This window comes from Sceloporus occidentalis, unplaced genomic scaffold, assembly GCF_023333645.1.
Source record: "Sceloporus occidentalis isolate IW3139 unplaced genomic scaffold, rSceOcc1.0.p SCAF_94, whole genome shotgun sequence".
Classification (NCBI taxonomy): domain Eukaryota; kingdom Metazoa; phylum Chordata; class Lepidosauria; order Squamata; family Phrynosomatidae; genus Sceloporus; species Sceloporus occidentalis.
Genome location: NW_028317074.1, coordinates 346,935 through 419,023, shown reverse-complemented (window position 1 = coordinate 419,023; position 72,089 = coordinate 346,935). Strand labels below are relative to the sequence as shown.

The window sequence follows — 72,089 nt, the reverse complement described above, 5'->3', positions numbered from 1 at the left end:
CAAGTACATAGCCTTCATGGTCTTAATATCTTTTGTAACCTCTAAGGCTAGATCGGCTGAAGTGTTTATGTGCTTTTGAATGTACGCCTCCTTTCTTAATGCAGATACTGTGAGGTAATTTCTATTTCATTTTGAATGACTTACTTTGCAGTGTTCCAATGTCACCTACTGAGGGTCAGTGACAAATCTTGGCTGGGGCTTCCCTGCCACACTTACCTCTGCAGGCACGGTCCTCTGTGGTAATTTCAGTTATTTTGTATGGCAGCATTCTAAGCCAATAGGCTCTCACTTTTTAAAGTAGACGCCAACAAGCTCAAGGTTCTACTGACGAAGCCAACTTAGTATGGTCGAAACATGTCAGGATGTGAAAACAAAGAATTCAGCTTACCTATAGCTCTGGTGTCTCCCTGGTTTATGTGGGTTGATGAAATACATGTCAGTTAAGCATGTTCATGTTTTAAACATGGCTTGACATAAGATCAGGAATTTAAGTGTGATCTAAATTAAATAACGTACCTATGTGAATTCCAGGAATTGCTGGTATCTTGCTTACTTATTTGATTAATTCAGCAGATGAGATGATTAAGTTTAATTGTGGCTTTTCCTCTGAGCTCCATTTATTTCTAAATATATTAGCCCCGTCAAAAATGGACGGGTAGCGGATGAAGATGGGGCAAGGTCAAACATCACTCCCCCAGGTCTAGACCACATTAATGAAATTATTTCTCTTTACCTATACATTTGCTAATTATTCACATTGTTAGACAATGTTTACACGACCAGTTCCTTTTTAAGTTACCGTATAATAAAAATGTTGTACAATGACAAACTAAACTAGTGCATTTGTGAGGCTAATTTCCTTGTGCCAGGCATTCAAGCTGTAAAACAATTACAATGATAAGCAGATTCAATAAACACCATGTTTTATTTAAATATATTATCTGACACATTGCAGGTTCATTTTGCGCCTGCGAGGCTTAGAATACGTGGATATTCATAAAAAAAGAAAATAATTGCACCGTATCCTGAAACTCAATAGAAATGTAATTATAGAAAAAATAGAAAAAATTAACAAATAGGACATCACTAGCATGTAATTTTTGAAATTTTTTTTTTAATATAAACCCTTATATCGTGGGAACTGAATCAGATATATCTGGGTATTATGCGATTCATTATTTAGTGTACAGTTTTTTGTATATAAGTACACCTTCTAAACTTTATTAGAGTAGAAAACTGCTTTGGTCATTTAATAATTTTCCATACATAATTTCTCATTATTCATACATATGAAAACACATAGTTCCTAATATAACTGTGGCCCATGACATAATGGGGCCATCATATAATGGGTCAGGACCTAATGGGAAAGCACCGATATAGTTATACACACTTACACATACATACTCATGCTAAAACATACACACATACATGATAATGCTAAAACATACTAATTCACTGTAACATACATACCGTATTTGCTCGATTATAAGACGAGGTTTTTTTCAGAGCAAATGCTCTGAAAAATACCCCTCGTCTTCTAATCGGGGTCGTCTTCTAATCAGACCTCAAATAGAGTCTGATTAGGAGACTAAGATCCAGATCCCCCGCACCGCTGCAGGGGACCTGGATCCTCCTGTCTCACCCCCCCCCCCCATCATACACACTTACCGGTGCTTCCTGCTGTATTGCCGGGGCAGCGGGTTGACGTCTACGCGATCCGCGTAGACAACGTCCGCTGCAGCCGGAAGGAGGTGTGGCTAGCAGCGGGGGTTGTCTGCGTCCGTCGCGTAGACCTTCCCCGACTGTCAGAGATCTCTGATCTCTGACAGCCGGGGAAAGTATACGCGACGGACGCATACAAACCCCCGCTGCCAACTCCACCTCCTTCCGGCTGCAGCAGAAGGCGACGTCAACCCGCTGCCCCGGCTGGAAGCACCGGTAAGAGAGGGCTGAGAGGGGAGAGAGGGGAGAGAGGAGAGAGGAGAGGGGAGGGGAGGGGAGGGGAGGAGAGGGGAGGGGAGGAGAGGGGAGGGGAGGGGAGAGAGTGTGTGTGTGTGTGTGTTAGTTAAATGGGGGCATAGGGCATTTCTGGAGTGGCGTTAAGGGGGCATTTAATAGAGCACTCTGCCTCCTGAAATGCCTTATACCTCCCTATATGCCACTCTGCCCCATAATATGCCTTTTAACCCCCTAAATGCCAGAGTGGCATATAGGGGTATAAGGCATTTCTGGAGGCAGAGTGCTCTATACAATGCCTTTTAACTCCCTTAATGCCACTCTGCCTCCTGAAATGCCTTATACCTCCCTATATGCCACTCTGCCCCATAATATGCATTTTAACCCCCTAAATGCCAGAATGGGATATAGGGGTATAAGGCATTTCTGGAGGCAGAGTGGCATATAGGGGGTCAAAAGGCATACCATGGGGCACAGTGGCATATAGAGGGTTAAAAGGCATATCATGGGCCACAGTGCCATATTGGTGTGGCAAGCCTGGGGGCAGATGTGCGTAACTGGGGGACAGGCTGGAAAATACAAGAAATAAAAAAATATTTTTCTCAATCATAGCTTTTATTAAAAAAAATAGTTTACATGAATTAACATTTACTGGTAAAACTTTTTTCCTTTAGGGTCGTCTTATATTCAGGCTTTTTCTTTTTTCCTAAGTTAATATTCAGATTTTGGGGGGTCGTCTTATAATCAGGGTCGTCTTATAATCGAGCAAATACGGTACTCATATATTCACTCCCTAACTCTCTAATCCCCTCCTCTCACCCCTTACCTTCCCAAAGGCTTTTTTCAGATGCTCTTATTTATGCGTTCACATTCCCCCCACCGTGTTCCTTCCTGCGCCTCCTTTCTTTAAGAACTTTGTGGCGGCCATGGAAATATAGCCCCCCAGGCAAGCCCACCCCTAGATGGATGGCCACAAGATTGGCACCAGTCCTAACTTGGTATGTATTGGGTAAAGTGTTGGTAAAGAAGGCAGCAACATATCTACCTCACTGGACCAGGAAAGTGCCCCCCAATTGTTCTCCTGCACAGCTGTCATTCTCACCGCAGAGAGCAGGGATACGATGTCAGATTCCAGTGTTCCACATATTAAAGGCGTGCAACACCTTGCAATGTATCGTATATCAGCTTTGCCGGCTTCCCAAAAACTTCTATAAGCCATATAGTTTGGTTTGGGAGATCAGAGATCTCCTTTGTAACCAGCCCAACGAGTAGAAGCACAGTGGAGATCTTCTCCCTAGTTCTACTGCCACTCTGAACCTGTCTGTCTAGGCCAGAATACGTCACTTCCAGATCCTGTTATCTGTGGCATCCGAGTAATATTTTGCTAAAATATATTTTTGAATTGGTGACATAAAGTGGCTCGCCTTATACCGCAACCATCCCTTTCTTCTATTTCTAAATGCGCTTTTTGTATTTGTATGAAGAATGAATCACACATATCTTATAACATTGAATTCCTGGATACACAAACAGTTAATTATAAGGATTACAATTATAATTTCAGGTCTTATTCCACAACACACTAATTATTCCCTCTCTGATCTATAGACAGACTGCAAAACAGAATTAACACTGTATGTGCTGCCTGTTACGGCTCTCATTCCTCATTAAATAAAACATGGTTCAGTGTTAAGAACCCTGTGAATCATCTTAGCCTTTAAGATTATTAATCTATACATCACAGGCATTGGTTACCATTATGCAAATATTTTATATTGTGAATCTATATACCGGTACTAAAGGGTCCGGCTTTACTGGAACCCATGCTAATGTCAGGAACAGTTCTTCCTATGCTCTTCGGCTATTCCTTTCATTTTGGGTTTGCTTGACCAAGCAGCAGTGAATTGTCCTTAACCTGCATTCTTTCAAAGTACATATACACAACGCCACTCACTGGGCATACTGAGCTAGATAGATGAGGAGCTGATATAGCCTCAGGCAGGTGGGGTTAGGAACACCCAGGTGCAGCACTTGTTTGGCACCACCTGCTACTGTAACTAAACTAAAAAAACATATACGTACTAGCACACAAAGTTGCTCTAACATGGACTTACACATACAGAACCCAGCTATCTTTCTTCCTCCTCTCTCTCATACCTACCGCCATACACAAACACCCACATTGCTGACACCAATTACACAAACAATATGGTGACACACACAATAAACAAAACACATTTTCACAATAACATGCACACGTATACATGCTAATACACTAGCACATACTTCTGTACAGTAACACACATTCACACCATACACCTGCATTCACATACTAACACCATACAGTAACACAAATTCACTCCACCACCATAAACGTACACATACGCTCACTAACACACTCATTATCCCATCATCAGTGCAGCTTGCCAGCTCTCTTTCCCCTGCCTCCCTCTTACCTCGTGTGTAGCCCTGTCTTCGCTGCAGCTCTCAATCTCCTTACAAGCAGGCGGCCTACTATCACGTTACATGAGCCTGCAGCATTTGGCCTTGGGATCATGTATATAATATCATGAGTATAATGCTTAAATGAAAGCTCCTACCATAGTCTTTTCCTTTTTTAATACTAGTATCACTTAAACATTATACATAATTTCAATTTTTTTAGGAACAAGTTTTTACAAAATAGTATAAATTTAAGTTTGTTGTCTTGGCTTAATCTGCTAGTAAAAGGCATTGGGCTGTCTTCAGAATGCCTTGTGGTAAACAGTACAAATCCTCCAAAGGATCCCTTAACTAATTAAGATCTATGGGTAAGGAACTTCAGGAACATTGCCATAATGAATCAACATAGTGTGCTGTTTGAGTTTGGAAAGCAGCCACAAATATCAAAGCTGCCTAAAATGATAACCTCTGGATCTGCAGATAAAATTTATTTGGAGAATCAGAAAAAAAATGTAGTTCTCTACAGTGCAGCACTACTACAATACCGCATTAAAAAGAAAGGAAAAAATAAACAAATATATATATATATATATATATATATATATATATATATATATATATATATATATATATATATATATATATATATTACCAGGGGAAAGGGGGAGGGGCCAGTGGGTGACAGCCTACCATATGATTGAGATGTGTAGGAGTTGCTTACCTTAAGAGCTAAATGTTACACACTGCCACAGTTTAATAAAATAAAAAATAGAATGTTAATATAATTATTATTTATATAGCACCAACAATGTACACTTCTTACAGTACACACATTCAAAGGGTATGCCAAAACTAGAATTATGGGACTAAGACAAACCTATGCATTAGGTAAAGGCGGCCCTTCTCGCAAGGTCACAATCTATAAGTATGTTTTATAAATTTGTTAGAGTAGTCTCCAATCTTATTTTCTCTTCTATTTACTAACAATGGGCAGCACATGAGACTTCTTTCATTTACTAATAATGAAGAGAGGTGGCTAAAGGCATTAGTAAAGGGAAGGATAATGATTGCCCTTTTGCCATTTAGACTTAAGACAGTGAGAAACCCATTAATCTAAATAATTATCAAGCAGCTATGTGCAGCAAGAATGTGTGATACTGACCCAGGGGTGAGAAAGATGAAGAATGAAAATCACATCTGATAGAATGTTATCAACTCCAAAGAGCAAATGGGCACCAAAGATTACCATAACAACAGCTATTTACAATAAAAGGGATGCACAGGATGGGGAGGGAAACAGGAGGAATATGTGTGACGGTGTTTGTAATATAAAAGAGAAACAAGCCAGTAATGGAATGCAGTTGAAAAAAATGCTTCTTTAAAACTGAAATAAGCAAACAACGAATTGTACCGAAGGCACATAGAAAAGGTAAAGCTGCCTCCTCAAACAAACTTACTCTGGTCTTTTGAACAATCATGCAGTAGCAGCAATATCCTTGTTATTATCATATAACCATGTCTAATGCAAAATTCAATCTGTGAGGATAGCTATCTGATTTAAATATACAAGCAGGGGCGGGCTGGGCCTCCCGAAATCTAATCTAAATGGCCGCTGGGTGCTGATGCCGCCGGCCGGCGCTACTTTAATACTTTTTTTTTAAAATTTAATATGGCAAGCCGGATCGGCTATTAAATGAAAAAAAAAATAGTATTAAAGCAGCGCCGGCCGGCGGCATCAGCACCCAGCAGCCGTATGCGATGGCCGCCAAGTGATGGGAGCAGCGTGAGGGGTGAAAGGTGAGTGCGAGGGGGCGGAGCCACTTCACTTGACTTGCTCCCCAGGCCTTAGGCTGCCAGCCCTCCCCTGTATACAAGTCCAGCCAAGCTTTTCTGGCAGCCCTGGCCCTTCATGTATAGTGAAGTCAATTCTCCTGCAACCTCTCTCTTTAGTAAATAGACCCTAATACATATATACATACACAGATACACTGGCCACTTTATTAGGTACACCTGTTCAATTGCGTGTTAACAGAAGTAGCTAATCAGTCAATCACATGGCAGCAACTCAATGCATTTAGTCATGTAGACGTGGTCACAACAACTTGCTGAAGTTCAAACCGAGCATCAGAATAGGAAAGAAAGGGGATTTAAGTGACTTTGAACGTGGCATGGTTATTGGTGCCAGTTGGGCTGGTCTGAGTATTTCAGAAACTGATGATCTAATTTTCACGCACAACCAGGCCCGGACTGGGACAAAAAATAGGCCCGGGCATTTAAGCCTGAGCAGCCCATATTTATTTATTTATTTATTTATTTATTGTTAAAGCCCACCCTTCATGTACCATCTTTGCATTTAATCATTCACACAAATCATTAACACATTCATTAATGCAGTCTCACAAATCATTCAAGCAATTCATCCACACATGAATTCATTAATTGTCATACGCATTCACACAATTCATCCACACATTTATTCATTCATTCTCATATGCATTCATACTACCCCCTCATCATCTTATCTGCCCCTTCTCACTATGTTCCCCCTTTTCACTATGTAACCCCCTTCCCCACTTCTCAATATGTACCGCCTCTATCTATCCCCTCTCCCCCTTTCTCACTACCTAACCCCCCTCTGCCCCTTCTCACTGCAGCCCCTTCCCTCACCCTATTTACCTTGTTGCCAGAGCAAGCAGCAACTGCGACCGCGCCTGTGGCAGGGCAGGATTGACTTAGGGGCTGATGGAGCTGCAGCTCCAGGCTCCTACCTTAAAATAGGCCCAGTCAGGACCGGACTGACTGGGCCTATATGGCCGCATTAAGGCAGAGCCCCTTAAGCCCGCCGCAACTGCAACCGGGTCCGCCACTCTAAGGCAGAGCCGGCCTTAGGTGTTCTGGCGCCCTGTGCGGACTACTCCTCTGGTGCCCCCCCATCCCAAAAAAAGAAAGGAATAAAAACTTGTAACAAAACTCCCCTTTCTCACTATCTATCCCCCTGTATCACTATCTACCACCTCTGCCTCTTCTCACTGTTATCATTATATACTGAGGCAGACATTGACGGTGGTAGAGCATAATACTTATCACTATATACTGAGGCAGAAATTGACGGTGGTACAGCATAACACCTACCACTATATACTGAGGCAGACAATGACGGTGGTACAGCATAACACCTATCACTATATACTGAGGCACACATTGACAGTGGTACAGCGTAATCCCTATCACTATACATTGAGCCAGACATTGACAATAGTGCAGCATAACCCCAATCACTATATACTACGCCAAACATTGTTGTGGTGTAGGCCTACCACTTCATTGTCTGGCTTAGTAGTAGGGATGCACCGAAACGAATTCTGGACTGAAACCGAAAATGCAGCATTTACCTGTCCGAAACCGAATATGACCTCCCCACACCATAAAAAAAACCCTTTTATTTAAAGTAAGTAACACACCAAAATAGGACAAAACAATTAAAAAACAATATTATATATGTGTATATATATATATATATATATATATATATATATATATATATATATAATTAACAGCAATCACATTCCTATCATGCCCAGGCATACCCAGATTCCAGGATGTACTCGCAGACTTGGCATGATAGGAGTATGATTGCCCTATCTACCCCTTCTCACTCCCTTCTGCCCCATCTACCCCTTCTCCCCTATCTACCCCCTTTCCCCCTATCTACCCCCTTTCCCCCATCTCACGCCCTTCTCCCTATCTACCCCCTCCTAACTATCTACCCTCTCCCTCTTTGAAGTTCACTTACCTTTCAGGAGTCCTGCGGTGAGGGTGCAAGGCCTCTGCCTCCCAGCTCTGCCACTGTATGGAACAGTATAGAGTGATGGGAGTTATGATTTACTTTTAGAGCATAATTAGATCATGAAAAAGACATTGGAAATGGTACAGCATAACACCCATCACTCTCACACACTTACCAATCCACACATATATACCAATCCACACCTATATACCAATCCACACGTATATACCAATCCACACGTATATACCAATCCACACGTATATACCAATCCACACGTATATACCAATCCACACATATATACCAATCCACACATATATACCAATCCACACATATATACTAATCCACTCTCACTGAATATTTTCCTACCTTTCCTCTTTTCTCCTTACAGCTCCTTTTCCTCCTCTTCTTCAGTTCTTCTGTCTTCTCTGTCTTCTTCCGGTTCAGAGGGCACGGACAGCGGTGGGCGCGACTTCAGTGTTGTGCGCCGGGATCTAACAACAAACCCCGGCGCACAGCAGCTGTTGCCGCGCGGATCACAAGGGAGCGGTATCGGAGGACTTTAGCAGACCTCCGGCTCCCTTGAGTGATTTTAAGCCGGGTTGAACCCGGCTTAAAATCACTCAAGGGAACCGGAGGTCTGTTAAAGACCTCCGATACCGCTCCCTTGCGAGCCTGCTCCTCCAGCGGCGGACATTACTGTCCGTCTCTGGAGGGGTGCCGGGTGCCGCAAGTTGGCACCCCCTGATGAGCGGCACCCGGTGCGGACCGCCCCCTAGAGTGTGACGCCCTGTGCGGTCGCACACCCCAAAGGCCGGTCCTGCTCTAAGGGGCCGGGAAGCCCCCACCAGGGCCGGCCTTAGGGGTTTGCGGCCGCACAGGGTTTAAATTAAAACATCGGGGTTTTCTTTCAACTTTATTTAACATCCTCCATGTTAAATAAAGTTAAAAAAAAACTTTATTTAACATGGATGATGTTAAATAAAGTTAAAAAAACCCCGATGTTTTAATTTAAACCCTGTGCGGCCGCAGACCCGTAAGGCCGGCCTTGGTGGGGACTTCCCGGCCCCTTAGAGTGGCGGACCCGGTCGCAGTTGCGGCGGGCTTAAGGGGCAGGTGCCCCTTATGCCCTGCGTTAATGCGGCCGTAGGTAGGGTAGGGGCCTGGAGCTGCAGCTCCATCAGCCCCTAAGTCAATGCGGCCCTGCCGTGGCCCGGCCCACCGGGCAAACGCCCGGTGTGCCCGATGGCCAGTCCGGGCCTGCGCACAACCATCTCTAGGAGATGGTCCGAAAAAGAGAAAATATCAAGTGAGCGTCCGTTGTGGGGACAAAAATGACTTGTTGATGTCAGAGGTCAGAGGAGAATGGGCAGACAGAAAGGCAACAATAACGCAAATAACCACTCGTTACAACCAAGGTATGCAGAATACCATCTCTGAACGCACAACACGTTGAACCTTAAAGCAGATGGGCTACAGCAGCAGAAGACCACACCGGGCGACACTCCTGTCAGCTAAGAACAGGAAACTGAAGCTACAATTCACAGAGACTCACCAAAATTGGACAATGGAAGACTGGAAGAACGTTGCCTGGTCTTGAGTGTCGACTCGAGCTATGACATTCAGATGGTAGACTTTGGCATAAACAACATGAAAGCATCCATCCTGGCTTATATCAACAGTTCAGGCTGGTGGTGGTGAAATGGTGTGGGGGACGTTTTCTCCGCATACTTTGGGCCCCTTAGTACCAATTGAGCATCGTTTCAATGGGACAGCCTACCGAGTATTGTTGCCGACCATGGCAATCCCTTTACGACCACAGTGTACCCATCTTCTGATGGCAGGATAATACACCATGTCACAAAGCTCATATCATCTCAAACTGGTTTCTTGAACATGACAGTGAGTTCACTGTAATCCAATGGCCTCCACAGTTACCAGATCTCAATCCGATAGAGCACCTTTGGGATGTGGTGGAATGGGAGATTTACATCATGGATGTGCAGCCGACAAATCTGCAACTGCGTGATGCAATCATGCCCATATGGACCAAAATCTCTGATTAATCTTTCCAGCACCTTTTAGAAAGTACAGTATGCCACGACGAATGAAGGCAGTTCTGAAGGCAAAAGGGGGTCCAACTAGGAAGGTGTACCTAATATAGTGGCCAGTGATTATATATATATATATTTTTTTTTTTATTTTTTTTTTATTGTCTCTTGATTTCTATACTATGTATTATGATACGTATTAAATTTAAAATAAATATTACCAAAAGCAATTTACATTTATTATATCTCCAGTGAGCCATTACACTAGGCTGCTCTTTGTATTCTTTATAGGTTTATCCCTGAGGAAAAACAGCCTTGGTTTAATGCTAGTCACTCCTAATTCCCCCACCTACTCTACTTCTTTGAACAAACAGGCAGTAGCAGCAATATCCTTGTTATTAGCACTTATTTCTTCGTGTTATAAGGGGTTGCCTGTAGCTGTGTGCTTAGGACTGCCAGCTGTGTAGCTCGGAACATTCTGACAGCTTACATTAGTAAACAACCAACATAAATTTTAGTACGCTATTTTATTAACCCCTTAAGGTCTAGTGTTATTTTACAGTGTTTGGGGAAAATACCAGAGGTATTTTGTCTTTATTCAACTTTCCCATTAGCAGGGTTTTTTTTGAGGGGGGGGGGGGGTCAAGACAAGTACAGTTTTCTTTTAAAATAATAACTACCTACAGTATCTCACAAAAGCGAGTACACCCCTCACATATTTGTAAATATGTTATTATATCTTTTCATGTGACAACACTGAAGAAATGGCACTCTGCTACAATGTAAAGTAGTGAGTGTACAGCCTGTGTAACAGTGTAAATTTGCTGTTCCCTTAAAAATAACTCAACATACATCCATTAATGTGTAAAAATGGAAATGTCCAAATTGGGCCCAAAGTATGGATATTTTGTGTGGCCACCATTATTTTCCAGCACTGCCTTAACCCTCTTGGGCATGGAGTTCACCAGAGCTTCACAGGTTGCCACTGAAGACCTTGCACTCCCCCCACCTTCTGTTTGAGGATGCCCCACAGATGCTCAATAGGGTTTAGGTCTGGAGACATGCTTGGCCAGTCTGCTACCTTTACATCATTAAAACATATAATAAAATATTTACAAAAATGTGAGGGGAGTAAATGCACCCCAAAGTGATCAGCATATTTACTGGAGAGTTTAATGAGTGTGTTTAGAGTGGACAGGTATGTGATGTATGTAATAGGAGCTGTTAAGGTTTTTTTTTGAATCTTTACTATGGGCTGAAACCTTAGACAGAGCATGAGCTTAGTAACACCTCTTCAATCAAATGAACTGTAGTATAGTAAATACGTATGTTATGGGGTGCTGAGATGGAATATTTATCACTGTTCTTTATTTGAAGCCACATTAATAGACATTTAAATATAAATCTTTCTGGCCATAACGTTACTCGTATGTTTCATATAAATGCACACACAGGATAGCATGACAGCAAGTATTCCCAAAGGGAAAATAAAAATGAACATATGCAATTATTCCACGCAGCTGTACTTATCAGTTTATTTTTGCATCAAATGCACTGTGCAGCTGCTACAAACAAGACAACGCTGCAAAAATGCTTAACAATGGTTGCAAATAAGGACCCATGTCAATGCATGTGTTTTGTGCAGTATGGCAGAGTACAGAAAATAAAGACAGGGGACTGAGTTAGGATAGAATATTTCAGTGTAACCAATGTTAAGGCTTATATTAAAATGCAAACAAACTTTCTGGAGGACCATTCTGTTTAAAACTATTAAAATGTTCTTATTTTTTCATTAAGGTTACATATCTCTGCCCACAGTTTACTGCACAAAGCTGGTACACAAAATGTCATGGCTCGCTATTTCTTTCAGCTCCCATTTAAATTAGTGGCGTAGGCATGTGCTTTGCCCAAGAGTAAACACAATAGAAACATGAAGCTGCATTGGGAAGGAAGATTTACAAAGATACATATACAATCTTGACATATGCAACTCTGCTTCATTATTTGTAGTATTTTTTATATTTCTGCAGCTTGCATAGATCATGGACATAGAATTTTGCAATTCTGTTGTACCACATTTTGACCGTTTTACAACTGATGCGTATATCAACTTCTGAGCTACTGCAACCAGGCTAAATAACCCAAATTAGAGTAAGCAATTATAACATAATTGAGATCTTGCATTGCCCATTTAAAAGATCTACATATAGTTTTAGTATCAAGAAACAGACACCAGAATCCATATTCTCGATTAGAAGCCTTTTAGAGCAGATAAAATGTTAATTATGTATCTTAGATCAAGGGGCCATAACAGCCATCATATGCACTTTAACAAATATATGATAGCTGAAAGCCCCTTTTAATTCTTTCCAGAATCCCTCCTCATATACAGTTGCCCCTTTCCCAACCCTCTAGCCATTTGCCAGCCACGTGCTCGGCCAAAAACATCTCCTCCCGTGTGATATATTTTTTCACTCATCAGCTCTAGGATTGGCTCAGGGATGCTGCAGGGGTCTTACGAGACCCTTCGCGTATTGATTTTAGTATTTTCCTGCCTCAGTGATGCAAAACCTTACCACAGAGTAGGCAGAGCTACATGGTCTAAGTACTATTCATTTTTGTAGGGTAAAAGAATACATAGGAAAATACTTATAGAATAAATTCATTATTCAGTGGCTCCCCCCAAATCCACCCTGACTTTTCGGTAAATCAGCCCCTTGGTGTAGTGTCTGGATAAGTCTGAAACGAAGTTAATTTTAGCATTAATTAATGAAATATGAAAAAGGGAATAACTGGCTGCAATACTGAACATTTAAGCAGAATTCTAGGCGGCTATAATATTTTTTTATTTTCTGAACAATAAAGTGTACACTTTTCAGAGGCATGTAACCTTCTTCCTGACGCATGATCCTCATCAGAATACGAGGATTAAAATGTTAAAACCTGGAAAGGAGAGGAAAACCTAGAGCAAGAACACTGTATAGTTTTACAGGTCAAGCATTAAAAAAAAACAAAAAAAAAAACACCCCAAGTTCAAGAAACGTCACACCCAAAAGCAGCACTGGTTAAGAAATAGTGTGCAATAATGCTGTACGAAAATAAGGTATATTATTAACCTTTGTTCCGTGATATAGAATTTCCATACCTGGTTATGATTATAGAACAATATTAAAAAAAGGCACCTTAGGTAATAGCTAGACTCGTACAAATGTGGGGATTTTGGGCTAGGCTTTAACACATGATAAACTTCTACTGACTACAAAGAAATATTTTCAGATGCCAAAAGCACACAAATACTTTTGTTGAAGATAAACCGCTAATATAGATTTCTGAAAAAAAAATTCACTAATGGCAAAAGATCTGTGTTACAGGTAATACATTCTGACAGCAAGAGGCTGTAAGCTCACGCTGGAAATCAGAATCCGTCTTAAGAAGATGAGCATTGATGGTACGCGAGGTGGGACAAAATTCTTCTCCACATTTGTATGGAAGGAATTGTCATGAGTAGGTAGCGAACAGGGAAGAAAAAACAATCCAATCAATATTGAGATAATATCCCCTGTCCAGGGACCTAGAGTAAAAAGTGGTCTCCAGGTTTGTGAAGACTCGTACCACAAAGAAAGCTGGTCTTGATGTAGGAAAACAATCTCCTGCTTACAAACTCAAGGAGTTGTGTGTGTCCTGAATTGGAGAGGTTCAACCCCTGTGTTCCGGATACTTCACCTATTCATGAAGGCCTTACAAGGTAAACAGAGCATCTTCCTCCTGATCTTTCTTGTCCCGAACTGTACTGGGGGCTGCCCTGGGCATTTCAGTGGCTGGGGATGGCAGCGTTGGAATTTGATCTGCAGCTTTTGCTCGCTCTTCAAGAAATTTATCAAATTCTGCAATGTGAACAAACAATTAGCAAAATGTATTCCATCTAGCACTTTCATTTAAATTGGAATTCCTCAAAACAGGCTGATTTTAGTCTTGGTTCAACAGGCATTATTTGGGGAGGAGAGGTGATCTATTTTTGGGAGTTGGGTTGGGAGAGAATAAGGATGGTGCATAACGATAGCTCGGCCCCTGGAACCCTGGTGCAAAGATTTCTGTTTGACCCACTTTTACAGACGTCCTTTCTGGCTCCTGCCTGCTTTATTTTTTTAGGGCATGCTCGGCTGCTCCCGGGATATAAATCTAGTCCTGTGTGTTTGTTATTAAAGCACTCTGCATCACTGCCCCATGCAGCATAACTCACCGTATGACATTTGATGTCACATGTTAACAGTGCAGTCATTGTCTAGCTGTGGGTGTTAGAAGTAGCTTGGAAATTCCCATGCCGGAACCTTGAACAGCTACCAATTCCTAAGCTTAGTGCATGTACCAGTTGAGCGTCAGTGCGGTTAACTGCCTACATTTAAATAGGTTAAGGGCTTGTAAATACAAGTGTTTAAAACCCTTCAAATACATAAAACTATTTTGAGCTTCATGCCCTCCCACATCAGCCCATCAAGCCAGAATATATTCATATTTCTCTTAATGTATCCTACAAGGTAAGTGCTTTTTTTTTTGTAATTTATACAGGTTTTCCATCTTGTGCTTTTATATATATTGTGCAAGTATCTATTTTTTGTTAAGTAATGACTCCTCCAAATAGCATTGTATCATTAAATAATTCAATAGAAATTTATAGTAAGAATAAATATGGGAGTGAGGCTTTTTCCCTTTAATCTAGAGTAGGTTAAATGTATTAGATATATAGCATTAAATGCAACATTCCACTTCATTCAGAAAAATATTAAGCCTGATTAAATTCACTTTTACTGCCGATGGAAAGGTAAAGATCTCCTAATGGTTTTTCATCTAGATGAAAGCAAAAAAAAAAAAAAAAAAAAAAAAGCGTACCTTCGCTGGTTACACCATCCTCCCCTTCTACTTCATCGCCCTGTGAATGCAATAATATGGAGGCTTTGTTAATTCACTAGCCTGCTATGCCTGACAAAAGAGAGTGTAGATGGTCATCTTGAAATTGGGAAAGTAATATTGGACTTTACATTACAAAGGAGCACAATTGTCTGCATTGACAATACTATGGAATTTATTTCCCCACATTAAGATCAGAATTCTGTATATAAAAACAAGCACAAATGTTGACAGTTTGTAAAATTGAATGTTGACTTCATAGAGTCCCAACTGTCCCATGGAATTCAAGTTTATCATCATCCGATTGTGTCCAGATATTTCATCTCTCATCTTTTTATATAAATAGTATTTTATAATATATTTCTTCAATTTCAACTTGCAGCAAATACTCAATATTAACAAGATATTGTTATGATAAAGAAGACTAATTCCAAAACTTTTATTATTTCGAGGGAAAAAATGGACTTGACCTTCATAATAACCCTTTGGACTCAATACAAGGATATTCTTATGAAGAGATTTTAGTCTCTAAAATCAAATAATGTTCTTATAATAATCTGGTCATAACAAGAACAATAATTGGGTTATTGAAAAGTACAATGAGTTCTTCTGAAATAAGCGTATTCGAAGAACGGTACACTTGAGCCTCCTACAGTGTATTTTACAGTTCTGAATCATTAAAACCACCAAAACAAAACATTGTTAGAATAAAGAAGTGCAGGATCGCCATGTTATGGAAGAGTTTTATGCTGTGGACTTTAGTTTTAAGCTCCAGGGAATAACTGAATTGCTAGAGGGTCTGTAAGAGCTTTGTTGACTTTTATTAATATTGAATAACTATAGATTGTATGCCACAGATTGTGAAACAATAAACTGCTCACCATATACACTTTAAGAGTTAATAAGGTCTGTTACATGACGTCAGCTCACATAACTTAACATACGCCAAACAAATCAACTTAATGAGTATTGTGTCCAGTTTACAGTATTAACACATGCTGGTGTATCCACTTAGTACTGCATTATACTTCCTTAGATGACCACCGAGGTCAATAAAGCCTATGGCTTTTCATCTTTTTCTATGTTCGTCCAATAAAAGTGTCAACTTCAACTAAAGACTCCTTCTACGCTGGTTATAAACCGTGTTACAAAGATTTAAAAAGGCAGTTAAATGAGCTCCAAAGGACGGTAAGATGAATTGCATGCTGAGATATATCTGCTTCTTAACAACCGACACATAAATGCAAGCGCAAATCTTTTATTTCAGAAGTACTTAAAATACAATAGTTTGATTTGCTCAGATAAAATAACACTGCATATGAGCTCTCATTGAGGCAAGACATATCAGTGTTCTTTTATTTGAGCAAATAAAAATCTTTCTAGGTATACATAGAACTCGTCTTAATTTAATTTTATCAGCTATTTGTTAAAAGATTACAGAAGATTTTTACTTAAAATCATGGCATGAAGGAGGTGCTGTTTTACAAATATTCTGTGAGTACACAAGGGAACATGAGGCAATGAAGCCCTTATGTCTTTAGCAGAGGAGGTGATTAGATACTAAAGTGTTGAACCCTACTGGAGACTTCAAAGAGCTTTTATACCATAATCGCCATTGCTCAGATGATCGAGAACCAGCATTTGTAAGCATTGCTGGGTAAGTAATGTTATAATGAACATAAGTATTTACTGGCCTGGATATCTCATCTAACCTTTAAGCTTTTTAGGACTCTAATCATAACACATACTTATGTTTTTTATACATATGTTGTTTTTTTTTTGTTTGTTATGACTATATATATATATATATATATATATTTATTATACACGGGTGGTAAAAGTGTTGATGTAATACTGTGAAAGCAGTCATAAAACATGGGAAATCATATTTATCCCTAAAGCAGGAGTGTCAGACCTCTATGATGCTCCATAAAGTAAGGGGTCCTTGGTTTGCCCAGTTGACCGGTATGACGAAATTCTCTTTAACATTACTCACCGTATCAACAGAAAGCCACTTCTCAATGTCTTCCATGAAGTTGCTTTGAGGGGCAGGGATCTAGAGGAGAAAGAAACTGGAATGAGACTGAGCATACCTGCACTGTAGTGGCTACTATTATTATTATTATTATTATCTTTTATTTATACTAGGCTACTAGGCCACAAGTATCAAGCAAGGTTTCTTCACAGCCCCATAGTGTGCTACAACAGGACAACATATCACATCTAGGGGAGGAATTTTAAAGGGTAAGTTACAATTATGTACTACTCAACTTGGCTGGTAATTCCACACTTTAAAAAGGGAGGGAACCCTGAGGGGCTGCCAAGTTTTAAAGCGTAACAAAACAGACTAAGCACTGACCAAACGGCCATCTGTGACAGGTGTTCAGACCTGGGACCACAAGCCCTATTAAGAGTGTTCTGTCTACACACACATACACACCAAGGTAACAGCTTTATTACACAAAATGTGCATTTCAGGACCAAGCATTAAAAAAAATAAAATTGACTTTACATGTATAAAACAAATGCTGGCAATCCAGCAGCCAAACATGGGACACCGTGGAACCAGAAAGTGGGTATCAGAGCTCAGAAATCTTATTTGATAATCACAAAAGTTTGCTGGTCTGAATAAGCATTACCAAATGCTGTTCTTGGGCCTAATGTCACTAAGACATTAAGCAAGCATAAAAAAAGCCTACATTTTCAGATATGAGTGAGTACATTTTACCATACATACAACTTTCTCATGTAACACAATTGATAGAGAGATTTGATTAGATGGGGCAATAGACAGGAATGTGAACAGGGTTGTCTGGCTGTTAAATGTATTGTGGCATAAAGCTGTCGAAGGAAAATGAGTATGCTTTACTAATACATTTAAAAAAGCTTGAAATAGCTACTTACTGCTCCAGTGTTCTGCTGCCGAGTATCCAGAGCGCCTGCAAGTCCATCGGTAGCCTGAGGTTCCTCATATTTTACACTATAACATGTAAGAGAGGAAGAGGAAACATGTGGGTTGAAAAAAAAGAGGAAAGGAACAGAAATATAGTTAGAAATAAATGGCGACAGGAGAAAAATTAAGAACAAACAGAAGATGGGGAATAAGATATATATCACAGACAAACAAAAGAACATAATGGTATTATAAATAATTACAGTCTAACAGTGCATGTCAGAGCTCTTTCCACACAAAACAGATGGTGGTAAACTCATCCTGAGCGTTATAAGCTGTACAAGACATGCTTAAGCAATGACTTTGCCTGGCACAAAACAACAAGTCCTCTCTGGCAAATGTTGAAGGAGTGTTTTCAAAGTATGCCAGAGACCCATACCAGGGTGTACCAAAGAGGTAGTACCGTGCAGGGTAAGTGGGAAACCAAGAGGTGGTGGGGTTGCTAGGCTTTAATCCTGTGTTTGCTTGGGTGAGATTGGCTCTGTCTGGATGAAGGTCAATATGATCAAAATAATGCTCGTCAGAGAGGGGTCCACTGTACACAATAGCTTCCAGAATAAAATAGAGGCCCGCCACCATGCTGCTGATGAGGAAGAATGGAAGGAAAGCCCTTAAGTGCTTACACCCAAAACAAAGCCCAGAGGTATTCATGGCACAAGATGAGATAACATTAAAATAAATAAAGGAGGAAAAGATCTAAACAAATGAAAGAGGAGGGAAATAAGGCAGAAAGCCATGCACCGATGAAAGAAAAATATGGAATCTCTGCTACAATACAGGAAAAAAGTAAGAGCTACAAATAGAGTGCACAAGAGAGGAAAGTGCTTCTCCTGAGGGATAGAGCCGGGCAGCTCGCTGTTCTCCTGTAGATCAGTGCAAAAATCGAGTGGACCAGAAACAGGGAGAAGAAGGTCTGTGTGTACCAGCGAGGAGGCAGAAATAGAACAAGCACCCACAAAAAAGTAATTTGACAATCCCTCCGCCCAAACTTGGCTGGCAGTTCCTTTAAACCGAATGTGGATCAGATTATACCGTGGGTCAACTTACACCTCATGCAGTCCGCACTTGTCTGGACTGGAGTTTCAAGCTCCAGCAGACGTTTGATTTGCAATATGACAGTAAATGGAGCAGAGTGACTCAGGCATAGAGAATGACACAGCCTTGCATGTGATTAATGGCTTCTGGGTGTCATGACTCTATTACCAAGTCTCTCAAACATTTCAATGTTTTAGTAAAACAGCTTTGTACCTCATGGAGAGTGTTTTAGAGATAAGTGGAGACATGTGCCCTGAAGAATAAGTAACCCTCCACCAAAGGAAAGCAAATGGTTTACAAAGTTTGGGAGGTAGACAGGGATACACCTGGGTAGTGGATTACAGATTAGCTGTGCATCTTCTGGACAGATTGAGCACCACCTGGCTCTAGTTCAGACCTCCTCTATCTGCTGCCTGCCAATAATGAGTTGGCTGCTTTATCACCTGGCAGGGGATGAGAGTGCCTCTCGTAGTGCCCTCTAAACATCTGTCCACTTCACAAAATAAATCTACTGCCTTGGAGCAACACGACACTTAGCGTCTTTCATTTATTAAAATAAACATCGAGTCATAAGGTTTAAACCATTTGTTTAAAGAGAAAATAAATAGGGCATTCAGTAGGGGACTAATACAGCGATATGCCTGTATATACGTTCAGCGGCATACAAATCTGCAATGGAGACTTGTTATTGGTTGCAGGCCTTCCCTTCCATATACACAGACGCCTATTGCGTGCAAATACAAAGTAGATGTATTGTCGTTGCGGCAATAAATTATGTTTTGAAACGTGAAATAGCATTTCCATATGTGATAGCTACCTTATCTTCTCATTAACAGGAGTATTTCCACCATAATGGGCAAAAAAATCAATAGCCACGAGTGATGTATAGCATATTGGTGGCTTAGTAAATGTGTATTCAAAAAGTATGTAGGAATTAGAAGAGGGGAGAAAGATCTATATCACCCCCCCCCCAGAAAAGTACAACCAAAGCAAGGTTATTTTGCCTTCTTAAAACACAAGTAAGTAGAGTATGTGAAGACAAACCACTTATATCCCAATGCCTGCTCTGCTACATGTGAAACCAGCTAATGTAGTACTGCTGCTTCTCGTCAATGAAATTGAAGAACCTAATAACGATCTTCATCAACCACGGTGCAAAATCGTTCAGGGAAGCAACCCTGTCATTTTTCTAATAAACAACCTGGTCCTCAGTAGCTTGCTTTTTAACAGAGATGGTTTCAGGGTAGCATCAGAAACACAAGATAAATTAGTTAATTCCCATGTTTTAACAAGGAAAGATTCTTAAGGTGGATCTGTCACTTGCCAAAACCCTATCTATTACAGTTCAGTACACGGGACAGGGATATTACGGTAGTTCCGTCATAGACCCCACATTCTGGGTCTCATAACGTCTAAAAGTCAGCCTTACTAAATGTTAGTGTTACTACAATGTGTGATACCAAGAAGGGATGCTAGTCTGAGCTGAAGACCAGCATTGCCTCTATGTATCCTGTTGCATTATGGAACATAGTTAGGGCTTATTGTTGGAAATTATATTATAGATGATTACGTTAATGTTTTGTTATATCACATGGTAGCATTATGCGCACATACATGCTTTACATTGTTAGCTGTTGGAATGCATACTCCATGTGGTGCCAAAAGCATAAAGACTTTACCTACTACTAACCTTTTACGCTGCTCAGCAAGCGAGCTTCCTCGTGTGAGGGCAAACATGTCAAATTCATCATTTGTTTTTTTGGAGCTTTCCAGTGATTGTAGTGTTCCACTTACAGAGCCTGAGGCCATATCTGGAGAAGAAAAAGAATTATAAATTCCCCAACTTGCAAAAAGTGCAAATAGAGAGATCATACATCTAAAGAATAGAGAATAAAAAAGATAAAAACACAAATAAAAAGGAGAAAAAAAACACCTTATACAGCTAAAGGACACCTTAATATTAACTCATATAAAGAAAAGACGACATGTGAAATATATACTAAATAGTAACTAAGAATATCACCATCAAAAAGTTGGATTTATTGACTAAAGTAACATGGTGCCGTTAATGCAAAAGGCATGAATGCCGCTCACATATATTGATTTACAGAATTGTGACGTACAGTATTGTATGGTCACAACAAATGTCATCACCCTAAAATAAAGTGTTTAAACAAGAATATTGGATTGCTTTAAAAAGCATTTTTGTATCCAACCCTCCACTTGCACATCCCACAGTGCTGCTTAATGGGATATGCCAGTGCCTCATCCAGCTCCACCAACAAAGAATCCATACTGCACTTAGATACATTCGGAAAACAAACTTACACTTCATAAATGTATGAAATTTAATAGCTGCAGCAATATGCCCCCTTTGCTGTCTGCAAAATTGGCATCAGTAGCTGACAGGAAACATTGTAGGCTTTGGGGTGTATTCACTAATCTAAGATTTAAGCTTCTGTTTGCATTTCACAATAGAGAGAGATAGAGAGAGAATGGGGTTGTGATGGAAACATTTAAATACATTGTACCAGTGACATATCTTGGCTTAGGTCCACTGGGCCCAAGCTTAGGTTGGCAGGTCTAAGGGGGCAACAGTGCCCCTGGTACAAAATCGGGACAGGTCTCCCTCTTCGGTGATAAAACCCTGGTGTCCCGCAGCATAATGAGCCGGTTACAAGGGAGATCTATGATATCCCCAACTGGCCTACTTCAGCTGTGCCAGTTCTGCGCAGCCTTCATAGACTTCATTAATGCCAACTCCAACCATGGAGGGGACTGCCTTGGGTCAGGCCTAGGGCAGCATTGGATAGGCATAAGGCTATCCTGGATATTAGGTTATCCCAAGGACCAAAAATGTTTATTGTTTTTACAGAGGGAAAATATGGCAGACTCAGACAGGGCGAATTGTTTCTATATTGCATAACCTCCAGATACAGTGTGCCCGGTCCCAATTGATGTCAGTGGCAAACACATTTCAAACGTTTTATGACCCATAAAAGATCAGAATTGGCCCTTCAAGCCTGTTAGAAAATACCCTGAGAAAGAAAGCTTAATCTCAAAACTATCCGAGGTAACTCTGCCCTTTCTGAATAGACACTTTGACCCAATAAATGTCACAACCTGAGATCTGATCACGTATAAGGGATTGATGTAGCAGAAGCCTCAGTGGTCTGTCAAAACAGCACTGAGAAGCCAGCTGAGCGACGGAGATAAACGCAAAGAGTCACAATTTCCATAAGAGCACAAAAACCATCGTGACATGAGAACAAGAAAGGCTGATGAGTCGGAATATGTATTTGGAATACATTAATATGAAACTAGCACACAGTCTTTTTTGGGACTGCAGTAATCATGAAAAAAATTTAATTTCAGACACCTTGTAAGACAAAAATTAATTGACATCAGATTACCAGCAAAACTGACAGATACCGCAGTGTATCTTTTCCAGTTTCTTTTGTAGGGTCTACTCCATCCAGTTAAGTGACAGTCAGGGTCCCAAATACAGACCACTTGATGGACTCAGGTCCATAAACAATGATTCACTGGGTGCTACATCTCATGGGATGGGCAAATTCCCCACAGGCGAAATGTAAACATATAGGTGTGCATATAAGCAGCCGCGGTATGGCACGAGTAAAGCTGCAACAGAGCTAGACCCTAAGCCCACGGCTTACATTGAAGCCAGGCCAGTTGCACCTATCTGTCCAGCCATATATTTAAAGGCTGTCCTATACAGCGGGCAATTACTTTCAAGGGATCCATGTATAAAGTGGATATAGAGGCAAAAGGTGATAATTGTTGACCTTATTTGCATGCGCCGACCCAGAATCCCTTGTGGGATGAGATTTCTGAGGGAAAAACAAGCCCCTTGTCTGGTGTCAGAAGCATTATTAAACACTCATCTACAACTACTATATAGTTATCCAAAAAGGATAGAAGTCCATTCGGTAAAATAATCTAGATAGGTTTTCATTAAAAAAATCTTCAGCTTCTTTCTTTAAAAACAAGGCTAATATTTTGAAATATAGATCGAAGAAATCGATGGCATGACTCACTTGTTCAAAACCCACCTACGTACTAGCAACCAAACTAAATTATTAATACAGTACGCAGTCTCACGGAATCTAAAGAGCCTATTAGTCTCCACATTCCTCAGTAACAGCAGGAAACTTGACATCCAGTCTTTTCCGTCAAAATATTTTGGAACACACACTAGGACTTCTCCCTTGGCAAAGAAAATACGCAACTCGGAAAGCCTTATGTCCTTGATGCTCTAATCCCAACGGATTTCCATGTGGATATTAATGCACTAGAAAGCCATATCTGGATGCTGAAAAGAAGTAAAGGTTAAGTGGTTGTCTGGAAACTAGTAATTATGTAAATTAATTCTGTAGATGAAAAGCAATCTGTGCCCCTCAACAGAATCATAAGGAAGGTTGATCTTTTTGTGCCAAAACAACTCGTTGCAAAATAATTTGCTGCACATAATCCTACCAATAAAACACTTACAACATAAAAATTATTCAATGTTCAGATTTTTTTTTCTCCATGAGACTGTTCACTGATCTATATATAGATATATAGATACTTGCGGTACTTGTAGGGCGAGAGGAACCCGCGGGGTGAAGTCACCTTCAGAGCAGAGTTCTATGACTTCTTCTAGATTATCGAAAACATAACCAAGACGCAGCGTGCAAACACACACCTAGTCAAATATATACATCGTTTTTTTCTCCCTGCTTCTCCTTGCTCTGCAGCATGTTTCTGTAGGAACGTTTTGCAGAGCTTCTTGTCCTGCCTTCGTCCCTTTTAGATAGATGACATTTACAGTAAGGAAGAATGCAATGGGAACATTTAATCATGAATGTCAATGCCTGCGCATGGCAACATTGTTGCTGGGAGGTAAGCAGCAGTCAAGAAACGAAGTAACCGCTTCTTCAGCTAAAAGGACGTCAGACGTGAAGAAAACACCATTGCTTCACTGATGCCTGGAAACCTATTGTGATATTGCTCAAAAACACAAAAAAGGTATTTGCAAAGTTGTGTGTTTTTAGATACACACACACACATATACATATACATATATATATACCGTATTTGCTCGATTATAAGACGACCCTGATTATAAGACGACCCCCCAAAATCTGAATATTAACTTAGGAAAAAAAGAAAAAGCCTGAATATAAGACGACCCTAAAGGAAAAAAGTTTTACCAGTAAATGTTAATTCATGTAAACTATTTTTTTTAAATAAAAGCTATGATTGAGAAAAATATTTTTTTTGTTTTTATTTCCTTGTATTTTCCAACCTGTCCCCCAGTTACGCACATCTGCCCCCAGGCTTGCCACACCAATATGGCACTGTGGCCCATGATATGCCTTTTAACCCTCTATATGCCACTGTGCCCCATGGTATGCCTTTTGACCCCCTATGTGCCACTCTGCCTCCAGAAATGCCTTATACCCCTATATCCCATTCTGGCATTTAGGGGGTTAAAATGCATATTATGGGGCAGAGTGGCATATAGGGAGGTATAAGGCATTCCAGGAGGCAGTGGCATTAAGGGAGTTAAAAGGCATTGTATAGAGCACTCTAAGGCATTTCAGGAGGCAGAGTGCTCTATTAAATGCCCCCTTAACGCCACTCTGCTTCCTGAAATGCCTTATAAATCCCTATATGCCACTCTGCCCCATAATATGCCTTTTAACCCCCTAAGTGCCAGAGTGGCATATAGGGGTATAAGGCATTCCAGAAACGCCCTATGTCCCCCATTTAACACACACACGCACACACACTTACCGGTGCTTCCAAATTCCTGCTGTATTGCCGGGGCAGCGGGTTGACGTCTCCTTCCGCTGCAGCCGGAAGGAGGTGGAGTTGGCAGCGGGGGGTTGTCTGCGTCCGTCGCGGATACCTTTCCCGGCTGTCAGAGATCAGAGTTCCGGCACCTGTGCGGGGAACTCTGATTTCTGACAGTCGGGGAAGGTATCCGCGACGGACGCAGACAACCCCCGCTGCTAGCCACACCTCCTTCCGGCTGCAGCGGACGTTGTCTACGCGGATCGCGTAGACGTCAACCCGCTGCCCCGGCAATACAGCAGGAAGCACCGGTAAGTAAGTGTGGGGGGGGGAGACAGGAGGATCCAGGTCCCCTGCAGCGGTGCGGGGGATCTGGATCTTAGTCTCATAATCAGACCTCTATTTGAGGTCTGATTAGAAGACGACCCCGATTAGAAGACGAGGGGTATTTTTCAGAGCATTTGCTCTGAAAAAAACCTCGTCTTATAATCGAGCAAATACGGTATATATATATATATATATATATAACTTGGACAGCAACTTTAAAAGGGTCAAGTCCGTAGGTACCATGTCTTTTTGCATCAAGGCCTTGCCTTGGAACAGGGAAGTTACGTCAATCTTCTCAATGCAGAGTATTAGATAAATAAGTTGATTGGTTCAGTTTGCATACGTGTTATGTGGGTCCATGTGTAGAAACCGGGTCTGTCTGGTAATGGCTGGTTACTGAACCTCAAAAACGCAATAAAAAAAAGGGAGTATCCTGCAGATTCGGAGAGCAGTTCTGTCTTTGCTGCCTGAGGCAAATAGCCGACTGCCGCAGCCCATAAACCAAATAAGTCGTGCTGCATGCAGAGAACGAAGGCATGTGTACTGTACACACAGACCAACATTATATATATATATATATATATATATATATATATATATATATATATATATATATATATATATAATCTATACAACTGCTGCAAACGATTGGAACATTCACTGTCAGATATATTACCTTTGTTTTTTCCCCAAATGGAAAATCATAACGGTAGAGAAATAAAAATGTCAAAAAAACAACAATAAAAGCAGTGCATGAATCGTGGTATTTATCAAATTTACCTGAAGTCCAGGTTGTCTTTTAGTCTGTTTTACAATTTACGATATAAAGGGGTTTTATCTCAGTATCTTCCGAAGGTAAAAAGTGGCAACAAAGCAAGTTCCCCTTTTAAAGATTCGCTGGCCTTTATGAGACAGCATTGGTAACATACCGGGCTCCTCTAACTACGGTACTGATCGGGCTAAAAGGCATTATTGCACACAAGTGTCAAAAGAAAAACTACATTCCCCTGATACGATCAACTTTTTCAGTAACCAGGCTTCTGAATAATCATTGTTAAAATAAATGAAAAAAGAAAGCTAAATGTGACTATCCTTGTGGTAACGTTTTGGTTTTTTTAAGGCAACGTATACATGGTAACTTTCTTCATCATTATCGGATATTCTAAACCTGTGGAATATTTAAGGGACAGTCCTGTGCCTGACAGTTCCACAAAAGAAGAATGTATGTACCTCAAGGAGAATTGAAAATTCTTTGAAAATGACTTTAGGGAGAAGCTGCAACTCCCCTCCATCCTCCGTGGTCTGACAATTCTCGCCTGAAACAGCCAGCGGCAGAAAAGAGCTCCCACTGAAATCAATGGGAAAGCTTTCATCGCATGTGCACAGGGGGTCTCGATAGACCCTTGCTGCAGAGCGGACTGGCAGTAAGTATATCATCACATGCAAGGAGATGTTTTTGGCTGAACTCATCTCCGGCATGGAAAACAGCCGTGGGGCGGGCAAAGAAGCAAAAGCCATGTTGGGGGATTCTGCAAGGGGACACCAACGATACTTAAAGGGACCTCTCAACTATCGTATGCATTAAAGAAACGTCCCTTTATGTATATGTACCGATACCTCAGTGTGGTGTTTATGGGGTCACGAGAACAGTCAGAGCACATTGCTTACTCGCTTGCCTCACTTAACATTTCGGCCACGTGAAGTACTCAGGAAACCTTATGACTGAACCACGAACAGACGGCAAAATAAATATATCAGGTAACGGGAGACACGTAGGGGTTTGCATATAAGCGATACTGCATTGCTATCACTAGAACAACCAATAAAATGATGCTGCTAACTGTGCCGGTGGTTGCTATGGTGATACAACCAGTGCTAGCTTTGAACCAGAAGCATTTTACTCTTTCACATCAATCGCCAAAACTAAATAAAAATTGGGATTAAGTAGTGAAATCCAGAATCCTGTCCAAAAGGAAAAGCATAATATTTCAAACAGAAACACTATGATTTGCCAAGGTGGTGGGTAGAGAATATTCAATATTTTATTAACTCCTTAAGGACTGGGATGTTTTTTTCTATTTGTACCCTTCGTGACAAGGCTGTTTTAACATTTTTGCTTTAATGTTATTCTCTCTCGTTACGTGTACCCACACAAGTTACCGTATTTGCTCGATTACAAGAAAAGGTTTTTTCCAGAGCAAATGCTCTGAAAAATATCCCTCGTCTTATAATCGGGGTCGTCTTATAATCAGACCTCAACTAGGTCTGACTATGGGACTAAGATCCAGATCCCCCGCAGCGATGCAGGGGACCTGGATCCTCCTGTCTCCCCCCCCCCCCCCCCCAATTTACCGGTACTTCTGAGTCCCTGGTGCTTAGTCCGGGCAGCGTGTAGAGCTCTACGCGATTTGTGTACACAACTTCCACTGCAGCCGGGAGGAGGTGTGGCTAGCAGCGGGGGTTGTCTGCGTCCATCGTGCAGACCTTCCCCGGCTGTCAAGAGTTCCGTGGAAAGTCTGCACGATGGACGCAGACATCCCCCGCTGCTAGCCACACCTCCTCCCGGCTGCAGCGGAAGTTGTCTACGCGAATTGCGGGGACTCAGAAGCTCCGGTAAGTTTGGAGGAGGGGGGGAGGGAGTGTTAAAAGGGGGCATAAGGCATTTCTGGAGGCAGAGTGCTCTGCGAAATGCCTTTTAACCCCCTTAATGCCACTCCGCCTCCAGAAATGCCTTTTAATCCTCTATACGCCACTCTGCCTCCTAATATGCCTTATACCTCCCTATATTCCACTCAGCCCCATAATATGCCTTTTAACCTTTGACACTCCTGTTCTCCTGCTGCTAGAAGAGACGCTGCTCGCGACCAAAGCACCGGTAAGCAGCCTGGCCCGAGCGGACATTTTTTTGAGGTCTGATTAGAAGACGACCTCGATTATAAGACGAGGGGTATTTTTCAGAGCATTAGCTCTGAAAAAAAACCTCGTCTTATAATCGAGCAAATACGGTAATAGTAAATATACAAATTGACAGATCTGACACTTGTTAAGAATGTCATTCTCCTATTCAAGATCAACAGTGTTAGGTTGCAGAACCACACTCGGACAGGTGGCAGCATCTTTGATGTTTCTAATAGATTGAAACATTTTAATATCACATATTATTGGGTAAAGATTCATTAGTTATAATCTTGGGAATGAATGATGTATTGCTTATTAGCAAGGAAATGGTTACATTGCAGCCTAATATAAAGGTGTGCATTAGGAGCACTAGGAGCATTACTTCAGGGAATGCTTTACTATCACAAAAGCAGACAGCAACAGGACCTAAACTCACTGTGAAATCAACGAGAGTAAAGGCAGCAAACCCCGCGTACGTTAGCCGAATGCTGTAATTTGCTAATAATTTGCTGTGTTTAATCAAGGCAGCCAGATGAGAAGGAAAATTAGACAACTATCATATTTTCTACCTCTATTAAATACCAAGAGCGTGTAACGATTTGCAGCAAAATACATGCAAAGTGGACTCCAACATCTAAGCTACGTGAAACTAGCTGTTGGGTTTCCTTGACCCCAAGATGCTCAGCTGCATATATTATATGTAGTACACAAAGTGGGCTCAGGGTGAACTTTTTGCATCTCATTGCTGTCATCCTTTAAAGGTAGATGCCTTAATGCCAAGTCCGCACAGGGGAAGCAGAAAATTCCTGCTGATTAATAAACCAGATGATCATCATCAGTGCACGGACCCTCGTAACCATGACAACAGTAAAACATATTGTGCAGATACTACAAATTGGGGGGAGGAGGGCTGACATGATGGGGAGAAAAGGAAGTAATTATCAAAATGGTGGACAGCCTTGATTTTATACATACTACCTAGAGAAAAATAGATAACTCACCATCATATAACAGAGATTGGGAACTTAACATGCTCCCTTGTTCGTGACCCGATATAATTTCTGGTTTCTTTAGGTTATGTGGTCTGTGTGGTGACTTGAGTTATTGCTATTACACATTGTCTTTGCCGCACAACAGCTTATGGTTTTAGAACAATAAACGCAGATTTAACAAATCACACTGCTTCAGAACTATGGCTCGTGCATATTAAATAGGCAGTTTACTACTTTGCTGCATACAACACTAATCCTTAATTGATTGATTATGCATTAAAGAGCTCTGTAAGGACACAAAGTGCTTTGTAGGCCAGCTTTCGATTAGAAAGCATGAAGAGCAATTAAGCAAGAAGCAAATTAACATTTCCCTATTTCTGAAACAACTTACAAGCAACTTTTAAAAATGGAGTATACACACAGCTTCCGCAAGTCTGGGTGACCAGGTCACCTCAGGCAGAAACCAAAAGCCAAACAATTCCAAGTAGTGTCTTGTGCAAAGGTCCAAGACTCGCTTTGTAATTCACAAATGGGTCAGACTACACAAATGAAACCTACCCTGAAGAGGTCATGTGTTATTATTTATGACTTCGTGAACATGAATGCTGTTATTCCTTGCCATCTTTATTATTTGTTTTTACTTGGACTAGTAAATTGATATGTTTGGTTTTTTACTGAACCGAGCGTGGACATGCCCGGTATATTCCACCACTTTGAATGCTGCAGCTTGATCTGTGATACATAATATGCCTTTGCATGATGTCAAGGTTGAACTTAATGCTTTTATAGAACATCCTTCCCAGTATTCTAGAATTCGAAAAACCTACTCTGGATTAACTATTTAATCATGTAAACGTTTGCATCACTTAGAATTTTTCAAAGAAATGTTTAATTGCCATAAAAAAGACAGGAACCGATAGGTCGCTGCCACAGAAAACAGAAACGTGATCTTTCATTTTGTGATGTTGCTCTCATGAAACCTTTAGTGGAGAGAATAAAATCACAAACGGTGAGGTTTATTTGGATAATATACCAGAGCGCTCAATTATTAGGTATTATGCAATTCAGTAGAATCAAGCATACTCCGGCACAGGTAAATGTAGGGTAACCTCAGGCCTCACATGGGCCAGGACTTTTTAAAAGTATTACGTATATTATATATATATATATATATCTATTTATTTATTTTTTTAGAGAGAGTTATGGTAAAGAAAGTAAACTGCACGAATGTTCTGGGCCTGTGGTGTCTAAGCAGATTACCGGGGAAATACTGTAGAAACACACAAACACATTTTTATTAGTTATATGGTTTATATAGTTAATATGGTGTTGCATATAGTAATACCGAAGTCATTGAAGTCAATGGCAATAACGTAATGCTAATCTAGTTAAATCCATATTTCTTCACTTGCATTTGTCAGTGTCCCTGGGTGATTGACTGAAATATTAGTTTACTGCAATACACAAGGATTTAGCGTGTCTGTCTAGTAAATGAAACGCGCGTATTGTAAATAAGCAGTTCTCAGTATTAAAATGTAAAACTATTATTATGCGCTGCAAAAAAAAAACACTATTCTTTCTGTGTACTTACTTATTCCAGCTAATTGTGCAGAGAGGCTTGACGCCTGTTGAGCAGGCAGGGTTGACGCCTGTTGAGCAGGCAGGGTTGACGCCTGTTGAGCAGGCAGGGTTGACGCCTGTTGAGCAGGCAGGGTTGAAGGACTAGGCTGAATTGTGGAGGGTTGAGCTTCAAGGTCAATGAGAGAGGTTCTGTCCCCAGATACCTATTGAAGAAGCACAGCAACTTAACTGCCACAGGCTTTGTAAGTAATGAACAAATTAATCAATACAATGATAGGAGACATAATGCCACTTATTAATCATTCTAATCAAGATATATGCCACAACACATGTTGTCCTTGAAAACTAATACCAAATAACACCCTTGTATTCTGAGGCCTAGAACCTTCTTCCACAAATACAATTTTTTTCTTTAATCTTGAGAATGCTAGAAGAGGTGATATGGACATGGGGAGAAATATGTTGTTATGAGAACGTATAAATATATAGAGGAATTGGATCATACCAACTTTATGTTAGGACCAGGATTCTGAATTTGATCCTTAAGGCAATTGAAAACCATTTTGGCAGCACAGAAGGAGTGATGTATGAGGTCAGAAAGGAGTTTGAAGAATGTCAATTGGAATGATATTATGGTAGTCAAGACAAGAGTGAAAAGGGGTCACCTCATCCATCCTTACAGGGGAAGCTCACTGAAAGCTTGACCTTCATGATAATGCATAGTGATATCAGTATCAGGGAGATAAATATTAACTTTCATGCAAATTCTGAATAGACCACTAAGGACTTCTGCACACCTTATTTTTAAGACACTAAAAGGGTGTTTAGAAAAGTAAACTTTTCAAACCACACAGAAATTAGAGGTGCAACATTACCAGTGTCTCCGCTGCACTTCCTCCTGGCTGACCAGCAAACATCCTCTCAAACCTGAAAATATAGGCAATTGTTAAAAACGTTGCATCATATGTAGCAGATCATTGCAGGAAAACAAAAAAATTTTGGCTGTGCACAGTAAATAGAGGACTATGGTACACTTGAGTGGAATAAAATAAAATAACATTGCTCAATGACATACAAACAGATTCCCCAAGAGGTGAGAATATGTTACTTTGTTTTACAGAGAAACTGCTTTGAGACCAAGTCTTTTTGTGAACAAAAAAAAACAAACATTCCAGCTAAACACCGCTTACTAAATGCTCTATAAGGCAGTCACTTTACTGGAACAAAATGAAAACAGGACTTTACACAGTAAAGCAAACACAATTTAGGGATTCTTTACATTGTTAAAAAAGGTGAATTAATATCTTTGGTATTGCTTGTATACTACACAAATACAAATCCACTTTATGGTCACCGAAGAAAACATTTAAGAGAAGATTTAATTCCTACCATCAAGCTATTCAAGTCACAGACAAACATCCCACAACTACTGGAGTAGGAAGATCAACGGCATCTTTTTACCTCTCATGTCGAAGAAAAACATTGTTTAGGTTGTCATTCACTATAAGAAGTTCTTCAACCAGTTGTTCATGGGTAACTCTGGGGATGAGCTCCAGGACTCTGTGCTGCATGGCTCGGCATGTCCGGTTCAACTCCTTTGATTGAAAAATTACAAATCAATTCAGTAATAAAACGTATTATGTTCCCCATCAAACACAACATCTTTCCCCCAGCCATAACACGGTGGAGACTCAGACTGCCCAGCATTTCTAGACAACATTACCATTCTTTCAATACCAAAGATTGAAGGACTGGAGGCCATTCACACTGCTTTCATCTAGTTTCAAAAATGATGGCTTGTGGACTGTCTTTGAATCGATTTCTGTGTCGCCTACCACCATTGATGCCTTAGACTCTAAAAAAAGGCACTCTCACGGATAATAATAATGGAGGTGATCGCATATCTAGTTCCTGGAACACACCGAGTGGTAAGTGTTTTTTTGTTTTGTTTTTGATAAATGCTTATTAAAGTACGCAGGGTTCTATATGCATTCTTCTTTGTGTCAGCCATCACCTAGCAACAGCAAAACCCGGCAAACAGACCGTTGCTGCTAAAAACGGTGGCGTTGAGCTCATGCACAGCACCCGCGTTTCTCAGCAATCAGGTGTTTGGGACAGCCGCACAACGAGCGGGACTCCTGAATCACTTTAGATTTAAAACGACAACAACACTACTGGAGGATCTCTGCCTGACAGATTTTATGAATGCCTCTTCATAAGAGATCCTTTCTTGCCAGGGACGATTCCTTCTTCTTATACTTCTTCTGAGGAGGATGTTGTCCCAGTTAAAAAATATAAAAAAATGCCTTCCTTCTCCTTCTGATTGTTCTGATGAGAATTTTACAGGCTGTATTCCCTCTGCTGCTCGTTTGAGGAAAGGCACACCGTAATAATACGTTTGTTTAGCTCATTTAAGAACGACAGTCTTTCCACATTATGGATAAGGCTCGTTGGAGTAACTGATCTACGTCTTCTAGAGTGTTTGATGAGTTAATCCCTAGCAGTTTCACCAATTCCTGTTACAGTTTCCATGTAATTGACAGAGTCAGATGACAGTGCGCTTGGCTGCTTTCTCTGAGATACACAAGTTAAGCAGTTTACAAATGGTCAGAGTCAACTTCTGGGCAAGAATGTCCCATCATACAGTTCAAAACCATAGAAGCTGTGGGGCCACTGCATTTGATGTCTGATAAAGCAGAAAGAGAATTGCAGAATATATCTTCCTCAACCCTTATGGCCTCTAAATGGGCTTTACTGAAGGCATCAAGCAGAGCTGTTCAAATTATTGTACAGTTGTTCAATTACATTATCAACATAATAACTTGATGTCTTCAAGCTGCAGACATGTTTGATTTAGCTTCCAAGTTGCATGAATTTCCCAAACTGGAAGACTCCTCTTTAAGTGAAGGGACGATACAAAGCAAGATCATTTGCAGAGCTTAAGAAGTCTTCCTGGTTTCAAACAGTCCTTTTGGACTGAGTCGTTAATACAGGGTTCCAGAACGCTCCCTAAATTTACCCTAGCAGACCCAGTAACGCCGCCAAGTGGGAAGAAATAAGGCCTCAAGCAGAGGGACTTCTTCCACAGGTAGCACACTTCGAAAGCATAAACATCCAGGTTTACACTGGGGAGACTTCAGAGAAGACAAACAGGTGTTGAGAATCTTCCAAAAAGGGCTGAAACCACTTATTTTGAAGTTTCAAGTGCAGCCTGAAGTGAACCCAGTTCTAGATCATGCTCCTTCACTGGCCTTAGCTCAGGGAAAAAATTAGCAGATCTGTCGGTTTCAGGATGGATCAGTCCACTCTTTCCAATACCAGAACTGGGTGGTTCTTGGAGGACGGTGTTAAATGTAAAAGCGTTATTTATCTTTCTTAAGGAGAAGGATGAATGGATTATCAGATCTCCCTGCCCCGAAAAGATTTTTTTCCTCCTCAAGCTAGATCTACAGGATGCCGTCCATACCATGCCAACTGCCCAAAAGCACAGGCACTTTCTAAAATTCCATTTGAAAGGGCAGGTTTATCAATGGAGAAGAAAGGTGTTTAGCCTTACAGCTTTTTCCAGGGTAATAAGATTGTTAAAATCTCACATCAGGCTGAAGGGATTTCTATATGTCTTATTATGTAGACATTATTTTGGTAGTACTTTGGATTCTACAGTGCTAATCCAACAAAGGAATTATCTCATCGCCCTTCTTCAGAATCTGAAGTTTGTAGTAAACTTGCAAAAATCCATCTAACACTCACAATATTCCCTTTCTAGGTTTCATATTGGACACAGGAGTGTTGTCTCTCTTATGCAGAACAGTTGGAGATTGGAGAGATCTTACAAACATTATAGGGAAGAGAATTGCACTGTCCCCTGGGTACGACAATTCCCCTTTATTATGCAGGATGACCTATTTGTTTCTGGGCAAAACATTAAGGCTGGGATGTCTTGGGCTTCAAGTGTTCCTTACTCACACAGTCATGTAAGATTTAAGGGCTACTCTGGGGACTGAGATTTCCCAACCTTGCACATTTATTCCACTATCATTTGCCTTAACACTGACCATGGACTGTTCCAAACACTGTTGGGGAGCGTTCTCTGCTTAAAAGGCAGTTAGAGGTAGAGGTATTTAGCCAGAGTAACAAAAAGCTCTCTTCATATAAATGTCAGAGTGGTGAAAGCAATAAAATTGGTCCTCCACAAACTAGTGCCTTTAGGCCCTACAGAAGTAGCGGTTTGCATTCAGTCAGACAACAGGAATTAGCAGACGCCCTACCACTTCAACATCTGTCATAAGGAACAGTTCAGTTAAATATTTTTCTGTTCCAGCTAATAGAAAAGACCTTTGGTCAGGTAGATCTATATGCCTCTCAGACGTTTGCTCAGACTCCAAAATATGTATCGCAAACATGGACAAAAGTGCCATGGTCGAAAGAATTCGTGACATCCTTCTCGTGGACGAACATACCAGCTCCCTATACTTTTCCTCCTCCATCTACCCCGATAAAGTTTCTGACAAAGGTCTTTCAGAGCAGAGTTCGAGAACTAGTCCTGTATATCTAGTTTGGTCTTCCAGACCGCGGTACCCCCCGATTCAAGCCCTAATTAAAGGCGCAAAGATTCATTTGGGATTGCTCTCAGGGGACCAGAGACATGGTTCTCAGTCTTCCTTGTGGATGGTGGCTCTTGCAGTCTGCTAACCCACCGTATTTTATCAGATCAAACTTTAGTTGATGAATTCTTCCCTAAGAGATCACACCAGAGTGAGATATATAAAAATGATTGAGGCGTTTAATAATTGGAAAGTGTCCTTTTGCTCTTTTTCCTGATAGGTTGATTATATTCCATTAGCTTTGGAATTACTCAAATTCACAAATGTAATTCGGCTTTAGAACAATTAAAACCTATGGCTCGTCTCTAAATATCTTGATACCAAATCTCACACACCCGTTCCATTCTGGTGTTTTTCAACTTGGGACATTGATCCTTTAGACTTCTTAAATAATCTTTTTTTTTTTTTTTTTTAAAGTCAATTTTTATTAGCTTCTGTGACACGAAGCAGGTCATGAACAGATACACCAATAATGTATACAAGGAAGTCGCAACAAGGAAACTATACAGCACAGTGTGTAAATATACAGTCATGTACAAAAGAATACAGTGGATAGTTACAAAAAGAATGGCACCAAGTGACATGACCGTTGGATACAACAAAGGAATCTATTCAGACAATGCAGCACAGGCAGCTTCACAGAAGTGGTTTTGTGATATGTAAATAAGAGAAATCATAGATAGAGGAGAAGAAAAAAAAAAAAAAAAAAAAAAAAAAAAAAAAAAAAAAAAAGAGTCCGAGAGTGGGAAAAGTGATGGGGAAGGAAGGAGGAATGGGAGATGACAACCGCCTCAAGGGATATAACTGGTCAGAGATGCAATAGTTCCAACCTGGTGGTAAAATCTGTGTGTTTAGAGAGCCAAGGTGTCCAAATGGCTTCAAACTTGGACAACTCGTCTTTCAGTTTGGCCGTAAGGTGTTCCATGATTATTATATTCCAGATAGCGGCTTGAATCTCGGCATCAGTCGGCGGGGACCCCTTCCATCTCCTTGCGATCGTCAGTTTGACTGCTGCACAAATGCAGTGAATAAGCTTGTGGGATGAGAGCACTGGCTGCGCGACGTCCATCACTAACAGGGCCACTTCCGGGGTACCCTGTATCTCAAGACCTAGCGCCTGGGATAGCTTGTGGAAGGCGACCTGCCAGATAGGCTGAACCGACGCACAGCTCCACCATGCATGCAGGTAGGTAGGTACCGGGCTGTCCACAGCCCCTGAAGCACGTCACGAGGACCGACTGGAATACATGGGATAACGTATCGGAGAGAGGTACCAGTGCGCTACTACTTTATAAAGCCTTTCCTTCACAGTCGTGCATACAGCAAGTTTACGTGTGGTGGATGCCGCCCTCTCCCACGCCTGTGGAAACACACAATTGAGGTCCGTGTGCCAACTGTGTCTGTATGAAGGTGGGTCTTTGTATTGAAACGCTAGGAAATTACCGTAATATGCAGAAATTGCTTGTTTGTGGCGCTGACCCGTGAGAAATCGTTTCTCACAACACTGTAGCAGCGGCCAGAGGACGTCTCGACAGCATGGATTGAAGAAAATGATCTGGAGATATCTAAATAATTCCGTTGATGGAATATCTAGCGTCTCACGCAGCGTGTGGAATGGAACAACCGCATTCTGATGTATCAACTGCCGCACACGCACAAGTCCCTTCTCCAGCCACCACTGGAAAATCCTCGGCTCCACTCCCGCCGGAAACGCTGGATTAAAGAACACGGGAGTCAGTGGAGAGATATCTCCGGCAAAATTCAGGTCATAACGACAGGACTTCCAAATAGAGAGAGAAGCCATCATCGATGTCGGAGGAGGATCTGTGGATGTAACCGAGGCGACCATCCAGAGCAGGAGGTGAAGTTGATGGTGCGGTGCAAAAGCCCGTTCGATGTCCACCCATGGGAGGGCGCCTTCCGGGAGGGACCAGGATTCTAATTGAGCAATTCTAGCCGCCAAATAATAAAAGGTAGAGATTTGGAGCAGCGGGGCCACTTTTGCATTTGGGCATGTACATCGTGCGTCTATTGATTCTGGCTCTTTTAGAATTCCAAAGAAATCGAAATATGAATGATTGGAATGCATCTAAATCGGATCTGCGAATTGGGGTGGGCAAAGCTCGAAACAAATACAGAAGCTTAGGCAAGATGTTCATCTTGATCGCGTGAATACGTCCAAGCCATGAGATGGAGTAGTTGGACCAGCGCATGATTTCTGAGCGTAATGTGGACAGTAGTGGAGTGTAATTTGCTTGGTACATTGTTTTGTGCGAGTTAGTAATATTGATACCCAAGTAGGTGAGAGACATGGATTTCCAGGTGAACTTAAAAGCAGCTGAAAGAGAATTTATTACCGGGTCTCCCAGGTTTATGTTCAGGGCCTCACATTTAGAGTCATTAAGTTTATATCCTGAGATATTAGAGAAAGCCTGAAGAGTGGAATACAAATTTGGAAGAGAGATAAGAGGATTCGACACGGTAAGATATCGTCTGCGAACAGACCGAGTTTATATTGACGTCCAAGAATCTCCACACCCCGCACATCTGGATTAGATAGTATTGCGATCGCCAGCGGTTCCAGGCATATGGCGAATAGAAGAGGCGAAAGCGGGCAACCTTGCCTGGTGCCGTTTAATACTTGAAAGGGTAATGATTCATGTCCCATAAGAGCAATTGTCGCCTTCGGAGAATCATATAATGCACGAACGCCCCTGAGGAAACGACCACCGAATCCAAATGACTGCAGAACTTCCCACATATAGTGGCAGTCTATGCGGTCGAACGCCTTTTCGGTGTCCAATGCGAGGAGCATCAGCGGTTGATCCGTAGAAACCGCAACATCAATCAGGTTCAAGGTTCACCTGATGTTGTCTGGGGCTTCCCTGTGGGGTATAAATCCCACTTGGTCCGGGTGAATCAGTGTCGAGATGATTGAGCTCAGACGTGTTGCGAAAGGTTTTGCATATAATTTAGTATCAGCATTGATAAGGGATATGGGACGATAGCTCCCACAGTTGGCTGGATCCTTCCCCTCTTTATGGATAACAATAATCCTAGCTGTAAGCATGTCCTGCGGGATCGGCTTCCCATCTAAAAATCTGTTAAAAAGGGTAATTAATCTGGAGCTCAATATCGAAGAGAATTTTTTGTAGTACGATCCCGGAAGGCTGTCCGGACCAGGAGCCTTAGAGGATTTGATGGAGGAGAGAGCGCGTTTGAGGTCATCTTCCGAAAAGGGGCTATTTAAAAAATCTGTGTGTTTCGCGGATAAGCATGGAAGTGAAAGGGAATTCAGGAAGTCAGAAATATGCTCATTTCCAGTTTTATTAATGGGAGCTTTGTTGCAATCATAAAGCGATCTGTTGGGATCCGCGATATCAATGGGATTTACCCAAGATTTTTGGTGACTGTCAACTGTGGTGACATAAGTATTGTTGTCAATGTTTTAGCCAGTTGAACTCTTCCTGTATTACATGTCTTTTGATATGTTAACGAGGGCACACCTACAGTGATTCAATATGCCTGTGGAATGAAAAATCTTAGTTCAGTCTCTCTCTGCCCACCATCCTGCATGGATGGGGTAATCGGTGGTGTGCTGGGTTTTGTTGGACCTTTAGGTTGCAGGTTAGTCTTGGAAAGTGTTGCATTGTATGTTGGGCTGTCACTCATTTATTGTATGTTACTGGTTTTTTGTCTCTTATTAAATATCTGTTAAATGTAGACGAACCTTTGTGTTATATTTTTATATTTGGTTTAAACACCACATCAACAATTTTTGAAATGGTTTGGGATTTCCTCTTAGAGCGCAAGCGCCTCGCCAACGTTGCGCTCAGGTTGAGGGAGTAAAGTACCGCTTTACTTAGGAGTAAGTTCAGTTCACCCCGTGTCTGGATAATCTCCCGAAGCGTTGAGTCGCACAAGGAGCGTTTATGATGAGTTTCGAGTTGAGCGAGCTTGTCGGTGAGTAACTTCACTTCCAGTCGACGCGTCGTGCGGCTATTTTAAGAAAAGGCCCTCGGATAAAAGCCTTATGGGCCGACCAGACCAGGGCCAGATCCATGTCAGGAGTCTCGCTGAAACGAAAATATTCATCAAGATCTCTGCGAACGACCTCCAGCACCGAAGGATCGGTCAACAAGAATTCATCCATCCTCCATGTGGGACGAGTTGACGGGGTGTCCGTTAGCACAATCGAGCATTCCACCGCGCCGTGGTCCGACCATGTGATGGGGTGAATTGTGGAAGACATGTCAGACGTAATCTATTTTGGCTCAAAAAAATAAAGTCAATGCGGGAATAAGAGTTATGGGGGTGAGAATAAAAAGAAAAGTCAAGCATTTTAGGGTGAAGTAGTCTCCAGATGTCCACCAGGGCCGTTGTCCGGATAAAATCTTTAAGGTGTTTCATATTCGGCGATGTAGTCGTTGTTGTGTGCGGTCCCTTCCTATCAAGGAACGGGTCCCAAATGGAGTTGAAGTCACCGCCGACGATAATGCGTTGGGAACGATACGGCAACAAAATGTCCGATAAACGGTTGTAGAAAGAAACATCACTAGTGGAGGGGGCATAGACGTTCAAGATTGCTGTGGGTTGGCTGCGCAAAGTTCCTATCAATAATAGAAAGCGACCCCATTTGTCTGAGCGGACCTCCGTGAGTTGGAAACCGAGGGATGTTCTCAGGAAGATACTAACTCCGTTTTTTTTTCTGTCTCGGGTGCGGTGCATGGAAGTGCGTCCCGAAGGATCTGTGCCAATAAGACGGTATATAGGATTTGCGGAGATGCGTTTCCTGAAGCATGATAATATCACAGCGGTGATGTTGATAGTAGCGTAGAGCCTTGTTCCGTTAATGTGGGGTGTTGAGGCCCCTAACATTATGGGAAATGATCTTAATCCGCGCAGACATCACATCAGGAGGAACAGCGCTGGCATACAGGCGCTAAGCACTGTGAGCGAGGCGTCATCAACAACTATCTTTGACATCTCCCAAAAGAAGAGGTAAGGAAAGGAGAGGGACAGGAATAAGGGAAAGAAAGACAGAAAAGAAAGAAAATAGAAAAAACTAAACAGAATACAAAAAAACAGATACATATGTAACTCTTGGCTATCACTTGACAGCGGTGCGTCGTCCACTCCCGACCATAGGTCGGTCAAGGCGACCGTCAAGTAACAGAGTGACCGCAGTGGTCAATAGGGGGTACTAACTGTCCACGGAACTCGACGCTCTCCCCCCAGCCCTGGGATGAGGAAAAACTACCCCCTAAGAATAGCCAGGGGCACCCCATGGTGTGTAAACATAGAACCTGACTTTAATACTGGGGTTCTTGCAAACAGAACTCCTCATGTAGAGGCCCTCAAAAGCAAACCCCAGTACAAACATCAAAACAAAATAAAGCAATATGAGTTAACACGGAGCGGTGCATAGTGAAAGACTTATCTGTCCGGTGTAACAGGCTTCGGCAACCACAGAATAAGTCCCGCAAGGCGTCCGGTCGTGTATCGCAACCTGAGCGCATGAGAGTGGGCCTTGGGGCAGGCACCAGACAAACCGGGAGACGAAAAGGTAACTCGGTGCTGATGCAGCAGGCTCAAGGCATGGAGTCCCCAGTCGCGGTGGTAGTGTTGGTAGGGTTGTGCGTGGAATGAGATGCTGGGATCACTGACCGGGTGTCTGTGGCTGCAGGGGTCATCTCTTACGGCCTAGAAGTAATGGCGGTAGATCCAGTTCTCGAAGCAACGTGTCAGCTTCCGCCATGGTCTTGATGGTGATGCTCCTACCGTCGTTAGTGGCCTGGAGGGCAAAGGGGAACCGCCATCAATAGGAAATATCACAGGATCTGAGGTGATCGGTAAGTGGTTTGAATTCCCTGCTCCGGCAGTGTGTTAGGAAGAAGTTGCCGAAACAGGTCCGCAAGTACCTCATCGACGACCAGGTAAGTCTCCGGCATGCCACGAATACGGATATTATCCCGTCTGGACCTGTTCTCGAGATCTTCCTGATCATCATGTAGGGATTGTAGTGTTTGTCGCAGTGTGGCGATGTCTGACTGCAACGTGCGTTGTACCTGTTGCATCGAAGACTGTGTGCTTTCAAGTGTGTCTGTATGGTGCCAGATATCCGCGATGTCCCGTCTCAGGTCCTGCAGCTCGCCTCAAAGTTGGTCTATGATATCCTGCTTAACCGAGAGAACTAGGTTCTTAAGGTCTGCAATATCTTGTTTGGAGCAGGCTGCCTCTGCGGCCATGTCGTCAAGTAGGCCCAAGTGCGCAGATGGTAAGAGTGCGGGAAGCACCGCAGGAGAGGGTTTCCTCTGAAAAATGTCCGGGACCGATGACTTTTTTGTAGATTTCCGAGTGCCTCCGGGCATACTGCAGCGGTGGAACGTATTTCGGAGAAGGTAAGAGTGGGTGAAGTCACTAAATCAGTAGCTTATGCAGGGCTTGAAGGGAGAGCAGAGGAACTACACGACCATCTTGTCACGCGGCTAGCCACGCCCCCGACTTCTTAAATAATCTTAACAATCTTGACTTAAGATAAGATGGTCGGCAATAAAATTGGCACCTGTATTTGCTTTGGCAGCAAGAGGTGTGGAATTCACATCACGTTTTAAAAACCACAGCTTTCTAGGACCCCTTAGGATTTCCATATAATTCTTAAGGGGAAGCAAAAAAACAGCACATATGGATTCTGCTCTGGTAGAATTTGATTAGGTCAGAGATTGTTCTGATCCAGGCCTATGCCTAGTTCTCTCCTTACAGTTGTGTCTTGATGTATCAAGATAAATTCTTTAGCTATTTATTACATTCTCTTTTGCCATGAGGGCATTGACATGTCCACGTCCATGTTCCTCATCCCAATATTTGAAATGCTGCTCAGTAGTCTTCTAGTAAAACTATTGTTTTTGTTGGAGGTCATCTGAAGTAGAAAGACTTAGATTCCTCAGGACTACCACCGAGGGTGTGCTATTCTAGCCACTAACTGTTGCTTGGTAGCTTTGCCTCCCAGAGGGATAAAATTCAGTTTGCATAAATCTAAGATATGCAAACTCTCTTTGTCATAGGGATAACCATTTATGTTAGTCCGATTACTCTTCTGTAGGACTGTACTTTATTATAACGTTCTTACCATGTATATTATTTGTGTTATCTTCATTTTATTGGGCTTCGCTACTTCAGGGCGTGGTAGCGAATGCAGCTTTGCTATGTTGTAAAATTGTTTATTAAGAAGTCACATTTTCACCTTCTGACAGGGTCACATTTCATCCTTTGCTTAGGAGGTGGTAACTGTTTCTTTATTCCTTTTCCTTGTTGGAATGAGTTAACCATTCGCAGTTTCCCATTTGAAATCTGAGGTGATTCGGGACTTCTGCGCACTGCACGGCTGTCCCGAACCACCTGATTGGTTAACAAGCGCTGAGCGTGGCATGCACGAGTGCGGTACGAGCATTTTTAGTGGCAACCGTCTCTCCTGGAAGCTGAAGCACACCCACTAGGTATTGCTAGGTGGTTATGCCCATCCCTTGGACACAGTTTGCAGATCATAGATTCCTGCAAACTCAATTTTTGTGTTAGCAAATTGTCCCTTTAAGGACACATGGCCCTAGAACTTCTAACACAACTCTCCTTAGCCTCTGATAAGTACTTCTTTAACTGTAACTTTCATTCATCCTACTTGTAATCATAGACCTTACAGCCAGGTTCCATGTAAATGATTACAGACTTTATTCTCTCCCATTCAATTGGTGGAAGATGAAATGTTGCCTCACCTGTAGCAGTTCCACATCAGCCTGTGTGGATTTTTGAGGCGATATCTCTGTTAGCATTTCTGACATGACCCTCACGTTCCCATTCACCACCTCCAACTCACTGCGCAGCTTTGCCACCTGTGTGGATCAGAGACAGTCATGTAATCTGACACTAAAATAATAAAAAAACCTCTAAATTTTGGGATACAGAGTCATTTCCACAATAATCTAGGTTACGAATTAAAAATAAATAATGTGTATAAAACTTCACAGAATTTAATAAAACACAAGGAGACCACAGAAAGTATAAAGGCATTGGTAATAACAGATTATATTGTATCAATTCCAAGCTGAAAAAGATTGATAAAATCAGTAAACTGCGACAACTTATAAAGCCACTAATGGGTCTTCACAAAATGAAGGACTCTACATAAAGGCAACTGAACCCTTCACTTGTATGCCTTTATATTGCATTTTGCTTTTTGCCGATACCTGTTAGGGCCTTATTATTGTGAAACACTTCAAGCCCTCAGCAGTATTGTAGGGTGGTTCGCTACATGTTTAGCTAGTGGGAAGTGTGTTTTCTATGTTTAAGCAGTTGTATTTCTTATACATTATATACGTTATATATTATTAGCGAATAGCCGCACAAAATTAACTACAAAATTCGGATCTGGTGTAACATGAGAAAAACACGAAGTGTATTCTATACTAGGTTCACCAATCATTCCTAAAAAAGCTTGCGTAACACATCAAATTCATTCAACTTTCTGTTATAAGGGGCAACATTTATGTCCTCTTGGAACCAACATAAAACTGAGTTAACCATTCGCAGTTTCCCATTTGAAATCTGAGGTTCTATATGAAGTGATCGTGGTGAAAAGTTTGAAAACTGCTGTGATTACCATAGCAACCCATATTTTTTTATGCTTTGTTCCCCCAGAAAGTATTTAAAAATCGTTATGCGGCAAAATATCCATCCTGCCAATAGCTAAATCAATCTAAAATGATTATTAGTTTATTCTAACTGCCTTGAAATAATCATTCGCAACCAAGGCAAGCTGCATTGCGAGGTTATTAATGAGCGAGCTGGCGCTAGCATAAGCCCAACGTTTCATAGAACTCCTCTTAGTAAGGACGGTGTCCCGATGGCCCCTTTTGTGGCAGGTAAGTCTGGCTCGGCTTGTGGCCAGCTTGCGGAGGTCCAGCTTGGCTGGAGTCATACACCTGATGGCTCTCCTGATTCTAGTGAAATGGGAATTGCCAAAACTTGTTCTTATTAAGCAAAAAAGAAACCCAATTATACATTTAAGTAGGCAAACTTGGCACTTAGCAAGCAAAATGTGTTTAATTAAGGCTTATTAGTGGTTAATTATAAAAGACTTTAATGGACTAGGACACTAGAGGACCAAACATTGGTCATTAACAGTGCATTAAACAAATCAAAGATTAATTACATTTTATATTGGATATTTGTAGTTACAAAAGCTTTAACCTGCAATGAGCCCTATCACACAGTGAGTTTGGGGTACTTATGGCTCTTCAGCTGTTGCTAGACAACAACTCCTATAAACCAAGGCTGGCTGAGGGTGATGGAACAATGAGAGACTTATCAAAGGTGGTGCTATGTACAAACTAGTGCTGAATAAAGGTTGCGACACAATCAGACACAAAAAATAGTTGAAATCAGCACACAAGGTTTCCATTTTGTATTTAAAAAAATATTCACAGAATAACACATAATGCCTAAAGTGACTTGCAAAGAAAACATCAGGCACTGAGTGGAGTTGAACAAAAGATGTTGGCGTTTAAAAAAGGAAAAAGTGTAAATGGTTTATAAATTACTACATTACAAACTACATTGCTAAACTACATTAATATACAGGCAAAGTTTTAACCCCCCCCCAACTATGAATTGTCGTCTTCGTAGTCTAGCATACATAGGTCTAATGCACCAGAAGTTCAAGTATGCCTATGTTATAGGTTATAGATTCTTAACTGATACCACAAGGTCCGATTCTGGAATGTTTTTATAGAGCGGAAATAATTAGCTGCCAGCAAGGTTTGGTGCTTCAATGTACTCTAAATACCAATAAACCTGCAGGTCCAGTTCCAAAAGGACTGCTTAGTTTATCAACAATGGTTAATACCATCAATAAGCAGGATTGGGAACTTTTAACATGGTTAAAAGAGAATCTATAGCTGGATTAGGTCACTGGGTTTATTATTGAATAATTATTGAATGTGAACCAAAAGGCTTAGTGAAATCGTTCTAGGTTCTAATCAAAGTCTTTATTTTCAATTGTTCATGGTATCCGTTTTAAAAAGGAAACAGGGCACAGTGGAAATCTGATAACAAGAGGCTACATCAGAAGCAAAGAGTCATTTAATAGAATAAATAATGTAACTGTTGATTCAGATTTGTATGCCCTTAAAATACGGTATTGGAAACAATTTGTTATAGCACAAAGACTATTATAAGGTTGTCCAGTGGCATTATTAAATGCCAGTAGCATACTAGTTTACATGGAAATATTGCCATTTTTGGAGTCAAAGTAAATGCTTCAGTACACAATTTTACATTTCTTAATATATTGGGTGTTTCTCTGCAGTGTTAGCATGTTCTCTTTACCTGCTCAGGTGTAGGTATAATAGGTGAATCTCCAGGAATTGCAGCTGGAACAACGTATGGTGGAGGTGCAGAACCTCTCTCAGAACCTGCTCTATGAACAGAGTTAGAAGGTGGGAAGTCTGGCCGGGGGACAGGATCTGGTCTGGAGAAACTCTGAAAGAAAAAACACACACGGGCAACACTTAAAGTAAAACAGCATAGCCAGATTCCCTGATAAATGTAGAAATACATTGAATAGTATCTTCTTACTGGCTGAGGTGTGTGGATAGGCGATAGTGTGTCTAGATCAGTCATTGGAAACTCTAGTCCTTTTCTTCTCAGATCCTCGTACACAGTAACCACCCCAGTCAGGTCCGGTGAGCTTCGGAATGCATCTGCCCAGGCCTATAAAAAGAGATAGTTAGTTGGAAAAGACCTGCACATTGATTCCTCCCCTCTGTATAGAACCAATGGAACATATTACTTGGTCATACAGTGTTCATTTGGAAGTGTACTTGTATTTTCTAGAATACTTTTTTACTACTTATTTTCATGCAGGGATACTCAGAATTTATGTCCGTTTTGTCGACATTGGGGAATGCCGTTGTGTGCCACTGCTATTCACTATAGTCTGTTCAACCATTAAGCTGACCTTACCTTGGTTAATGGACCTTACCTTGGTTAATGGGGGGGGGGGTTGGCGAGTCGCAGTAAAGGGCGTTGAGGGAAATGGAGTAAAAGCCCCAAAATTTAAACTCACAGGCGCTAACATTAACTTGAATGTTAATGAGTTTCAGCAGGCAAATGCATGCGAACCGTGTCACGTTTTGACAATCAACTTAACCATTTAATTCAACAGACAACTCCAATTGTAGCAATTACACCCCTAATGGCTCCAGACCAACTCATACAGGTAGCATTGGTGCTTGTCTATGTGAAACAAAATGAAGTCACTTTGTTGCCCTCAAGTGGTGAAAATCCAGCATGTTCCTGAGTGATTGCTTCATTAAAAGGTTTTGCTCCAGTGGAGAGACAACTAGTATTGAATTCTGAGTGGCTTGAAGTTTGCAACTGTTTGACCCAAATATACATTACTGGAAATCCACTGATATTATGAAGAAGATGTCCAAGTTTTCCACTACAGAGCCCCTCCTCTTGCTTACCTGTATTAAATTGAGCACTTTATCGTGGACTATTGTGGGTGGGTTGTTCTTGGGAAGGATGGTTTTCACCAGCACTTGTTCCACAAATTCTTGGCTGGCTACTAGAACATGGAATCTGTGCCCACAATTCTTCACACATGTCTCCAGAACCTGATGGAACAATCATACGCTCAATGTGTTAAAAAGAGAAAATGGCAAATTATTTGAACTCCTGTAGTTTAACGAATGGTGTTTATGCATAAGAGTATCTGTATGGTTTGCTCAATTTTAGTAGGAAGAACAAAATGAAAAGATAATTCAAGTACTAACGTATAGGTCACTCTTACTAATCGAGGTATTAAAACCAAAGGGAAGCATGATAAAAATAAAGACACAGCATACTTTACACATCAAAGTGACATAAATGATGTAACATTTAGGTTTAATAAAATTTTAAAAAAAAGTTCTCGGGTCTTAAGCCTGCCTCTGGAATATACCTTATTGTCCCAAAAATAGGCCGTGCCTGATAATAGGCGTCACCCCTAAAGTTTGATATTAGTTTAAAGAAAATGTAGTAAAAACAAAACATTACCAAAAAACTAAAACAGTCGTTTCATGCTCTCTCACACTCTTACAGCCTCTCTCCTGTTCCTCCAATTGGAGGAGCGGGAGGCCCCAGAAGCTCCGCCCCTTTGTGGAAGCACACCGGGAATGAAGACTGAACACAGAGAGACAAGCGGAAGACATAAGATAGAACAAGAAGCAGAGGCGTGTGAAAGGAGACAGGGGCACGGAAGCAGTCTGCGTGTAAATTAGAGGACATTGACAATATCTAAACCCAGATTATAGGCAGCACCCCTAATTTAAAGATTTAAATTAAGGAATCCTATAATCAGGACAATAAAGTACACCAAAAAAACAATAAAAACATTCCAACTGTTTTAATATATTTCAGTAGAAGTATTCTAAGCATACATCCAAGCCACCTCTTGCTTCCTAATTTACTCACCAGTATTAGCTGGATAGCAGGGTCATCCCAAAAAGCAGGCCCCATGATTAGGCGTTTGGGCCAAATTATTTTCTTATTGACAAAATTATGTAAAAGCATAGCATGTGATTTGTACAGTAATTAGTTTTCTGGAATTATTATTTTGTGGCCAGGAGTCATTTACTTACAGGAACTAACTGCTCCTTAGACAAAACAAAACTTCATTTTCTTTTTGATTTTTACAATCACTGTTAGTGATTAAAAATAGCATTCATAAAAACAAAACATGTAAAACATACATAAAATTATATACTTATACAGTACCTATATGACTCCTGACCATAACATCCCCTGTGCACTCAATACATACCATGGCTAAGAACATATCCTCAATTTTCAGATTCAGTTCTGCAAACTACAGTTCAAAAGCCTGAGGTCCCTTAGATAATGTCCTTGTTTTAGAAAGAAAAGCTAATTTTGTCCATTTAACCAACATCAAGTGGTTCAGAAATACAGCACAGACATTGTTATTGTTGTAAATGACTATTGTAGCTGGAAACTGATGATTTTCAATGGAATATCTTCCAAAAAGAGGCCTTTTATCAGTAGCCATCACTCCTGTGTTGCAATGGCACATTGTGATGGCTAATCCAAGTTTAAGCTCAGTGACCCCCAAACTGTAATTATATATAATAACATAGATAAGCAAACTGTGGTTTGCAATTATTCCTTTGAATTTTCATGCACACTTCATTTCTTACCGTCAAGGCCAGAATTACTTCTTGAAAGTTTTTATTTCCAACAATCCTCTTCTTTAGGGCTCTGATGGCATCTTTTGGACTGTAAAGGAAAAATAAATGTTACTAGATTATAAGTAAGTTATCAAATATGAAATTGGGTTAAAAGGGATTTGACAAAAGTACAGTGTCCATACCCTTCATCAGTCTCATTGATTACATCACAGATCTCCATGTTTAGGGCCCAGTCTTCAGAACGTAGGGACCCATCTGTCGCCTTCTCTGTGGGATTAGAACATCAAAAAGTCAATGACAATGACATTGTCTACAAGGCTGAGAAGGTCCATGTTTAATGCAACTGGTAAAAATGGTTCTTTCCTCCATGAGGTTCCTAGACCAAGACATTGCTCGCTTCTGCATTCCTACACCTAATACCAGGACAAATTTACAGAAGAAGCGACCATTCTGTTCAGCAAACAGGCAGCTCATGCGTTATTTTATTTTATTAATTCAACCCTTGCAAATACACAAACTTTACTTAACTGCGCAAACCCTACGTAACATAAGTGTTAAAACAGTGTTTACAGTGTCTTTAAAGCTTGCATTTCCACAGTTAAAGTCTATTCATATTTTTGGTATCTGTGGGCAATGGAACACGTAGAAATGTTCTAGAAGTAATGCTCATCTCATTCATCATAAGGGTGAAATAAGTCTAGGCGGATTCAAACCGTGTTCCCAACACATACATTGACTGCAATAAAGTTACCGTGTCTAACTTTCCAGCAATCTTCACATTTTGTCCTTTGCAAACATACTTTTGGATAAGAGAGTTGAAGGGTGAGCGAGTAATATGAAAATATCACAATAGAATGTGTATTGGAATGTGAACGTTTCTACAAAGTCATGCTAGTCATTCATAGCGCGCTCTTCAAATCTAAGTACAATATCAATCACTTATTAAAGGAGTAAGAAGTCAAGAGAATACATTATGTTACTGATAGACTTAGAATTATTATTCCATATGAGAAGAGATCCCTTATGATTTTAAAATACATTCACATACTTGCCTTTATTGCTATTAACGGACAGAATTCTGTTATACAAACGTGAACAATTATTTTATTCCTGTACCAGACGTTTGATGTGTAACTGATTCAGACTTAACAACAAAGTAGCTAAAATCTTCTGAAAATCAGAAAAAAGAAGTATAACTCCATCAGCGTTATTTTCGCTGGTCATTACTATGCATGTCTTTACTGAGCCAGACGGTTATGTCACTTTGGGTTTAATCAGCTATTGCCATTGAGATAACTCTTCTGATGTACAATCATGTCCAGTGATTAAATAATTAAAATATAGATGTATTGTTCCCATGATCCAATCTCGTCATCACTTTCTTAATTGATGGCATGACTTATTTTGTCACCAAACTGACAAGCATCTTTCCCTGAACATGATTAAGAAAGCTCTACATAAAGAATATTTTGGGGAAAGCACCTTAAAAAGGATATGAATAGGGATATATTTTAAAGGGACAGTACAGCATTAGACCAAATTTTTAAAATATGCCTGTGCCGGCTCACGACTTTTTTTAACAGTTGGGGAATTGCCTTCTTTCTGGTTATAGATCCAATAAATGGAGCACCCATCTAAGATGTGTAAATATGTGAACATTTCTAATATCTGACACATGGGATGCACACCTGCTGGATATACTGCGGACATTAAAAAGGACATGTAGCATGAATTGGTGCATGTGTTCTTTTGCTGTTTAGAGTTAGGATAATAGATGTCTGTCTCATTTCCCTAACACCTTACTGAAAGCAGGAAGCATACTTAAGTATGCTTCCTGTACATGCGCTGAGGCTCTCCCACTTAAGTTTCATTAAAAATCTATGGCAGCAGCCAACTATTCTGCTAACATGCATGCGACTAGGTGCTGTTACGCCCATAGCTCAGCCCCGTTGACTTCAATGATTAACATACAGTAAAATCCATGGGGTAAAATCCATGGGAATATTTCTTTAAACAGAAAGTCTTTCCATCTCTGGTCAGCCTGTTCCTGAGGTATGCATGCACTGTGCATGAATGAGGAAGTGTGCTTCTTAACATTGATCTTTATGGGTGTGTGAGTAAGTACACAAACAGCCAAGTCAAGTGCACTATAAGCCAAGGATTTGCAGGGCTAGCCTGTGGAGTGGATACGATTCTGAAACAAAAGCTCTTTATTTAAAGTAGAGCTCCCATCATAGCTCCTTTTTGTGTTACTTGTAGCCTCAGAAACTGTTTTCTGTTCTAAACGAATATTCATAAAAATGTTCTGTTTGCTGCAGATTTGTTCTGTCATCACTCAAAAGCAGCAGACAAAAATAACAAGTCTTTAGCATAAACGCCTTGTGGTCGATAAGAAGGTGACATGAAAAAAAGGTGGTTCACGCTAGGTGTGATGCTTGAAAGAGCAACATGATCACCAGCCTTCATACAAGTGTTCTGTAACGAATACAGTCATGCAGTAAAGAACCTGTTTTCTAAAGATCAATGAAGCATAGAGATTTATAAATATAACCATATAAAATAAATTCCGTAGTCTACCCAAACTGGGGTTAATCTTGTTTGACGCTCTCAAGATTAATGGAAAGTGTAGAATAATAAGTACATCATTTAGTTTACAATATACCTAAACCTTAAATCCTTTGACATATTCATAAACCATTAATCATTTGCAGACTAACAAGCTTTATTGTGCCTGGTTCTGCTTGAGAAGAAGGTCATCTGGCCAAGGATGTGTTCACAAAGCAAACAACATTGAAGCATTGAAGATTAAGAGACAGGTTGTAGGCTCAACACAACAATACAAAGTCATTTGACGTGGCTCAGTGATTGCGATGCCTAGTTACAATAAAAGCGGATATATCATTTAACGAATGTATGAAAGAGAAAAGATGAGACAAGACAGAAGAAAAGAGTGAAGAGGAAGCAAGCCTTCCCTTTGGTGCCGTGGGCATGTTTGGCTCTTCAAGCAAAGGAAGCTCGCTGGGGTTTGTCTTTCAACCCAAAGCGATACCGGGCAGATTAAATATTCAACTCGCCTGCAGACTTGTAGCATAGTAAATGTACCCTAATAATAACATTCTATACAATAGCCATAGGATAAGACACGTTATTTGAAGTCCCTGTTTCCTTCCCGAGGAGCAGTGGAGATCAATAAAAGTGAAAAGTATGAATAAAAACACAGGCAGTCGCTCTGAGCGCCAGAAAAGAATCTGCTACCTTTATACATTTGGGTCTTTTTTGTATCAAAAAGTTTGGATTTTTCAAATATCTAATTTGTAACCCGTATGCACGGTGGTTACCGTGGCAATAATATGGCAGCTTTAGTAGGCACGTGTCTCTAGCCTCCTCATCGTGCTGAAAAAGCACAAAATAACTAAAATGCATTATTACCCTTTTTTAAATGCCTTAATAATTATATACAGAGAAATCTATATTAAAAAATGCTAAAGCTGTGAGTGACCCCCGTCTAAGCTTTGAGTCAATACCTTAAAAGAAAAGTGCCCTTGGTGGCCATTTCAATTGTTTTTATTTTGCTAATAGATAAAAGTAAGTAGTGCAGATTTATAGGCAGAAAAGGTCTCTCTGGCTGAGCTTGTGTTCCTGTTGTGAAATGATTCAGCTACTTTAGGAGTGGTTTTGCAAGCGGCTGAAATAGGAACATGACGGCATCATCCGAAGATGTGTGAACACCCGCAGGTGAAACCCTTAAGCACTGGAAATTAGAGCCATTTGTGAGGATTCAGCGTGATAAGATGAAAAGATGAGTAAATATTTGAATTCCTAGAATGTACAACAAAGTGATATCGCACAATGTGTTTTCAAATATAAAAGGGACAATTTACTGTCCCTCACATCCCCACTAGGGAAAAAATGCACATTAACATGAATTCTTTAAAATAAAATAAAAAAAATGGGGGGGGGGGGGGAGTTGAGGTAGAAGCTTCTGATCTGTGTAGCTAAAATTAGAAATCTAATTTTATTTAATTTCTTATTTTTTGGGTAGTACATGTCATTTGATTTGGCAAATTAAAGTTATCAGAAAAGAATATGTACATTCACATACTTTATAATAAAAATTCATAATTTGTTTAAATAGATTACATTAGTCTTCTTCTTAATGCCTTAAGTCAATTTCATTAATAGCTTTCAACATACAAAGCCTAGCCAAAGCTCTATTAACACCGACTAAAACAAAAGTGCTTTAGGGGTGTTGGGTAGGAAGTTCTGTTGAGCTTGAAATATCATCAATAGGTTTTGAAAGGCCGATTCCTCCACAAGAGAATTTCTGATCAATAAACCTGTAGATGTCAGAACTAAAAGAGTACCTGTCTACGGAACGGTGTTTGGTATTTGCAAATAAAATACAGGCTCTACGCTAGCTGAATGACAATGTGGAAATCAAGAAAAAAAAATATGTGCTTTCTATATAAAAGTCTATAACACTGGTTTACTAATTAAACACATCTACACGGCTCCTACAGTCTACACAAACAGAGGTGCATCACTATCTTATTTTGATTTTTTGTGCTAAAGGGTCCTGAAATGCATTCTAATAAGCTATCTATGTACTAATACCTAATATCTAGGTACTCTCCGGGTTTTGTGATGCTTCTCTGGGTCACTAAGGGGATAATCTGGGTCGTGGGATGCCCCACACCCCGGCCACCTCCCTAATAAAAAATAGTGTGCGGCCCATGCTGTTGGTGGGACTGGCCATGAACGTCAGCAGGACCTTCCACCCACTTCCCGCATGGGGGGCTCCGGATAACCGTAGCCAGAAAGTTCCTAGGTAAGCTAATAAGGTATAGCTCTAAGGGACACAGGGACAGTCACCAGCTTCCTATGTAATCAGAGACTTGCAGCTTGAACAAAGGCCAAAGGGTTTCTTTAGCTGGAGATCAACAACAATATAAGCCTGGTTTGTCGTTTGACAGTGACAAGCCTGACAAATCAATGCACACATCCATAGCAGCACACAGACCTTCGGGCCAGGAGACGGTCCATGAAGAGTCCTATGTATTACATTAAAATTATCTCTATGCTGCCTCGCCTCGATTTCACACTGGATATGTGTACAACTCTCAATACTCCATCTCCCTTAAACTGAACTTATTTTCTTCCCTCTATTGCTACTACCCCTTTAAAACCTTACCCCAATGACAATCTACCCCACGCACTCATTGTGGGGTACTGACTCTGACCTCTCACATTTTAAAACCCATAGCTTGTATTTGCATCTACTCATGCAAGAATCTATTTAAGCTCTTGTTCATGCACTCCTGCCTTGACTACTGCAGCTCAGTCTTAGCTGATCTCCCTCATAATAGTCTTCTCTCCATCAATGAATGCTGCCGCCAGCCTTATTTTCTTTACCCATCACTCTACCAATATCTCCTCTCCCCCTGTGCGCATTAGAAATCACTCCCACCTACAAAGCTCCTCATAGCGGTTCCCCTACCTACACCTCTTATCTCCAAATATACATCTACCTGGCCCTTCCACTCATCTTGTGATCTTTTCCTTTCATGTTCGTATAAAAGGCTTCAGGGGCTGCCCCTGTCCTTGGGAACGTCCTGCTGGCTCATCAAACTCTACCCTTCTATTTAGTCCTTCAAAACTGATCTCTTAAGGGAAAACCTCTTCCTACCACTGCTTCACCTCCTAGCCTAAGTCTTGCTGTTGAGCATCTTCCACCAACCCTTCAATCAATTTCTATACAAAGTTGATTTACATTTTAACTAATCGATGTTTACGCTGAGATATACTTCCGTGGCTGGTTCACTTAAAACATCTGCACTTTCACCTATTGCGTAATATGCATCCACACAATGCACTAACTTGTCACGAAAAGTGCTTGCTACCACTTTAAACACCCTTGAAATACCAGATGGTATGCACTAAACGTTGTTCTGCAGCCCAGTGGGGAGAACGCATGAAAACATGGAACCAGTGACTACAGATATTCATGATGTGTCGAATGAGATTGTGCTTACAAGTGAGTGAGTAATAATATAAAGTGTCAGAGTGTCTCAGTAGATATATGGGCCACTTCGAGAGGTTAGTAATATTTAAATATCCCGTAATTCCTGGCTCTGTATGCTATTGCTATTTTGCGGTAACACAGGCAAGTGTGGTGGCCAGAACTGCAGCTAGGCAAATATATTATTCAGCTAGGAATACAAACCCCAAGACCAGCCCTTAAAACCATATTCATTCTGGCGCAAAATTCCAAATTTTGTGCTATCCAAAAGAAATTTGGTTTCTACAGTGACTGTTTGAAAATTAACAATGATCATTCCTGGTACAAATACTGGTTCATATCTATGAAAATATGACAGCAGTAATACTGGGGCAAACTCCAAAGTGTGACACTGCCCGGAGACTTACAACAAAGAGAAAAAAAACAGCAAATTGCATTAAAGTTCAAATATTCACATGTAGGAAAGCTCATTTTCACCCTTAACAAATACTTTTGATTTTTCTATATCACAAGTCACTTATATCGCACCTATTTATTTTGCTAACAAATATTACCAGAAAAAAATAATAAAACCTTGTTGAGCGGATATGCTGAATGGACACCGAAGAGAAAAAAAATACCATAAACAAAGGTCGATAATGAGGAAGATCAGACCTTGTGTTCAGAGATATCCCGGTGGCCAAGTGATGGAGTACTGTGATCTCTGGTATCCCTCATTACCCGGCCCCTCGCTGCACAAGGTTATGGCTGCTAATGGTTATGGATTATCTTTTCAAGAAGAAGCCTGTTATGATCAGGCTTCTTCTGATGAACTGAGGGACAGTTTGATGGTCGGTAAGAACCCATCTAGTCTTCCATTTTTCCTCATGTAGAGACTCAGACCTCAATGAGTCCTTGGTCTTGTCTTAGATTGAAGATAGCTTTAGTATTAGCCTCTATGACTTCTGATAGGCTGTTCCATTTATCTACCACTCTCTTGGTAAAGAAAGACTTCCTTACATTACAGGGAAATAAGTCCATGACAGCCTCACAGAAGTAACTTAGTAAGCATTCCTCTATGGTCTGACAATTATCAACAATTATTGGCAGTTTGAAGCAGCCAATCAGTGGCAGGAGAGTACTTTCATTGAAACCGATGGGATCATTCCCCCCCCCCCCGGCAGGGGGAAATCAGTGCTGGAGCTGACTCGCAGTAAGTATATCATGTGCCAGGAGTTGTGTTTGGCCCAACAGATCTCCTCCACAATAAATCGGTGAGGGGCAAATGCATATGGAGGTTCTGCAAACCCCCACCCCATGCATTTCCAAAGGAGACACCACGTAATTGTAAAGGGACCTCTAAACTTATGTATGCGTTGAAGTGCATATGATGTCAGAATTTTAATTACATATTGTGTATGTATGGAGATAAACTGTGTTTTATGTCTGCTTCATCCCATGTGCGGGCGCTTGCTGATATGCTGTCAGCACTGCATTGGCCAATCACTTTTTAGCTGAAGTTCAAAAAGGAATCTCTTCTCAATCCTCTTACGGTCAGAGATGCCGGTTCTGTAATGAAACCGGTAGTGGGAACTTTAGTGAAGATCTATTGAGCAAACTGAAAATGGAGTCATTCCCTGCAGAATGAGTGAATTGCTGTCTGCAAGCGGTGAAAGCTGTGACAGACTTCTAAAGTACAAACCGTTTTCTCAAAATGATTATTGTACAAATAACAAAACCAAGATGTTAGAGGTTTGGGGGAGCCATAAATGGGTAGTCGCACCATTATTAATTTAGTAATATATATGTGTATCATTTTATCTCGGTCTGTTAGATAACACAGTTATACAATATATCATATTCCTATGACAGTCCTTGAGAGAGAAAGAAATAGTGTATTGCATAACATAGGAGAAGGCCGCATGAATACGCTGCATATTTAACGCAGTCTCAGTAATAGTACACGTCGCTGTGCACCACAAAATCTGAGCACGCCACGTTCCTAATCAATGCACAGACCAAGATGCTGCTTTACCAACGAGGGCCCTGCTTTAACGTCTGTCTGGTATTTGCAGCTTTCTGGTAATGCATTATTCATTGATACGGACCGCTACATGAACAGAATAAAATGACTTCTGCGTGGGTTAATACGCATCGATCACAAACGTTACTAAATAAATGACGGCCCTCAGAGAACCTGCCGCCCTCCACCTTCTCGGTGGCCTAACGATTCTCAACATTGATCGGCTGCTTAAAGTGCTCTCATAGAAACCGACAAGACCACTTTCCCCACTTGGGGGGGGATTCGGGTCTAATGAATCGGTGCTGGAGCTGACTGGTGTTAAGTAGTGTTAACAGGATGTGTTTGGCAAGGAAATAAAATCACGGGAGGGTGGGCAACTGCATATGGGGGGCTCTGCAACATCCCCCACATTCATTTAGTATTTACATGACCAGAATAATAAGAATATTAACCAGATCAGATTGTTTCTGCTTCACTTAAATGTTAACGTACTCCCTGTTTCTGCAAGTCGAATTGTTATGTTATATAACAACTTGTCGTGTCATGTTTACCTGTTGTAGAGCACTACAGAATATGATGGTGCTATATACAATAATAATAATGATCTAAAGTCAGTTTAACTTATGTCTGTGATGCGCCAAATGCATGCAGGTAGAATAATTATGATGGGAACGCAGCAATAGGCTTGTGGCTGAGTAAATGTCATACAGGCATCCATGTTTTCCACACGTCGGTCATATTAACTGTGTGTATATATATATATATATATATATATACACACACACACACGGTATGCATGTATGTATATATGCAGCTATAATAAAATACTGGGAGCACAATGCTCACTTTTTTTCTTTAAAAAGCTGCAGCTGGTTATGTAATAAACCGGCTGAATTAGTTTCTTCCATACACTCAGCTGGCACACAAGTCAACACACAGGGCCACTGGGGGTCTTTTTAAGCTCTTCGCGTTTATGAATTTGAATAAAGAGTTAATATTGCGTTTGACAAAGCTGAAAACCAATCAGAAAGACGATCCCACCCCATGACAGGTATATCGGGCAGTTATTGGCCAACACTTGAAACTACAACGAAATGCTTAAGATGATTGGATAGTTACAACTTTAACTCTGCCGCTATTGGCCAAAGACCACTCTAGTCGGAAGCTGATAGGCTTATCGCTAGAACGAGGCAACTTCTTATTGGCCGAGGTGGTAAGGAGTAAGTGGTCGCGAAGCGGTGTATAACCGAGTCTCTCGCTAGTTCTGTATTAGCACAGTACCGATAACATACCTATCCGCTGGCCGACCGTAGTCCCGAACGGATTTCCCAGTAGAAAGTCCATTGCCCTAATTCGGCGGCTTCTCAACACCAACCACTGTCTCGTCTGTGAGGTGTGATCACATGACCCAGCCTCGCTCTGGCGGCCACGCCCATTCAGTGGATCTTCGCCCAGCGAACGCCCAGTTTAATTAGGCTCCGCCTACCCAGGAAGCGCGTGCTGGTCACACGGGTTTAATCAGCTGAACTGCGTTCACCCGTCTGGAGTGCTGGGCTCCTCCCTCGGATATTATTGGACGGGATCAGAAACTGGGGAATAGCGAACAACAAGTGACAAGAAACATCATCGCTGATCGATTTAAAGTCCAGTAGGCCCAACAGCTGGTTAGGGCTATCGTGCCCCATCTATATGAATAGGTGGGCATCAGCAGAACGAGGCACAGCTAACCATTTACAATGCTGTTACTGATTGAATGCCATCAAATGGCAGCTAACTAAAGCCACCAAAACCAGATGTGAATAAAACAACAGCCTGTGTTTGCTACAAACTGGGGAAAAAGTATACCCAAGGCCTAGAACATCTGCATGCCGCTTAGAAGATCTGGCACACTGCAAAAGGATGTAGCAGCGCTGATCACAGGCCCACCTAAATGCTTGCCCCTGTCCCAGGACAGCACCTCCCATACAAAAAATAAAACTTGCCCATCAGAATGCTCTGTGTATTGGGTTATTACGATGAATAACTTAATGGAAGTTGGGCCAAGCAGCTCTGTAGAGTGTTTCACGTAGAAAGTCTCAGAAGCGTAGATGGAGGCTGGATGGGACTTATGTATTTAATATAACAGAATAGATGTTCCTTTAGTATGGCAGATGGCAGGGCACCCAGCCGCAGAGGGAACGCATCAAATTTAAACACAGAAGTTCATTTTTAGGTCCCTGATCACCATGTAGGCACAAAGGTATTAAGTGAGACTCAATATGGAAAAACACCTTGTATTGGGCATTTCGCTCGAGAGAAGGAATATTCAGAGAGACGGGGTTGGAGTGTTGTCTGCATTAACAATAATAGACAATGCACAGTGTATGAAGAATTACACCGTAAGATCCGGTTTGACAGGCAATTAAGGGATTTTTATTTATATAAAAAATTAAAACAATGACATTTACACAAGACTTGCCATTTAAGAGTTGAATGAAGCCATTCGCTTTCTGTGCAGCGCATCATGTTCATTTGATAAAATCCATCTCGACATAAAAACATTTGTTGACCATATCATTTAGTAGTCTGCTTTAAGGTACAGTTCTGCTAATTAATATCTCCAAACTAGGCATATTATTTACCATTTCAGTGTTAGGAATCCATAACAGGCTATTGTTCAGGCTCTGACACTGGACATTTTTTATGTATTTTTAAAAATGGGCTGGTAGGAAGCCATCTGTCGATATCACTAAGATAATGAAGGTATGGAGCTTGTTTTGGCACAGTGGCCACTCTGCCAGGTATAAAGCAATGTTTCAATGCAATGCATACAACCACTATAGTCCTTTAAAAAACACCATACACCTTTTTTTCTTGGTCTAAATATCACAATAAAAACACAAAAACATATAAAATAGCTCAGACTTTGTGTACATATAATACAGCACTGTACAAGTATAAAAGTTGTTTCTTGAGATCCAGGAGCCACTGATCTTCCTGGAGATGTCTGTGGTCATAAGCCAGGCATCACATAGGCAATGTTGTCCAGTGTGTTTGACTGTGGAAGGGACACAAGGTTACACATCATATCCATAAAAACAAATATGCACAGTGAATGCGTGTTGAGATTAGTTTTTACAATACATATATTCAAAGGGTATGACAAACTAAGATAAACCAATCTATTTAGGTAAAAATGGCCCTGCTTGCAAGTTTACACAAGCAAAAACTGCACAAAGGTCTACAAACTGACCGTGAAAATGTATTTATGGTATATATTAAATAATGTAGTTAGGCTTTAACAAATAAACATTGTCACTTAAAATTTAAGTATCCAGTGCTTACCAGTACTTGCTTAGGACAAGCATTCAACTGGGGAACATGGCTGGTGAGGCAGACCAATGGACCAAGGGCACAAAGGATGGAATCCAGAAGGACAGACAGACTACCAGACACTGCAACCATACCCTACCATCAAGTAGAAATGAGGGACAAATCCAAAATAGCATTCAATATACAAAAAAAGTGAAAAATTGACCAAACAAAATCATATACTCGCCTACAAAAACCAATGAAAAAACCTGAATATACCTATATATATAGTACATATATATAGTACAAGTAGCATATTGTAATTTCAAAACCATTTTTCCCTCAAAATTAGCAATTGTGGCATTGTAACACTCATATCTGTCATAAAAACCCCAAATCACCTACCCAAACGTACAGGGTATTCCGACACTTTTCATGCAGCCACTTTACCTCCAATCTTTGCCAGAGTTCTCAGCGTTTCCAGAGGTAATATCTTTTGGTTATTTTTTTCACACCGATTGCAATTGAAGTATAATGTAACTGATAATTTAAGGGGTTACTAAAAACCAAGACCTTAATATGTGTTCAGCAACATGTATTTTGTAAATGTATTTATCTTTTTTCATTTTATATACACACACACACACACATAATAATAATATAATTGTTTAATTAAAAATTGTTTATTTCATTAATTAAATGTAAATTATTTTATTTAAATATATAATTATAAATTAATAATTTTATTAGTAAAGAAATGCAAAGACAGCAAAAAAAAAAAGATCAATGCCTAGGAAGAATGAATATCATTGTATGTTGCCGACATCCAGCAACACCCACTGAACGACAGAAGCCATTACTTATCACTTCCGAAGCTCTTGCCAGAAGGGCAGTGCCCTATTTAAAAGGCATGTGAACGCTGCGGAGAGCAAACACCAAGCGAGCCTGCATATTTGTTGGTGTTGCTAAATGCCTCGACATCAGGGCATTGCAACAAAATCATAGATTGCTTTCTAAGCTATATTCACTGCATGACATGCCAGGCACGTCAATTGTCACTAATGGCATGCTGTTCCGTGAAGTGCTTGGCACGTCCATTTTTTGCGTAGGGGTTAGAGTACTCTGTGAGTAATTTGAAAATGAATGCTTCAAAACAAGAAAAAAAAAAGATATAAATGTTTCTATAAATGTTTGAATGTCGTATTACCTTTGCAAGTATGTCACATGTTTTGCCTCAGCAAAGACCTGAAGGAATCTTTAATATTGTGGTCTGGCTTAACACAGTTAAATGTTTTTTATTGTGAGGAAATTCATTTACATCACCAATACTAACCAATCCTAACAAAAATATGCATATTATGCAGTGGTCCTCACCCCTTTTACATATATTGTAAGTGAAACACAAAAGTTAATCGCTTTGTTGTGAATTCCGTATGATACCAACATCCGTACCTCGGTCTCCTGTAGCCGATGGCCTATCAAGCTCAAAGATTCTCCTAGCAGCTGTAGGTGGGCAGCCACATCAATGGGCTCCGTGTCAGGGACTTTTGCAGGGGAGGATGAGAAGGACAAAACACTGCTTGGAGATTTTTTGTGAGGCGAAGAGACACCAGAAGGGGAACCTGAAGAGACAGAGAAAAAATATTTATTATGAAAAACACAAGCGTAGAGTAATGCAAAGAACAATAATGCAAGCAAGGAGATGGGACACTTGGGTGTTATTTCCCGCTTGGAACAGTCAATACCTTTGCTCTTTGGGGTGGCCTCCGATGAGCTGGACTTGCGTTTCACTGTGGTGGCTTCTGCTTTATTTTGTTTGTGCTGGAGATATTGAGCCTTCTGCTTCCAAGCCTGTGGCCACAACAAGAGAACTTAAGGCAGGCAAATGCCAAATGGCTTTAGGCCACTTTTGCACCAGGATTGCTATTCATGAATAACCTCCATTGTGTATAAATGACATTGTTTATAAATAACCTCAAATAATCTTTAGTACTACTTATAGCCATCAGGATAGCATTCTACACCCTGCCCTTGCAATGGTAAAGCTATGTTGGCTTTCACCATGTCTTATATTAATAAGGGCAAGGTGATGTACAGCATTGCTATACACAATGTAAACATCGCTTCATTCAGTGAGTTTCTTGTTTCTTTGATACAACTCACAAGCAGCACACTCAACGAGTACTGTCTAATTAGCTTTTCTGCATGTTTATTATTACTCTGGATGCAATGTAGCCTCATGGTGCCAAAAGGCTAAAAATTGTGGTCTTATTTTCAGCAATACACAGTATAATGCAAGGCATCTCATGTCAAAGGCCACAAATGGTCTCTGGTATCCCAAATGGAAGCTGCATAATACTAAAAAGGACACAACTTCAGTATGAAGCTTCACAGAATAAATGTCTGATGGGTATACCCAGCTCGCTGATCACAGTGTGATCAGTGCGGTGGGGATCGGAGGAAAGATCGTAAGAAACAACACTTCTCCCTCTCCCTACAAACGGGAAAAGTAAAAAAGGGGGGGTTTAAACAAACCATAAATAAAAGAGAAATAAAATAAATAAAAACAAACAATACAGTGAGCTCAGTGATGTCATTGCGGCATCCATAACCTGTATGAGTGATCCGTAAAGGCATCGCTATTCAAACTGCAGAAAAAAATCATTAAAAATCGCCTTTACATTCCCTTTGCCCTGGCACTAAGCCTTAAAAGTATAACCCACCGTTCACTACCCCTAAACCCCTTAAGCCAGAAGTATTAAAAAAACTAACCTATTGGGTATTATGTAAGGGATGGATGTGACCATCTAGAACATACAAAATATCTATGTGGGGTATGTCCGTAATCAGGCGATGTTGCCGAACATAAATTGGGTCGTTGTTCGATGGCACCTACTGTGTAGAAAAAATTCCAAGAAAATTTTTAGGGTATTTTAAAAAGAGAAAGCCCCGAATAGGGTTAACGACTTACAAGCTTGTCTTTTTCAGGAAGCTGCTTCCACACCTCAGCCAGTTTTTTGCTCAACTCCCCGAAGTCTACAGAAAAAAAGGAAAACAATTTACTGGCTATTGCATCAAGTGTTTTCTCAGCAAGCACTTCCTTGGCCAAATGCCATAATTATCAGTGTCCCCTCCAAAAACACTGACCCTTCTAACTTTCTATAAATCAGTTAGTTTTATCAGATCTATTAAGCCATTCAGCAAAAAATTTAAAATTGGTTAGGTCTTCTGTAAATTAATTATGCATATAATATGTTATATATAACTATTTCTAGACATGCCGTCCCCTACTACGACTCCCGAACCTCATCATCAAGGCGTTAACCATCTCACCGATCCCAGGGTGTTCTGCGATGATGCTGCCTCGATACTCTTTGGAGAAAACCTGGTAAGCAGACATATTCTTCTTCTTGGGCTGTTCAACAGGCATATGAAAAATACACAAGCAAGGGCACTGACATTAAAAAAATAAAATATTATAAGAATACAATGACTACTGTGATGAAACCTTGTTGAGAAATAAAAGGAAAATAAACATGCATAACTTACACATAGTACGATAGAATTAAGTACGGTTAAAAACAGATCAACATTTACTTCTTGAGTTGGATGTTTTTAGCACAACCTTTGCATCCATAATGTGATCAGAATGAAATTGTATTGTTCAGGTAATACAAAATAGTGGTTTTCTTATGTTGAGATCCATTTACTTGGTTAACATGTTTGCACAACAATTTGTTAAGTTATGTAAGTTATAAGGTCCTCGGGGATTTACTTATACAATGTATGTGGCCAACAAAGCTGTCCTTGCTGTAGGTGTTCATTACTGTTGGCCCTTAATATAATATCTAATATATAGATAATTTGTCAAGTTCAAATTGCACCTCATATATAAAGAGGAACTGTAATTTCTAAACCCATTAACTAAAATTACCAAAGCTTTGAATTTTTTTTTTTTTGGAGATATTTAGCTTAAAGTTTAAATGGTCACATCATAGAAGCTTAAATTTATCAGAGCGGTAGGGCCGTTTTTCTCTACTGAATTTCCTGTGGTGTGTTTTTCCCCTGTCCTCGGCCCATCTTAAGAAAAGCCACCTGAACTAAGCAACAGTAATGAGTAACATAACGTGATAGCAGAAATAACTTAGTAGGAAAGCATAATCATGCAGATTCAGAGAACAGGAGGTTAAGACATGGCATACACATAGGATGGGATTTTAATACATATATAGTGTAAATACGTCCGCAAACATAGTTACATGGGTTTATACATTGATACATATGATTCGGGGAAGTGGTAGATTCACTTAAAACCTCATTGGGTGGAAGGACTAAGTGGCTTGACTATCCCTACCTTATCGGTTTCCTCTTTCTTCTTCTTCTTGTCCAATGGCACTTCTGCATGGGTGATAAGAACGGGTGGTGACAGAGTTGCTGGTGGTGGTGTAACACCTGCAGGGGCCGGGGATGAGGGCAGTGTCGGTGGTGGAATTTGCGTTGGGCTTACTTCAGACCCATGCTCTCTTTTGCTTTTGCTGTGTTTCCTGTGTTTCTCATCCTTATGTTTATCTTTTTTCTTCTTACTTTTCTTCGATTTCTTTTTTTTCTTCACCTCGCAGAAAGAGTCATCGATCACCAATTCTCCAGCTTCCAGCTCCCCACCAGAGGAAGAGGCTGAATCACCGTGCCGTGGGGCATGGCTTTCCTTCTTGTGTTTCTTGTGGCTACTTCTGCTCTCAGACTCTTCCCGTTGCACTTTTTTGCTGCTTTTCTTAGACCCTGGCCCATCGCTGAGCACAGGGCTTACTTGTGGTGAGATTGCAGGTTCCTCAGTCTTTTCTGTGGGGGAAAGGATGAGTTTCATTTTCAATCCATCTGGTTCACGCAGAGTTAGAGGTTTAGGTTTTTTGGGTCGGTGAGAAGGATCTTCGGTGGGCATGTCCCCTATTTTTTTACGATGCTCTTTGCTCGGTATTTGGGAGGAGGATGGAAAGTTTACTGGGGGCGCAAGGATTTTCTCAGCTTTTTTGCTGGGAGGTTTGCTGGAGGAAGTCTGTGATGATGTGATAGCTTTGAGAAGATCCATTGCTGTATCTGAGGAAGGTGAGGATGGGCCAGGAAGGGGAGGCTTTTTTTTCTTCTTTATAACGTCTGGGGAACCAGTTTCTAAAATACAGAGATGGTAAAGGTACAAATTAGCAAATAAATAAAAAAGTAAGAAAGGTTACGTTGTTGAAGACGAGATAAACGGTAAATAGACTGACATGCAGTATGGAACATGAAAGAAAGGATGTAGGTGGTCTGAGAATGGGATATTCTAGAAATGGGATTGACTTCAGAATTCAACAGTGTAATTGGAGGCCTATATTCTATAGTATAAAAAAAACGTGGGCGCATGCCATCTCCTACCTGTGTAAAACGCATCATCTGATGAATGCTTCTTTTTCTTCTTGTGTGACTCTGATCCTGGAGGAAGAAAGTCTGGCTCCTGCAAGAAAATGATAATCTTAAATCAATCTGAGAGGTTACGCGTCGCAACACAAAAACCATCATACGGATCTGTTACAAAACACTGTACTCCTACAACAGCATGATCATTTAATTATTTAGGGAATACTAAATGGGAGAAAAGCTGGAAAGACTTCACTACATCTACATCTTCTATGTAGTTTTTTTATGCAAACTTCATAAATGGCATTGGTATTTTCACTCTTAGTACCTCTTTAGAAAAGGGTTAAATGTTAGGAACTGAAGAGCATCAATTTGGTTAAATTTACAGGTGCCCAATTATAATTGGGTTTCTTCTCATCTGAGAATGACAATGATGTGCATACCAAGTATATAATTTGCCAATCATTACCAAATCATATAACGAGTGGGGGAAAAAAAAAAAAGTGTCTCTGTCTGTGCAAACAACAAAGGTCTGTTCAACAAGCACAAAAACATGTAACCCAATGAAAGAATAACACTTGAAGTATCCCACTCCCCCCCCACCTTGGGCCTTTTTTTGGATGACTTTCGAACTTGCTCAGCAATCTCTTCTTCCTCACGCAGAAGGTCTTTGTATGATCGCTTCTTCTCCCGCTGGGTCCTGCCAGCTGCCAACCCCACATCCTCCATCCCACGCTCTGTGTCCAAACTCTCGGATGCTGGCCGAGAGGTAAGATAAAAGACACAGGCAAAGACAAATAGACTTAAGGCAGAAAGCACTCACTGGCCCATCTAGGCAGCCATGTCTCAAAATGCTTCATGCGGTGGGTTCTCTCTATCAACTGCTTCCTAGGGCAGGGATGTCCAACGTGAACAAGACAGCCAACACAGCATGTCTGCATGATGAAACGGATAACTTTAAAACTGTCTGATTTCATGTATATTAATAGCATCCTAGAATTGTGTTCTTTGAGGATAAGGCTGGACACCCCTGTCATACACTGGAACCAAAATGCGTTGTTTAAAAACAATTTACACAGCGCTTTATACACTATATAAATTCAAGGTATATGAAAACTAGAATTGACAGACTAAGACAAACCAATAAATTAGGTACGGAGGGCACAATTAGCAACAACAACAAAAAAAGATATCTAGCCATCATTAGATGTAATTTAGCAAACTAGGTCATCACCACACTGGCTCAATATAGTAGTGATTTAAGGTTATTTTGCAAATAACTATCTAAAAATTAAGAGATTTTCCTATGTACATCCCAAGCAAAATGTGATAAGAAATACTAAATAGTTTTAATCATGGCAAAAATGTCATTCAAACTGGTATGCGTTTTAGATAATATCTGCACTTCATATTGGTTACCGTTACTTCCCTTTCTAAGACGCCTCTAATAGTTCCCCCACCATAAAATATAAAGTATCTAATAAACTTCATTTGATCTCAAATGTCATTTTTTTTTAATGATACCAATATTTGAAATATTTCTGTGCATGCATCAAGAATTGATTTTAAGTCGAGTATCTAACACTTAAAGTCTGTAGCAGTTTGGCACTGTGGAAAAAACTCTTATTAAAGCACACTTGCCATAATCTTAACTTTATACTAATCAACAAAACATGAAAACCGATAACGTCCCATGCAAATGTACGCAGTATTTTGTGTGAAATCATAATGAATAAAAGGATAAATCTAACTGCGTGCATGTGAATGTCAAGCTATGAAATGGATCGTAGTCCTAAAAAAATGCTTTTTAAAATAACTGAGCAATTACGGTATATAAAAGAGATCCAGAACTCCGCTCCTATAAAAGTGTGTTGGCTCAGGTCACAAAAGCACAGATTTCATCTAAAAAAAAAAAATACCGCTGTGTTGGGACTGGGGATGGGAAATGCTGCTCTCCAGAGGGTATTCATTTTAAGGTTCTGCACCTACCTCTGAGGTCACTGTATGCCATAACCAACTCGGTTCATCAGGTATCCAGGTCTGGTGGAGGTATCTTGGGGCATCAAATCTGTAGAAGGAACATCTCGATAATATATTATAACCCCTATGGGAACTATAAGTGTCTACATATCAGTCTGACATCTGTTAATGCGACCCATAGGGATGCTCCCCTTAGCTTGAGTCACATACTTTTCCACATTGGCCAAACCAATAAGATGTCTCTGGTCGTGCATCCAAACCATTATCCCTCATCAGCACCACAATCCCTCCATCCCCGCTTTCTCCCTCTTTTCTAGGAGTCTTTTCAGTAAGAGTGTATTTTATACAGTTAAGTGTCCCAATAATATGTCCATAAACAATAGAAAATCAATTTACAAATCAGAATATGTAAATAACATACATCAAGGTCCATCTACATACTTTAGCCAGTTATATATCAGCAGATACACAAAATCCCATTGAAATTCTAAATTAACCCCTAAGCAGGACTGTCATTCTTTGGCCATTGGAAATGTATGAATTTATTCAGTGTGTAAACATGAGCCCATACGTGTCTGTTTCTGCAACCACTACACCTTTTGATGAATGGGTGAATTTCATAAAGCCTCTTTATAATAAAATAAGAACAATGTCTGACAAATACATATGCACATTACCGCAGGGCAGGGGCACGTTTAACAGCATCTGCTAGGACAGCTCAAAGCTCACAGAAATCAGGGCAGTACGTAGTTAATGAACGTAGGACAATCGTGAATGACAGATTTATAACTTTAATAACGCCGCAGCAGAACATTAAAGGGTTACACTTTCCGGCATGGGGAATAAAAATGACTTTGGGGACTACATTTCCCATCGTGCATAGCTCGCTGCTATTTCTACACAAAACTCTCCCCCCGGTTATGCCTCACACCTTGCGATTTGTAGCTCAGACCGGCAGAATGGTTCGAACCGAAGCGAATCCTCGGCTTCCCGCCATCATGTAAGAAGAAAGCCAAGCTAAATACGTGCAGACGTTGGACGTGACCTAAACCACCGTGGAACGCAAGATGTAGCTCTACGTCGCTTTGCGAAGCTGACAGTACAACAATCACTTCCGGTCACGTGACAGACCTAGTGAATTGGCGGTATGGAATATGCTCTTTGCAGTTAAATATCGGTAGCGGCTAGTTCCTACCCAGTAGAAGGACTCTGGTGATGTCAGCAGACCATGTGACTGTTTGGTCACATGGTACAAAGAACTACAGGAAGATGAAGAAGCAGCAGCGCGGGACGTGCAAATGGGCTGTGCTGGGCTGCTGTTTCTTTTTCAATAACGTGGGATGTGAGGATGAAGTTTTAACAGAACTCCTGAAAATACAGAATATTATGGAGGCAGAAGGAAACGTGAATCTGTGAAATAATTCACAGTGAGTCACTCTCTCTCTTTCTCTGTGCCAGTGATTCTCTCGCTCTCTCTCTCTGTGCCAGTGAGTGTCTCTCTCTGTGCCAGTGAGTGTCTCTCTCTGTGCCAGTGAGTGTCTCTCTCTGTGCCAGTGAGTGTCTCTCTCTGTGCCAGTGAGTGTCTCTGTGCCAGTGAGTGTCTCTGTGCCAGTGAGTGTCTCTGTGCCAGTGAGTGTCTCTCTCTGTGCCAGTGAGTGTCTCTCTCTGTGCCAGTGAGTGTCTCTCTCTGTGCCAGTGAGTGTCTCTCTCTGTGCCAGTGTCTGTCTCTCTCTGTGCCAGTGTCTGTCTCTCTCTGTGCCAGTGTCTGTCTCTCTCTGTGCCAGTGTCTGTCTCTCTCTGTGCCAGTGTCTGTCTCTCTGTGCCAGTGTCTGTCTCTCTGTGCCAGTGTCTGTCTCTCTGTGCCAGTGTCTGTCTCTCTGTGCCAGTGAGTGTCTCTCTCTGTGCCAGTGAGTGTCTCTCTCTGTGCCAGTGAGTGTCTCTCTCTGTGCCAGTGAGTGTCTCTCTCTGTGCCAGTGAGTGTCTCTCTCTGTGCCAGTGAGTGTCTCTCTCTGTGCCAGTGAGTGTCTCTGTCTCTCTCTGTGCCAGTGAGTATGTGTGTGTCTCTCTCTCTCTCTGTGTCAGTGTGTGTGTGCCTCTCTCTGTGTCTGTGTGTGTCTCTCTCTCTCTCTCTCTCTCTCTGTGCCAGTGTGTGTCTCTCTCTCTGTGCCAGTGTGTGTCTCTCTCTCTGTGCCAGTGAGTGAGTGTCTCTCTCTCTCTGTGCCAGTGAGTGAGTGTCTCTCTCTCTCTGTGCCAGTGAGTGTCTCTCTCTCTCTGTGCCAGTGAGTGAGTGTCTCTCTCTCTCTGTGCCAGTGAGTGAGTGTCTCTCTCTCTCTGTGCCAGTGAGTGAGTGTCTCTCTCTCTCTGTGCCAGTGAGTGAGTGTCTCTCTCTCTGTGCCAGAGACACACTCACTGGCACAGACACACACGCTCACTGGCACCGAGAGAGAGAGAGAGACACGCTCACTGGCACCGAGAGAGAGACACACACTCTCTGGCACCTCGAGAGAGAGAGCGTGCGTGTGCGGGCGCCTCGAGAGGGAGATTTTTTAGTGAATAGACTCATTTGTTATAGACTAAATGCCATGTCTGTAATTCAGACCTTCACAATGTATATGAGAATGTGATAAAATAAAGCAACTGCTGTATATGTTTCAAAATAATAGTAATAATAATATATGTTCACGAATAATTAAATGAACATAACTAGATGTTTATACTGGTTTCTTCTTCTACAGTCTATCTCGACCACTCACAAAACATTAACCTTTTAGTGACATGGGTAGATTAAGATTACGTCTTCATGGTGGCGGCTTTTTGGAATAGGAGCCAGGCATAAACTGTTGCCCATGGAGTATTGTGCAGCGGACAAGTGCAAAGGCAATGGGAACCGCTCAGCTGTGTGCGTCGGACTGCCATACACAAGGGAGAATATCCAAGAAAGGCTCCATTGGTTGTGTCTTTCTCCTGCTCAGGTAATTAGGGACCACACAGGGTTAAGGTGTGAATCCAGGACAGATGGAAGACAATTGGAGTCATAAAAAGGACATGTCGGTACCCATTAACGCAACAATTATTAGGAATATCTATGGGCAAGACTATGGAAACAAGATTTCTCACTATGAACTGTCTAGTTCCTATTCCTGTAAGGGACCTGTGTGAGCGGGAGGTATGAAAGTCCTTTAGCTGGATGGAAACTAGATTTCTCAGCATAAACCGTCTAGTTCCTATCCCTGTAAGGGACCGGTGTGAGCAAGAGATGTGAGTCCCTTTGCAGTATGAGAACTAGGGATTGTTATCCTTGTAAAGGACCATTGTTACCTGAAGGTATAAAAGTCCTTTAGCTGGATGGAAACTAGATTTCTCACTATGAACCGTCTGGTTCCTATCCCTGTAAGAGACCTGTGTGAGCTGGAGCTATAATTGTCTCTTAGTTGTATAAGGACCTGTGTGAGCTGAAGGTCTAAAAGTTCTTTGGCTGGATGGAAACTAGATTTCTTACTATGAACCGTCTAGTTCCTATCCCTGTAAGGGACCTGTGTGAGCTGGAGAGATAAGGGTCCTTAAGCTGGATGGTAACTAGATTTCTCACCATGAATCATCTAGTTCCTATCCTTTAACAGCACCTGGCCACGATTGAGCAAAAGGTCCTTTACAGGGATAGAAAGTAGCTCTCTTTACATGAGTTGGATAGTTCCTATCCCTGTACAGGACCTGACCACTAGGGGGCAAAAGGTAATTTTGCTGGATAGAAAATAGCTCACACACACTGAGAAAGCTTTTTCCTATCCCTGTAAAGGACATGGTCCTTCTACCGGATAGGAACTAGTCGCAACCGTTAAATATCGTTTAATGCCACAAAATTATGACGTATAATAAAATTTCAATAAACCAGAGGTAGTTCATCCAGTAACTCATACCTAATAGTCGATCACTTATTTTTTTTAAATATAATTTTCTGTTTTTGAGAAAATTTCAAACTAATGTAGCTGTATGATCAAATTTATTTAAATAGGTTTCTTAACCACTCGGTAAACATTTAAGGTGGTCTTGTCATCATTGCAATGGAATAGCCCTGCTACTTGGATCGATGGTGAGGTTCTCTTTTAAAACGTTGCACCCGCACGTAGAGTTATAATGTTAAATGGAAATATTACAATATTTTGCTACTATATAAACCTCATCATGTTTATGTCTAGACTGACTTTTTTCTTAAAAAATGTAATATTATGCAATATAAAACATTTTTTTAGGATAGATAAACTTCCGAGTCAAAAGATCAGTTTCTTCCTTAAATGCGTGTTTTCAAGAATAACATTTCTGGATCACAAGTCATACATAAACAACACACAAGCTTTAATAAAATAAAATAATCTGTTTCAAAATAACAGCCAGGAGGATACACAGTGGGGAAAGTAAAACAAAAATGAAAACACTATCGATACCCTGTATAATAATACACTTTTATAGCTGGAGATCCCTCTGCAGCATTAAGTCTGCCTTTAAACAATATATATAACATACTCCATCTCCAAACATACATTTGCCAAGTATATAAGCTTCAGACATTTTAGTCGTTTTTATAATATATTATTTCATATCTTATTTTTGGATTTTGTGAATAATAGGCAACACGGTACACGCTGAACTTTCAAAATCACATGCAGAAAAAACAGACAGACACATCGTCGCTTTACAGAATATGTGAATGGAGGATACGATGCAATTAAAAAGGGAGCCATGCATTAACACAGACATACCCAACATCATTCAAGACTGTTTGTATGGATTAAAACATGCAATAATTCACTGGTAACGGCTTTACACATTTGGTG

The 72,089-nt window shown here is 40.8% G+C and overlaps 2 protein-coding genes across 2 annotated transcripts; both read right to left on the bottom strand.

Annotated features, from left to right (window-relative positions):
• Positions 1-13,974: 13,974 nt before the first annotated feature.
• LOC149284355 (target of Myb1 membrane trafficking protein-like) lies at positions 13,975-57,939 on the bottom strand. Its single transcript, XM_089496772.1, has 14 exons — positions 57,888-57,939; positions 48,757-48,841; positions 48,584-48,662; positions 46,856-47,005; positions 45,963-46,097; positions 43,103-43,219; positions 32,191-32,324; positions 31,645-31,656; positions 30,740-30,870; positions 20,820-20,940; positions 18,046-18,121; positions 17,138-17,197; positions 15,124-15,163; positions 13,975-14,120 (listed from the first exon to the last, which is right to left on the bottom strand). The coding sequence occupies exons 1-14, from the start codon at positions 57,937-57,939 to the stop codon at positions 13,975-13,977; spliced, it is 1,338 nt and encodes a 445-aa protein (XP_089352898.1).
• Positions 57,940-59,587: 1,648 nt separating this feature from the next.
• LOC149284354 (HMG box-containing protein 4-like) lies at positions 59,588-67,288 on the bottom strand. The gene is made up of 10 exons (XM_089496838.1): positions 67,263-67,288; positions 65,881-66,025; positions 65,296-65,374; positions 64,241-65,052; positions 63,220-63,301; positions 62,858-62,922; positions 61,632-61,737; positions 61,339-61,508; positions 59,920-60,042; positions 59,588-59,632 (listed from the first exon to the last, which is right to left on the bottom strand). The coding sequence occupies exons 1-10, from the start codon at positions 67,286-67,288 to the stop codon at positions 59,588-59,590; spliced, it is 1,653 nt and encodes a 550-aa protein (XP_089352964.1).
• Positions 67,289-72,089: the final 4,801 nt, after the last annotated feature.

Bases quoted from the DNA above. Each gene is read 5' to 3' on its own strand.
- LOC149284355 (XM_089496772.1), bottom strand. From the start codon at position 57,939: ATGGACTTTCTACTGGGAAATCCGTTCGGGACTACGGTCGGCCAGCGG. The intron at 48,663-48,756 runs GTATGGACACTG...TTTCCTTTACAG, and splicing joins ATCAATGAGACTGATGAAGG to TCCAAAAGATGCCATCAGAG. The intron at 18,122-20,819 runs GTTAGTAGTAGG...TACATGTTATAG, and splicing joins CTTGCTGAGCAGCGTAAAAG to TGTAAAATATGAGGAACCTC.
- LOC149284354 (XM_089496838.1), bottom strand. From the start codon at position 67,288: ATGGCATACAGTGACCTCAGAGGTAG. The intron at 66,026-67,262 runs GTGCAGAACCTT...AGCATCCGAGAG, and splicing joins TACAGTGACCTCAGAGGTAG to TTTGGACACAGAGCGTGGGA. The intron at 60,043-61,338 runs GTACGGATGTTG...ACTTGATGGTAG, and splicing joins ATCGGCTACAGGAGACCGAG to GGTATGGTTGCAGTGTCTGG.